The sequence below is a fragment of the Phaseolus vulgaris genome, chromosome 2 (genome assembly GCF_051622355.1).
Source record: "Phaseolus vulgaris cultivar YP4 chromosome 2, ASM5162235v1, whole genome shotgun sequence".
Classification (NCBI taxonomy): Eukaryota; Viridiplantae; Streptophyta; class Magnoliopsida; order Fabales; family Fabaceae; genus Phaseolus; species Phaseolus vulgaris.
The window spans coordinates 27,276,004-27,348,092 of NC_143499.1; the positions used below are offsets into that span (position 1 = coordinate 27,276,004).

The 72,089-nt window shown below is 33.1% G+C and overlaps 2 protein-coding genes and 3 pseudogenes across 3 annotated transcripts; 1 reads left to right on the plus strand and 4 right to left on the minus strand.

The window, feature by feature from the left end:
* Positions 1-6,243: 6,243 nt before the first annotated feature.
* On the minus strand, positions 6,244-9,378 carry LOC137809301 (putative disease resistance protein RGA4 pseudogene; annotated as a pseudogene).
* A 1,780-nt stretch (positions 9,379-11,158) lies between these two features.
* Positions 11,159-13,840, minus strand: LOC150029082 (uncharacterized). Its single transcript, XM_090297926.1, has one exon. The coding sequence runs from the start codon at positions 13,823-13,825 to the stop codon at positions 11,159-11,161; it is 2,667 nt and encodes an 888-aa protein (XP_090154052.1). The 5' UTR covers positions 13,826-13,840.
* Positions 13,841-37,020: 23,180 nt separating this feature from the next.
* Positions 37,021-40,804, minus strand: LOC137811166 (putative disease resistance protein RGA4 pseudogene; annotated as a pseudogene). Its single transcript, XR_016518582.1, has 2 exons — positions 37,395-40,804; positions 37,021-37,315 (listed from the first exon to the last, which is right to left on the minus strand). The product of XR_016518582.1 is annotated as a putative disease resistance protein RGA4 pseudogene (transcript).
* Positions 40,805-48,367: 7,563 nt separating this feature from the next.
* LOC150029083 (uncharacterized) lies at positions 48,368-50,474 on the plus strand. Its single transcript, XM_090297927.1, has 2 exons — positions 48,368-48,770; positions 50,431-50,474. The coding sequence occupies exons 1-2, from the start codon at positions 48,368-48,370 to the stop codon at positions 50,472-50,474; spliced, it is 447 nt and encodes a 148-aa protein (XP_090154053.1).
* Positions 50,475-57,161: 6,687 nt separating this feature from the next.
* On the minus strand, positions 57,162-64,357 carry LOC137809303 (putative disease resistance protein RGA1; annotated as a pseudogene).
* Positions 64,358-72,089: the final 7,732 nt, after the last annotated feature.

Below are 72,089 nucleotides of genomic sequence, written 5' to 3' on the forward strand. Positions count from 1 at the left end.
GGGATCTGAAGGCAATGCCCTCAGCTTTGTTCTTTGTATGGAGAGCCTTTTCGGATAGGATCGCGACAAAACAAAATCTGCATAAGAGGGGTGTGCCACTAAGGGATACTTTATGTGCTTTATGCGGAAGGGAAGAGGAGACTTCTACGCATATCCTTCTCTCATGTAGGGAGTCAAGTAAAGTGTGGAATATGTGCTTTAGTTGGTTGGGAATCTATTCGGTGAATCACAACGTGCTGAATAATCACTTCGAACAATTCTCTAGCATCTGCTTTAATAAGGAAGGCAATAGACTTTGGATGAGTTTGTGGGTCTCAATTGTATGGACTATATGGAAGCATAGAAATAGGGTCACCTTTAATCAAGCAAAGGTAGATGTAGAGGAAATTTTTACTATGGCAGAAGTACAATCTTGGGTTTGGATGAAACATAAAGATAAGAGAGTTACTTTCTCCTTTTCGGACTGGATTCTATCACCTTTCACATGCATCAATATGGTAACAAGGTAAGGGTGGTATCTCTGTCTTTTTGTTTGCCTAACCTTTTACATATTTCTGTTCGCAAATTACAGGAGTCTGGATAATCTTTGTACTTGATGAATGTTATGGTCGGACGTTTTGTAATATGTTTGTAGAAGTTATCTGTCTTGATTCAATGTTTTAGACTTATGCGGTGGGAAGGTTATCTTTTTTGATACAGGCTCAGCTGTGGGGAGCATAATTTTTCCCAGTAAAAGGGAGTAGAAAGAGAAGAAGTACATTGAAGGAAGAGGAGCTGTTTTATTATGTTTTTATTGTTATGTAAGGTGGAGGAAGAGGAATCACTTTTTTGTGGGGAGGCTTTGGCATGAAGACGAAGACTAAGCTGGAAGTGGCTTTAAGATTAATGTTTTTTATAAGAATTCCTGAACTGGTGTAGCTACGAAGGGTTATTCCACTATATGCTTTGCTGTTAGTCTGAGATTGGAATTGTAATCTAGTAATAGGGCTCTATGCAGCCACTGGTTTTTAGTTGGGATGTTTGGGTACAACTTTTAGGAGTAGCTAAAAGAGAAAGGGAAGTCTGAAGTGTGTATCTATACTAGGCATTAGGATACCATAATGTTGGTGTGAAGACTATTATGCAGGCTGCTGGGGTTGTTTTTTATTGGAGTCAATGTGTGTTTGGTGAAGTAGTTTATTTTAAATAGCTGGTAGAACTAGTTTTAAGGTTCTTTGTATTAGGGTTGAGATACCCCTAAAGTGTCTCTATTTTAATTTAATTAATTCTTTGCTGAAAAAAAAAATCACATTTACATAATGTACTTATTTGTTTATCTTCAATTATATCGACTTATTTATTTATTTTTACTTTCAATCATACATTAATCTTAATTATTTATTTATTTTTTATAATCAGTTAAATATTGATTCTATTTATTTTTTATAATTATACATTGGTTCTATTTTTCTTATGTTTAATTACGCACTTATCCTATTTATTTCTTTATATATTTTTATTATTTTATTTTCATGTAATATAATTTTTTCAATTCAAAGAAATATATTTAGCAACTATTTTTCATTGGTAGCAATTTTATTACTGAAAATATTAGTTGTTATTTTGGTAGCAGTTTATCACTTAGGAAACAAATTCAGCAATTAAAAATTGATGAGAACTATAACTTCTATACTAACAAAATTTTGTAATCATATTATGATTATTGTAATGTTTATTATTATTATTATTATAATTAGTATTATGTTTATTGTTATTATTATTATAATTATTATATTAATAATAATCAAAACAATAATCCTAATAATAAAGTAATCAAAATAATAATAATAATAAAATTATAATCATAATAATAAAATAATTATAATATATCACTATAAAATAATTACTATCATAATAATAAAATAATTGTAATTTATAGTGATATATTTATATTTAACGATCAATTTGGTTGCTATATTAATGTAAATTAACTAAAATATTAAATTCGATTGTAATTTCTAATAATATATTTGTGTTTAACGATAATTTAATTTCAGTCGTTAAATTAGTGACGAAACTAAATTGAACCGTTGGCTTGTATAAAATTAGCAATCTTAATCAAATTCGTTTGTTAATTTACATGGAGAGATTTATATTTAGCGATCAATTTATTTTTTTTTTTTTAAATTAGTATAAAGTAATAACAAAAACTAAATTTAATCTTAAGTTATAGAAATATAGTTACTGAAACCAAATTTCGATTGACCTAAAATTAATTACGTCGTCTAACTAAACACACACTATGAAACCAAAACCATAACTATGTTAATAAAACTGTAACAATTAATATTTATAGAAAAATATATACATATTTCATACAAACTTATTTTTAAGAAAAGTGAAAATATAATTTTTAGATTAAAAGGAAAACTTTAAATTCTATAAAAATGTCCTATTACATTTATTAGTTTACTTAATACGATGATCTAACTTCTTTATATTTGAAGAGAACTTTTATTGCTATAAAAAAAATCATATCATTCTTGTTAACTTAATCAAATCAAATTTAGTTATTTTTAATTTAAATTTGTATTAGACTTTAAAATTTATATGAATTTAAGTTGAGAAAAGTGTAAACATGATTAGGTAAATATTTTGAAATTAATATAAGTTATTTAGATTTCGGGTTTAACTTGAAAAAAAGTGTCATTTTATTTAATTTTCAATTTCACTTTTTGAATATACATTTTCTATAGTGTGAGATAATTCATAATTATTTTTTAACTGAATTTTCGTAACGGAAATAATATTTTAATTAAAAATAATAATAAATATAAATAAGTTATCAACACTTATTCTAAATTTATTTTTAACACAATAACAAAATAATAATCGTACACATTTATTAATTAAAAAAATAATTTTAATCTACAATATCAATTAAATTACTCATAAATTTTTTTCTTAGTGTTTTAGAAATTTATAATACAATGACAAACAATTGATTGGGTAATAAAACATACATTTGATGAGCAATAATACTACATAAAAAAAAGGGTAACATTTTAGTTATTTACACGTGAACGTAAAACTTTTAAAGATTACTTTTAACCAAAAAAATTCTTTAACTATAAAAATTATTATAGTCAATTAAATTATTTTAAAGAGTCTTTATTTTAGAACTGGAAATAGTTGAGTTATATTTGTCTAACTTTGATGGTGTAGATATCTTAAGCATAACCTCTGCATGCTTAAGTGTATAGTTTCTTAAGGTGCATGTGCTCATGATCTTCTGCTGAATCAGCAGAGGGTGAAGCCTGGAGTGTGGAGGGTATACTCCAGAAAGAAGAAAAGTGGGATTAATAATAATGTTCAACTTTTTCCTATGCTAGGAAGCTAAGTTTTGGAACTGAGTTGAGTTGTAGTTTCCCTTTTACTCCAGTTAATCCATGTAGGTAATAATAACTGTGCTATTGGAATCATTGCTGGAAGTTGTTGTGCAGTTCCTGTAATTGCACTTGTTTATTATAAAAGAAGGAAACCATAGGATTTTATATTTAATGTTGCAGGGGGATGATTAAAAGAAAAGATGGTTTGCATACTGATCAAAGCTGCATATGATAGCCATAATTAACTGATTTTTTTGTGTCATATGGTCAGCTTAAAAGGTTTTCACTGCACGAACTGCAAGTTGCAACAGATACCTTTAACAACAAAAACATTCTTAGTAGAGGTGGATTTGGCAAGGTGTTATATAGAGAAGGCTTAACAAATAAGATCTTGTAGCGGTAAAAAGACTCAAAGAGGAACAAACCCAGGGTGGAGAGATGCAATTTCAAACTGAAGTGGAAATGATCATAGATTAACATCATTTGATTATCTAGATTATAAAGATTCGAAATGAGAAAAACAAAATAAGTATGAACAAAATTGGTTTCATTATCATTTCTGATAAATATAATTTTCTTATTAAATTGTCTTTCAATTATTTCATTAAAATCTCTCAAACAATTTTCTATTTCAAATTTGTGTTTCACAGAAAACATTCAAATATATATAATTATCTACTATGGTAAAAAAGTACCTTTGATGATTGATGGTTGAATTTTACAAGTACCTAAATGTTGAAGTAGATTAAGTCAAAAGATTGATTTACATATGTGATTGAAATTACAAGTATGCATAAAAGATACAAAAAATACAACCAGGCAACATAGTCATTCTATAAATAGAAATGTTTCTAAGCTTAAAATGTTACAAAGCATTAAGAGGATAAGAAGATTTCATGGTTGAAGAAAAATTGATTTAACTAAAATTTTTAGGAGTTAATATTGAAAGAGATTCTGTGAGCTCATCTAAGGAATCAATCATCTTCAATGTTCTGACATCCTGTATGGAACATACGTTAGATAAAAAAACAAGTGAGCAATGTACTAATTTTGGACACAAAAATCATATTCAAAGATAAATTTGACAAATATAAAAGTTGGGCCAATGTGAGATTGGGAGTGAGATAGACATTTCTATTTAATAACTTGTGTAAAACAAAATGATGATAAATAAAAGTCATACAAACATACTTAAAATCAAATCCACTAGCATGCAGTCATAGGAAACATTCCCATTGGCAATTGGTAAGCAACCGTACGTCACAGTAAATGCTTACCAAATAATCATAACCATTATCAAAGACTTGTTTCGTAAAATTTGACACTTCATGATGAGTGCATTGATTTGTGTCCAGAAAATTCCGTTATGTCCAGAAAATTTAACATTGATTTGTGTCCAAGACTTTTAATCGATCATTTATATTGCTCAACATTGATTTGTGTCCAAAAATTTATATTGCTTACACCTAATAGTAGTGTTTCTTTGTCATGGAATATCTTTGATCATATTTTTAATCTCAGAATTTAAGACAATCAGGACACTGCAATTTCATATTATGTAGTAGCTGTGTTTACATCACCTTAATTTTGAAATTTCTTTGTGTTCTTCCTTTTAAGGCATGCTTTCTTATGACAATGAAAACATTTAAACTTGCTTTTAGATTGATCTATGGATTTAGATCTATGCTTGTTTGATTTGGAATTTCTTTTATCTGATCTGTCTCTCATAATATTCAAACTTTCTGCATTATGTTTAGTTTTCATCTCTTCCGCTTTTTGAGATTTCTTTATTTGAATTGAGCACTGCACATGAAAAGTGATTGTTTGATCTCTTCCAAACGAAATAACATCCTATAAGTTTTCATATGAATTTGGTAGAGCATTAAAAAGACTACAAGCCTTATCTTCATTCTCCAGTTTCATTTCAAGATTCTCTATATGTGAAGGCACTGACAAAGGACAGTGGCAGAAGAAATAATCTTTACTTGGTTTTAAAACAACAAACTACCACCAAAACCACCATTTAATAAATTGCTTCTGCTACTCCTAGCACAGTGACCATACAAAACTTAGTAACTAACCATTTCTTATCTATATGCTCTGTTTCTCAAATGATATCTTCCAGCCTAGTAGATATATTTTGAAGAATTGCAAGCACAAATAATTGAATCCAAACTTTAAGCCTACACAGTTATTTTGAATCATATTAATGAGTGTCCACACTAGTGTTAGTAAGCAATTTTTTCAAAATCAATTTTATACTTGTTAAATAAACAATTCAAATTAAAATTTTGTACATGTTAAGCAAACAATCACAAATCTCTCTTACCACTTACACTTTCAAAACAATTCAGTAAACAATATTTGATCCTAAACAAATTCAAAACCAAATTTTATACCAATTTGAGGCACATGGAACACTATATAGCAGATAAAGATTTGAAATCACTTTGGAAAGTACCATGAATGACTACATAGAGAACAAAAGCACAGAAAAATTAAAAGAATGATGCATACCTGAGGTTTGATCTTCTTAGAATCCCTGTTAAGCTTATTCATAGCATCATGCATGCAATCCAGATCAGCCACAACAAAGACTTTAGAAAAATCCTGAGGTGAGGAGAAAAAAAGAGGTTAAAGAAAGAATAGAAATGATTTTCTATCAGGCATTATATCACCTAGAAATTGCATATAAAAAAACTGATTTCCTTTTACTACTTTATCTTGACAAAAACATTACTGACTAAGCTAAATCATAAGATACACTGTATGAAATGAGAACACATCAAACATAAAAATGGGGAATACTGAAACCTTGTTTTATTATTCAATATATACACTGCGCAAAAGGCTACCCAATTTTTGAAGGAAAGAGTTACACATTAGGGAAAGAAGTAAACAAGTTGGTGAGGCGTTGAATACTACTCGGTAGTGACCTCAACTCCTCACAGAACCAAATCCCTAATTTTTGAAGAGAAGTCATGTCTCCCAGCCAGTCAGGCAATGAAGTAGACGTGCAATAGGTTATATCCAAAGTTTGTAGAGAGGGGATACTTTGTAAACCATTTGGTAATGTGGAGAAATGGTCGATTTCGAAAGTCCGAAGGGCAGTTAGTTGGATCATATTACTTGACAAGAAGAGATACTCAAAATCTCCAAACATGTCAGATATCGCACACCTTCGGATAATGATTTTAAGTTCTCACAGTTGGAAATACTCAAACTTTTAAGAGATCTCAGACCTAGATTATACCAATGTTCAATGCGTAGTTTCTGGAGTGCACCCAACCCGCTGAGTTGGTCGGGTAATACCACCACTCCTTCAATCTCCAAGATCTTTAGACAAGGCATATTCTCTACAACCCCTTCCATCAAGGAAGCCGCTTCGTCAATTCATCCAGCATAAAGTTTCTCAACAGAAGGAAGACGTGGGAATTTAAGGTTGGAGACGTCATAAATAGTTAATTCAGAAAGACAAGGGAGCATCTCTACTCCTTCTTCCCTCAACATCCTCTCCAATTTTGGTAAATTCTTCACCCACAAATACTCCAACGTTGGAAATGCCTTCTCCTCTACACCATCATACCTCTCACCATCTATACACTTCACATTTTTTATTCCTAGCACATATAGCCTTTTCAAGTGTGGTAGTTTACCAAGTGGAGGAAGCTCCTCACAGTTGTCACAGCCCCAGAGTGTAACTTCCACCAAGTCTCTCAGAACTGCATCATTTCTCATCCAATTGGATAATTGTCTACCCTTATATCTTCTCATCATAAAACTCTTCAGAGTTGAGGGAGGTTGCAGGGCTTCCAGTACTCTCTCAACGTTAACATTACTACCTTTTGAATTAGCTAGCACTACCACCCCATGACAAGTCTAGGATATTCAAGTCCTTCTTACCAATCAAATTTGCTTGTTTAGCATCCCATTCATTGGGGACGTTCTCAAGGCCTTTGATTCTCAGCTTGCCTCCAAGCTTTAAGCTATGCAACTCTGCTAACCCACACCCTGCCTTTGATCCCACAACGTAAGTGCTCAGTGTTCTTAGATGCCTTAACTTGCCAATATTCTGAGGCATCTCATTTACACCACAGTTATCAATCACAATATGTCTTAGATCCTGTAATATCGTCAATTCTTTGGGCATCCTAAGTTGGCTCATATTTTGTAGTTTCTATATTTGCAATTTGGGCAATTGACAAATTAAGTTATTTAAGCTTGATCCCGAACCAAGATTCAAACTCAAGTATCTCAAATGTGCTAAATCCTTAAGCGGAGACGACAGAGAAGACCTTGTGCATAATACTCGGAGACAATGGGTTGATGGCAAACTATTACCAAAACTCAGAAAAGTCCGCAGGGATTCAACTTTCTTGAAAGCAACCATATTGACAGAAACATCATGATTTAACAAGTGCAAATGGTGAACTCTAGTTGGCAACTGAGTCAACCTTCCTTTCTCAACAATCACACATTCTTCATCCATAATAGACTGGGCAAGATCATGAAATAGATCATGCATCTTGCAACTTCTAATCATACCAAACTCATCAGACTTTGCTTCTTGAAAAAATGATCTACGTTATAATTTGTTCCACACTTTATTTCCAACATCCTCCACTTCTACGTTTCCTTCAGATTTAATAAATCCATTAGCCATCCAGAGATGAATTAGATCCTCCTTATCTATTTCAAAATCTTTGGGGAAAATTGCACAAAAAGAAAAGCATCTCCTCAAAGACAACTCCAAATTAGAATAGCTCAATTTCAAAGTACGTATGATAGAATTTTCTTCTCGTGTCATAGAACTACTTTCCTCTCGTATATTCCAAATCTCATTTTCTTTTACATTTTCCCACTGGCTTACCTCACTTTTATCACGCAAAAGACTTCCCAGTGTTTTGATTGCAAGTGGCGAACCAACGCATCTTCTCACTATCTCTCTGCCAATTGCCACAAGCTCTTCTATTTCTTCTCTGTTTTGTCCAAATGCATGGTGTTTGAACAATGACCAACTGTCGTCTCCTGACAATCCTGTCAAATGGTAAGCAGAATGCGTCTCCATGGTGGAAGCAACTTCCTGGAGTCGAGTGGTGACCAAAATGGTAGCTCCTTTTGCTGCCCTTGCACAGTGCAACTTCCCCTTCAACTGCTTCCATTTCTCTTTGTCTTCATTCCACACATCATCAAGAACAAGTAAATACCTCTTGCTCTGCAATACTTCTTCAACTTTTTTACGGACTGCTTCTAAGGTATTGAGATTGGGATTTTGTCCAGTGCAACATTCTATGATGGATTGTAGTATGGTCTTGGAGTTGAAATCATCAGAAACACAAACCCAAATTGTCAAGTCAAAATGGTTGCATACCCTGTGATCATTGAAGACCAGCTTGGCAAGTGTTGTTTTGCCAAGTCCACCCATACCAACTATGGGATAGACGGAGAGGTCTTCACTGTTACTGGCATCTTCCAGAAGAAACTTCACAATTTGCTCTCGATCCTGGTCTCTGCCATAGAGTGTAGGTTCTGTAATGTCAGAGCTAGTTTGGCGCCAATCATCGTCCACTGTTTGCACCTCCGTGACCCCAAGTTCTAAATGAAACCTGCTCTTTTCTTGATGAATGTCTTGAAATCTTTGGGTGATGTGTTTCATCCTCTTGCCAATATTGAAACGAAAGAGAATGTCCTTAGGATGGAGAGGGGATAGGCATGAAGTATGTCCATCATCAGAGTGGACCTTTGTGGAGTGAATTGAACATTCATCCAAGATATCATCTAGCACATATGCTGCATCTGTGAGTTTATGCAGCCAATTCTTCAGGACCTCACTTGTTATTTGCTTTTTCTCAGCATCTCTGAGGACAGCACGGATTGCAGTGAGATTGGTGGAAAGGTTTTGAGTCTGTTGGTCAACACCCCAAAACGTTGCAAGTTGGTCTTGGACAAAAGATTGCAAGTTGTGAATTACAATTCCCAGCAAAGCCTCAGCCATTTGCAGAAATGTGATTTTTTTGGATGATTGTGGTTGTGGAGAAGGAAGTACGGGGAAAAGTGCTAACAGTGATTGGAAGGTGATCTTAGAAAATGATCAATTGGCAAGAAAAAGTTGTTGTTTTCTTCCTTGGCAAGTGGCCCCTCTTTACTTTTGTTGACGAAGAGTGTTGATAGTATTGAATTTCTTCATGAACAGCATAAGGAACTTCCAGAAAGAAGGAGATGAATCAGAGGCATAACATTGTGTGAGTGAGAGACACGTGTTAAGAAAGAAATATTTTTTGTATATTATTGAAAAAGAACGTTGCAGCTTTACATCATATATTGGCATGGTGTATATTCAGAACACCAAGCTTGGTAACAAGTTTATGAAAAACTGCATAGTTGAGAGACTTTGTAAGAATGTCTGCTGGTTGTTCTTGAGAGCTTATGGGAAGAAGGTGAAAAAGCCCATGTTGTAATTTCTCTCTTACTACATGGCAGTCAATATCCAGATGTTTGGTTCTCTCATGAAATCCGTTGTTGTGAGCTATATGCCTTGCCGACTGGCTGTCACAAAAGAGGCTTGCAGCATTGTTGACTTTGATGCAGAGATCTTCGAGAAGGTATACAAGCCATTGTATTTCACAACATGTGGTGGCTAAAGCACGATATTCAGCTTCAGAGGATGATCTAGAAATGGTACTTCGCTTCTTGGTTTTCCAGGATATCAAGGAGTCTCCAAGGAAGATGCAAAAACCAGTGGTTGAGCGGCGTGTGGTGATACAAGAAGCCCAGTCTGAGTCACTAAAAGCTTTAAGTTGAATGTCAGTACTTTTAGGAAAGAATATACCTTGTGCTGGAGAGGACTTGATGTATCTCAAAATTCTCTGAACAGCTTGGTGATGAAGCTTTGATGGAGCCTGGACAAACTGACTGAGGAATTGAACAGAGAAGCTAATATCTGGTCTGGTGTTCACAAGATATAATAACCTTCCAATGATTCTTCGGTATAGAGTTATGTTGTGCACTGGCAAACTTTGATCAAAAAGCTTGTCGTTCTTCTGTGTCATAGGAGTGTTTGCAGGTTTAGCACCAAGCATACCTGCATCAGTCAAAATATCGAGAGCATACTTTCTTTGGCATATATGTATACCTTTATGTGTTCTAGCAATTTCCAGACCCAAGAAAAACTTGAGATGCCCCAAATCTTTTATTTTGAAAGCAGAATTTAAAGAATTTTTTACAATATCTATGTCTTTTATATCATTTCCAGCAATCAATATATCATCCACATATATAAGTAAAGCAATAAATGAAGTCTCAGATTTTCTGATGAAAAGGGAATTATCAGCTCTGGATTGAACAAAATTGATGTTGTAAAGAAAGGAACTTAACTTATCATACCATTGTTTGCTGGCCTGTTTCAGACCATACAAAGCTTTGGTTAACTTGCAAACCTGATTACTTTTCACTGTGGTGATACCAGGAGGCAAGCTCATGTAAACTTCTTCTTGTAGATCTCCATGCAAGAAAGCATTGTTCACATCCAGCTGTTCCAAGTGCCAATCCATAACAGCAGCTACAGCCAAGATGGTGCGTATAGTTGTGAGTCTTGCTACAGGTGAGTAGGTGTCCATGTAGTCAATGCCTTCACGTTGTGTGTAGCCTTTTGCTACAAGTCTTGCTTTGTACCGTTCAATTTCACCATCTGCCTTGTGTTTGACTTTATACACCCATTTGCAGCCAATGGGAATCTTGTTGTGAGGAAGATCTATTATATCCCAGGTTTTATTTACTTCTAGTGCCTCTATTTAAGCTCTCATAGCCTCCATCCATTCAGGGTAGCATTTTGCCTCCTCATAACATTTTGGTTCAGTTTTAAAGGAGATAGACAAGGTATATTTTAGTTGTTTTTCAGATAAACTTTTATAGGACATAACCGAATAAAGAGGATAACGTACCTTTTCTTTCAATTTTTCTTCACATGGTGATATCATGAGCTGATGATGATAGTCTTCAAGAAATGTTGGTGTTCTCCTGGTTCTGGTGGACCGCCTCAATTGTTCTTGTTCTATGGAATTTCCAGCTTCATTTTGTGTAGAGAGATCACCATGCATCATGTTTTCCCTTTGTGCAGTTCGGTTTTCTGTCTCCCTTTGTACATGAGCATCATCATATGTTATTCTTGTGAAGTCATCTTCTTCTTGTATGACAGCTTGATCAATTCTATTTTGAAACTTGCCAAAAAAAGATTCATAGAAAATAACATTCCTAGATATAAAAACTTCTCTAGTTTGAATATCCATAACAACATAACCCTTTGTACCTTGTTTAAAACCAAGAAAAATACACTTACGTGCCCTAGGGTCAAGCTTATGTCTATTTTGTTCAAGAGTAGATGCAAAGCAAAGACAACCAAAGACTTTAATATCAGAAAGACAAGGTGCAATATTATATAAGAGTTCATAAGGAGATTTGTTATGAATAACAGGGGAAGGAAGGCGATTAATCAGAAAAACAGAATGCAAAACAACATAACACCAAAAGACTTTGGGTAATCTGGACTGAAAAATAAGGCATCGAGTGATATTAAGAATATGTTGGTGTTTCCTCTCAACAATAGAGTTTTGTTGAGGGGTTTCATTACAAGAGGTTTGATGAATTATGCCATGCCTTTCATAAAAATCTTTCCAATAGAACTCTTTACCGTTGTCAGTTCTAATAATTTTTACATTCCTGTTGAACTGATTTTTAACATAAACAACAAAACTTTGTAAAAGCTCTCTAGTTTCGCTTTTATTTTTCACCAGATGAACCCATGTATGTCTGCTAAAATCATCCACAATGGTTAAAAAATATTTATGACCATGCAAAGAAGGAGTACCTAGAGGTCCCCATATGTCTATGTGAATGAGATCAAAAACATTTTGACTATTTGTTTTGCTAAGAGGGAAAGACAATTTATGTTGTTTTGCAAGATGACAAGGAGCACAAACATTCTTATCATTGTAATGTATATCAGAATATTGCTTAGCTAAACAATCTAATATTCTATTTGAGGGATGACCCATCCTACAATGCCAAACATCCAGATTATTTACAGTATCAAAAGAATCAACATGTAAAGTGTACACAGAGTTGTTTTCTTCATCAGCATACAAATGATAGAGCCCATTTTGAATCTCAGCTTGACCAATCATCTTCAAGGAATTTTTCTCCTGAATTTGACAAATATTGTGAGTAAAAACAAGTTGACAATTTAAAGAAGATATAAGGCGTTGAACAGATATGATATTTAGGGTAAAATTTGGAATATACAGAACATTATGCAGAGTAATGTTTTTGGAAAGAAAAACAGTTCCAGCATGAGTAGCATACACATATTGATTGTTAGGTAGCTTGACCCTTAATGATTTTATTTTGTGATAGCTTATAAATAGGGAAATAGAGCAAGCTACGTGATCAGTAGCACCCGTGTCAAGAATCCAGAAAGACTTACCCTTTTTACCTGGATTTTGTTTTGAAGTTTCACCCATGGCATTGATTACGGTTTGTTCGTTGCCTTTTGAATTTTGTATCATGTCAATGAGCTGTTGCAGTTGCTCAGGATTGAGGACTTCAAAGATTTTCTCATTATGAATCTTAGCTTGTGAAAACTCTTCATTCTCACCATTACAATCCTCGTTTCTTTCAATAGCATTTGCAGTGTAGTTCGTTCTCTGCTTCATCCATGGTGGAAGATCGTGTTTCGAATAACATTCATCAGCGGTGTGGTTCATCTTGTTACAGAAAGAGCATTGCTTCCCATAGTTCTTTCCTCTTCCTCTTCCTTGGTTGCGCCATCCATGATTAACCTTGTTGTTCGTTCTTTGACTCTGATGATTGACGCTATTGAGCAAGATCTTTGTATCTATGCCTATATTTTCATTCAGATGCCTTTCCTGCTGCAGAACAAGGGAGAAGACGCGATTGATATTTGGTAGAGGTTCCATGAGTAAGACTTGCGTTTTGACAGTGTTATAATTTTCTCCCAATCCTTTTAAGAAACACATAACCCGTTCGGAGTCTCTGTAACTCGCCATTGTCTTCATCACATTACAACTGCATTTTACTTTGCAAATACAGGTTGGTAATGGTCGCAAAGAATCCAGTTCCTCCCACAAAATCTTTGAGTCTGTGAAGTAATCTGTGATGTTCCGCTCTCCTTGTTTGATAGAATTGATTTCTTGTAAGAGATCAGAAGCGCGAAAATGATTGCTTTTTGAGAATCGTTCTTTAAGGTCTTCCCACAACTCCTTTGCATTGTCAATATACACGGTGCTTTGTGCTATCTGAGTAGTCAGCGTGCGTGTGATCCATGAAACCACCATGACGTTGCATCTTTCCCGGGCTTCGTATTTTTCGTCATCACGGGTTGGTTCCAAGATATCACCATTAACGAATTTGAACTTGTTCTTTGAGAGTAGGGCTCGTTTCATAGACCGGCTCCAGGAGTGATAATTGGATCCGTCAAGTTGTGGCGTAACAAGAATCACACCTGGGTTTTCTCCTGGATGAAGATAATATGCACTGATAGGGTTTTGTTGATCATCTTGTTTGGTCGCAGCCATGGAAAGGAACAAGGAAAATCAAGAAGCAAAGAAAGAGAAATTAAAGGGATGAAAGGGAAGAAGAAAACCGGTGGCAGCATAAGGAACTTCCAGAAAGAAGGAGATGAATCAGAGGCATAACATTGTGAGTGAGAGACACGTGTTAAGAAAGAAATATTTTTTGTATATTATTGAAAAAGAACGTTGCAGCTTTACATCATATATTGGCATGGTGTGTGAAAAGAAAAAGGATTATTGGGCTGAACTAAAGCTAACTAAACCTTAGGCCCAACAAACCCAAAACATCAAAAGATAGAATGAGTGAACAACTCAAAGCAACCATAGAATTGCATAGCAACTTCCCTCTCTTCCTTCCACTGTTTCCACTTACTTTCTCTTTCATTTGCCATCAAATTTCCCAACTCTTTCCACAACATGTTTATCTCTTTCCTCGAAAATATTTCATAAAATAAAAATACAGAATTATTTATATGTTCTTAAAATTAGGGGAAAATAGTTTTTCAAATTATGTATAAGTTTTGTTATCTTTATTCGTATCAGCATATAAAACATATGATACAATTATTGTTCAACTGTATTATATTCAGAGAATATTTCTCACTAATTTTCACCTAAACATATATTACTTTCTAAAACCCATATAAATTAAAAATTTATCTGAAAAAATATAATATATATTAATAATTTATTTTAAATTTTATACAAATATTTTTTTCTATTTATATATAAAGTCTGAACATTGAAAATAATTAAAACATTTTTAAAAATTATTATGATTAAATAAAATAAATAAAAAATATAATTAAGAAATTAATTAATTAATTAAAAAAATATAATATTTAATTATTAAAAAATAATTGTCTAAAAGAACTATCTAATGGATATGAAGTAATAAACTAAATAAATAAATAAAATATAAAAGATAATAAGGAATGTTTTCATTTAATGAAAGTTATCATGATTTTTATAAAATAAAATTTTGATTTATAAATAGGTGGAGTGGAAGAGAAGGTGAAGGAAAGACAAGGAGAAGTTAGGAGAGAGAGAAGGGATAGGGAGAAAAAAAAGAGAAAGGAGATTTGGAGGAAGTAATTTTAAATCTTCACATTTGAAGTTTGATTTTATTTTGTCACTCCAATAAGGAATTAATGTTAAACTTTTTTATTTTAATATTAATAAACTTTTTTTTAAATTATTTATTTATCTTTAATTACATATTAATTTTATTTATATGTTTTAATTATCACCTGTTAGACACGTCTTAAATTTTTTATTTATCTCTCGTTCTATTTATTTATTTATTTTATTTATCTTATGTTACACATTAGTTTTATTTTATTTATTTCTAATTATTTAATAGTCATATTTATTTATTTTATTTATATTTAATTACGTATTAATACTATTTATTAATTTTATCTATCTCTAATTACACATTGGTTATATTTATTTATCTCATTTATTTTAAATTACGCATTATACCTATACCTATTTATTTGATTTTACCTACCGTTCTGTATTGGTCTTAGTTATGATTTTTATATCCAATTAAACACTGGTTTTATTTATTTATTTATTTTATCTATACTTAAACATTGATTCTAGTTATTTATTTATTTATATCTTCAATTACGCATTTATCCTATTTATTTGTTTATATATTTTTATTATTTTATTTTTCTGTAATATAACTTTTTCAATTCAAAGATATACATAGTAATAATAAAAATAAATTAAAAGTAATTATTATTTTTTATTTAATGTGTTTAGATAAAAGAAAGTTGTTTGTATGTTTTATTATTATCTTTTATATTTGTTTGTATTTGTTTGAATGGTGCATATAGACTATTGTTAAAATAAATATGACAATTTTTAACCGTCCTCATCATGTTATGTGATTCTTGAAAGTGTAAAAGAATATGTCAGTTGAGAACATTGAGTTAAGATCATGTTAATGTATAAGTCTTTGTATTTGAGAAGTCACAATTTGGCATATGGTGGGAAGAAAGGTAGGAATCAAGTGGGGTTTAAGGAAGTTACCAAGTAGGTGAATATATGGATAGTTCAGAATAGCACCATGAACTATGACATTCATAGAGAAAACTTGGAATTGTTCGATCCATGCTCAACATCGTCAAGGTTAGGTAATCCGTATATAAAGTAGAAACCTAAAAACGTTATATTTGTGTTGTTATGGAACACCTTGGATTACGTATAAGGATAAGAAAAAGCCTTGTTTAGTTATATGTCTCTGATAACACTTGTTAACATTTTCTTAGGCTAATTTATCTTCTAACATTTGCTCTTATTGTTTGTTTTTAGCAGAGATTTATGTTTTCTGTTATAAATAAGACTTGAAAAATAAATCGAAAAATATTATGACTAAAAAAAATGATAAAAAATTATTTTTTAAAAAATAAGTTAGTTATTTATTTAATTACGAAAATATAATAATTAATTACTAAAAATAATTATTTAATAAACCTTCCAATAGATAAGAAGGAATAAAAATAAATAAAATATAAAGGATAAGATGAAATATAATTAATGAAGGAATCTTCATCGTGACTTTACAACAAAAAATTAAAATTAAATTACTTTGTGACTTATAAATAAGTGGAATGGGAGAGAAGGTGAATGAATGGCAGGTGAAGCAACTAGAGAAAAAAAAGAAAAAGAGAGAGAAAGGACATTTGGCGTAAGTAAGTTTTATTATATAGAGGAGAATTGAGGTTAAACTTTTTTTATATTAATCTTAATAAATTTATGTGTATTTTATTAATTTTATTTATTTATTTTGAATTCTATATTATCATAGTCTCTTTATTTTATTATTTTTATTAATTTTCACTTAATCATTGCTCGTATTTATTTATTTTCAGTGATATGGTACTATTTATTTATTTTATGTTATTTAATTAACATTCAGTACTTATTTTATTTATTTATTTTATTTATCTTTACTTACATTGTTCTAGTTATTTTATTTATCTCAATTGATTCTACTTATTTTATTTATTTATTTTATTTATCTTTACTTACATTATTTTAGTTATTTTATTTATCTTCAATTACGTATTGATTTTATTTATTTATCTTTAGTTAGACACTAGTTCTATCACAAACAAGTCTATATTGTGCGTTAAGTTTATTAAAATTGATATTTAAGACTTATAAAGACCTCACTCTTTCCTACTTGTTTTTATATATACCTATTGTATGAGTAGAAACTACTTGTTTTTATATATACATATTGTATGAGTAGAAAGAGAACTTGTTGACTAAAATATGTTTATAAAGATTTTGGAAGTCTTCTATAGAAGATCGACTCATGAAAAGTTTAGAATATTGAAAACATATAGATTGATCTCTATATTGATGTAAAACTCTTATTATTCTATAAAATTTATATAATTTTATAATATAATAAATAAATATAAACATGTAAAATATTGACATACATTAATATCTAGATATTAATGAGATTATGTTATGATTAATATTCTCTAAACAATTTTTATTGAAGAAATAAAATCTACTAGTTGGAGTGTTATAATGAACCTAAACAAAAGGAACGACTCACTTTAAGTTTTGTTTCCGTAAATGGATTTGTGCCTATGGATAAAAAAATAGAAAAAACAAAAAAAAAATAATAATAAGATAAAAGTTTCATAGTAATTTTAATTTTTCTTTATATACGTAAATGTTTTATATAGTAAATATTTTATTATATTTATAAATATAATAAAATTAAAACTATTAACTAATAATAAAATTATAATTTATTATTTAATTAAAATTAATTTATGATGACAAAGGTAATTTAGTCATTATATATAAATATTATTTTATTTTTCTTTGATCTCTCGATATTTTTTTATTATAAAAATCAATATGTTTTTTCCCATCATATGTTTTATGTTGATACGAATAAAGAAAGAAAAATAATATAAATAATTTATTAAACATAATAGTCAATCTAATAAACACGTTGACTCACCACTTGTGTTTACGTTGTTTTGAGCCTTTTGTTTAAGTTAATTGAAGAGTGGGTGAGTATAGTAAAAAAGTGGATACAGATTGTAAAATGACTCACCACTTGACATGGAAAGCATGGATGTGGCATGAGAAGCATGAACATCCACATGAATCTTCCTTAATGGAGAGAATCCTCACTAATTAAGAAGTGATATTTTTCAATCTCTCATTTGAGAGGAATCTCTCATTTGAGAGGAATCTCTCAAATAAGAGGAAGACACTTGTCAACCTCTCATTTGAGAGGATCATAAGCACGAAACATGTTATATCACGTGTCACCTTGCCATTGGAGAGTTTTTAGGACAAGTCTCCTATAAATAGGAGTGTACCTCTATTGTAAAGTTTAACTTGAAATTAGTAATGAAATGCTACTCATTTTTTGCCATTCTACTTGTTCCTAAGTTCTCCATAGGTTGGTCTCCTTCAAGACTTAGCATATACTCTTTCTGTTGGGTATGAAGTCAGGACCAATTGGGTTGGACTGAGTAGACACCATGTTTTAGTGAGTGGGCTTAATCATTGTGTCCCTTTATTATATCTATTTATCTTTATTTAAAGAGATCATTGTACTTGTAATTGGGGTGCAACAGGATAGAATGAAAACCTAATAGTTGCCCGTGTGGATGTAGGTTGCAGGTGACGACCGAACCACGTTAAATCATGTGTTGTTTATTTTCTGCAGTTAATTTGTGATTATGTATGTTGCTTCCGCGTGCGCTTTTCCCATCAAGGGGCATTAGAGCTTAGGTTTGTTTACACACTAGAGATCTGATCAGCAGAAATTAATCAACTGAGACGTGAAAGTTACGGTTGCACCGGCATCCAAAAGCTAGGGTTTCGCAGTGGCTAGAGCAGCATCCCAAAACTAGGGTTTCGCAGGGGTTGCAGTAGCGTCCCAAAGTTAGGGTTTCGCAGAGGCTGCAACAGCGTTCCAAAGCTAGGGTTTCGTAGGGGCTGCAACAGCGTCCCAAGGCTTAGGGTTTCACAGCGGTGCAAGGAGGAGGCTCCTAGATCTGCTTCACAACAGCGGTGACCAGCAACGGTGGTGGTGCGGAGCGCCAGTGTAGTGGGGACTGCGACCAAGTTTGTTGGTAAGTGATTTTGGGTGGTGCAATTTTTGAGGTCTTGATTTAAAAAAAAAATTGTCAAGATCTGAAATTAGTTGTACCGAGTATCTCGACTAGTCGTTTGAGATGGTAGAGGACGGGAAGTTCCGAATTAAAAATTCGATGGTACAAATTTCAGTTGGTGGAAAATGCAAGATGAGGATTTGCGAGTTCAGTTACTGAGCACATCAATATGATCTTAGCCAGACTTACGTCAATGGGCATTAAGTTCGATGATGAAGTTCAAGCTTTACTATTGCTATTGTCTTTGCCTGACAGTTGGTCCGGAACGGGTACAGTAGTTACCAATTCAGCAGGATCCGATGGATTCACTTTTGAGAAGATTCGTGATCTCATTCTTGGCAAGGATGTCCGAAGAAGGAGTTCTGGGGAATTATCTAGTGAATCGCTATATGTCATTGGAGGTAAGAATAATACCAGAGATAGTGGGAGCAAGAACAAAAGAAGGAGTCAGTCAAAGACTCGGGATTGCTCAAGTGTAACATGTTGGAACTGGAAGGAGGTGGGGGCATTTCAGGAATCAATGCCCAAATGATAAACAAGTCAACATTGCAGAAGACTCCGCGGACGAGGACCTTTTAGTCTGTTGCGCGGATAGTAGTGTGGATTCCTGGGTCATGGATTCTGAAGCATTGCAGAATCTAGTTATTGGAGACTTTGGAAAGGTAAGACTAGCGGACAACATAACTTTTGATGTTACGGGCATGGGTGACATAGTGTTGAAGACACCAGTTGGTTTCTGGACTTTGAAGAATGTCAGAGTTGTTCCAAGCTTGAGGAAAAGTTTGATTTCTGTTAGGCAGTTGGACGGACATGGACATGAAGTGAAGTTCGGAAATCAGCAGTGGAAGGTCGTCAAGGGAAATCTTGTCATGACCTGCAGAAGAAAGAGAGGTTCGTTGTATAGAGCCAGATTATCGTGTCTGAGGGAGTGACCATCCCAGTTCAGAAGATAAACAAAGTCCGGTTCACAGAATCTCATGGGCAGAAGAGGGTTGTCTTTACAAGAGAGAAACCCAGAGCCACAGGTCAGATTCAGGATGAACGAGCATGGAAAGGTTCAGGTAGACCGGTCAGAGGTACTTGTGGCAGTGGGAGCATGGGTTGTGCTTCAGCTAAGGTTCCTAGACGATAGTGGGTTAGGAGAACCAGTATTCCAACGGTTGAAACTTCTCCAGAAAATTTCTTGTTGAATATGGAGAGTGTTTGTTCTCAAGTTGTTCCAGGATCCGGCGTTCCTGTAAGTGGGAGTCGGTAGGAATAGAGAACGGGTCAGTGAATGACGTGTTGAAACTCAGGGGAGTTTTAACGAACTCTTCAAAATGATTAAGAAGGCTGGTGGCAACTAGAGGTGGAACATTGAGTTCCGTCGACAGATTACAGAAGTACATGTACACAGTTGAAACGCAGTTGAACATTGTTCCGTGAATTCAAGTGGGAGATTGTTGGGTATGAAGTCAAGACCAATTGGGTTGGGCTGACAAGACACCATGTACACAGTTGAAGCGCAGGTGAACATTGTTCCGTGACTTCAAGTGGGAGATTGTTGGGTATGAAGTCAGGACCAATTGGGTTGGACTGAGTAGACACCATGTTTTAGTGAGTGGGCTTAATCATTGTGTCCCTTTATTATATCTATTTATCTTTATTTAAAGAGATCATTGTACTTGTAATTGGGGTGCAACAGGATAGAATGAAAACCTAATAGTTGTCCGTGTGGATGTAGGTTGTAGTTGGCGACCGAACCACGTTAAATCATGTGTTGTTTATTTTCTGCAGTTGATTTGTGATTATGTGTGTTGTTTCCGCGTGCGTTTTTCCCATCACTTTCCTGGTGAGTTTGTCTCACCTCTCACTTTCACAAATTTCTAACTCCATTTCAATCCATGAAAATTTGTCTTGAGTTTCTTTAATGCTTTCACTCCTCAAATATTCTTTATCATTCATCCAAAAAAGAAATTACAAAGATCACTATTAGAAAAATAACGTTTTTCCATCAGAATCTATGAAGAAGAAATGATAAACAAACATGAAAAAGGTCTTAAGATAAAAATGTTGTATAGAAATAGTAATAGACTAATATTTGTTTGTAATTATCAAAATTAAATTAAAAGTTTTTAACTTAAATTTAACAAATTACTTATTATAAGCTTACAATTTAAAATTTCATTATAGTTTTAATTTAAATTTTTTAAAGTGGACAAGTAAATAAATTAATCGATTTTGTCTTGTTAGTGACCCACTATGTTAGCGAGCTAAATGGAACAAGTCATGACAGGTTAATAAGTGGAACCACTTAGTTTGATCCAATACGTTCAATCCACTTTCTCACCTCTACTTACAAAATCATCATCTTTATGATAACAAACGTCACAACTTTTATGTTTGTAACACCTCAGCTATATTATAGATATAATTGTTATTTAATTATAAATTGAGAGTAGATTTTTTTTATTTTTATTTTTTTGCAATAAGATTTTCTTAAAGAAAACATTAATCATAATATAATCTCATAGATATAAATGTATGTCAATATTTTACATTTTTATAATTATTCATAGTATATTACAAAACCATATATGTTTCACACAATAATAAGAGTTCTACATCATAAAATAAAACTATTTGTATATTTAAATACTTTAAATTCTTCATGAGATTCTAGAGGATACCTCCTAAAACATTTCTTAATAATTCTTACTGAGCAGGTTTGTTTTGCTTATATTCGTATAACAAATCCATATCAGAAAATATTACAAAATAGAACAGAGATGAACAAAAGGGGAACAGAGATGAACAAAAGAGTAAACTGAAGACAAAGGATATGAGAATGAATATCTCTTCTTTCTTATTATTCAAATGAAAAAATGGTCTGAATATATACAAGTAGTACACTCATTTTAGGGTTTAACTAAAGAAGGAAATAATCAATATTAAATACTAGAATCATAACACACAAAGATAAAAAAATAAAGGTTATTCTCTTCTATAAAGAGAAATAACTGATAATTAGAAAAGACACTCAATTATTCTTTTTCTATAAAGAGAAACAACTGATAATTAGAAAAGACTCCCATAGAACAGAGATGAACAAAAGAGTAAACTGAAGACAAAGGATATGAGAATGAATATCTCTTCTTTCTTATTTTTCAAATCAAAAAATGGTCTGAATATATACAAGCAGTACACTCATTTTAGGGTTTAACTAAAGAAGGAAATAATCAATATTAAATACTAGAATCATAACACACAAAGATAAAATAAAGGTTATTCTCTTCTATAAAGAGAAATAACTGATAATTAGAAAAGACACTCAATTATTCTTTTCTATAAAGAGAAACAACTGATAATTAGAAAAGACTCCCAATTAATATTAGGATCCTTCTGTAAATCTGGTATCTGTATCCTTTAATATCCCGCCACAAGATGGAGAGCAAATATTGATGAGACCCAGCTTGGAACAAATATTCTTAAAAGATTGAGGACTTAAAGCTTTGGTATAAATATCAGCCAGTTGCTCTGTGGTGGATATGGGAATCAAATGGATGAGACCCTTCTTTAATTTTTCTCTGACCACGTGACAATCTATTTCTATATGTTTTGTACGCTTGTGAAATACTAGATTTGCTGCAATGTATCTTGCTGAGTCATTGTCACAGTATAAAAGAGATGGTTGCTCAAAAGGAACTTTGAAATCTTGAAGAAGATAAGTTAGCCATTGAATTTCACATGTAACAGTGGTCATTGCCCTATATGCAGCTTCACAAGAACTCTTTGATATTGTTCCTTACTTCTTTGATTTCCAAGATATGAGACAATTCCCAAGATACACACTAAAACCAGTCACTGATTGTCTTGAATCACTGCAGGTGCCCCAATCACTATCACAAAAGGCTTTGAGATGAACAGAAGTAGTGGAAGAGAAAAATAGACCAAGACTTGGAGCCACTTTGATATATCTGAGAATTCTAATCGCTGCATTATAGTGAACAATTGTAGGCTTAGCAAGAAACTGAGAAAGTTGTTGCACAGAAAATGTTATGTCAGGTCGGGTATTAGTGAGATACATAAGCCTTCCAATCAATCTTCTGTAGGCTTGAATATCTGTGAAAGGAATACTTCCAGTAGAAGAGAATTTCTCATGATTATCAATAGGAGTGGGTGCAGGTTTGCAGGCTAAAAGACCTGCATCGGTTAATAATTCCAATGCATATTTCCTTTGATTTACCATTATTCCTGTCTTACTTCTTGCTACTTCTAGACCAAGAAAGTATCTTAAATTCCCAAAATCTTTAATCTTGAATGTCTGATTCAAGGCTTGTTTGATTCGAACAATCTCTTCTTTATCATTTGCTGCCAATATTATATCATCCACATATACCAATAATGCTGTAAAAGATCCTTCAGAAGAATTAATGAACAAGGAATGATCATTCATAGATTGAGTATATCTCATAGAAAGAAAAAATGATGACAGTTTGACAAACCATTCTCTGCTGACTTATTTAAGGCCATATAAAGCCTTTTTTAGTTTACAAACTTTTCCTGGTGGAATAGAAGTCAATCCAGGAGGAGCAACCATGTATACATCTTCTTTCAAATCTCCATGTAAAAAGGCATTGTTTATGTCTAATTGTTTCAATTCCCAATTATAAATAGAAGCTAAAGAAAGAAGCAACCTTATGGTGGTCATCTTTGCTACTGGAGAGAAAGTATCGAGGTAGTCAATGCCTTCTGTTTGTGTATATCCCTTTGCCACTAACCTTGCTTTATACCTTTCAATTGTTCCATCAGCCTTATATTTTATTTTGAATACCCATTTGCAACCTATGGCAGCTTTGTTCTGAGGCAAAAGAGCAGTCTCCCAAGTTTGATTTGACTCTAAAGCAGATATCTCACATTGTATAGCTTTTCTCCAACAGTCATGTTTCACAGCTTCAGAATAAGTGTTTGGCTCAACATGTGAAGAAAGAGACATAACAAAAGATTTGTAAGAAGGTGATAAATTGCTATAAGACAAAACAGAATTCAAAGGATATTTAACGCTTGAAGATGTACTGGAAACATTAAGATTACAATGATAATCCTTTAAATACTCAGGTGATTTGTTTATTCTTGTGCTCATTCGGACAGATGGATCTGATTCAGAACTTTGTTCTATATCATGATTTTCATTGAGGTTTTGGTCTATATGGGAACAATCTTCTTCTGAAACCTCAATTTGTGACTCACAATTATTATCACTGCTATTTTCAACATTATCACAAGGTGTATTATCACAAGATGCAAGAATGGCTTGTGATGGCTGACTTAAGACAAATTGATCTTCAGCAAACAAAGTTTGATCATTAATGTCGGGATTGTTAGTTTCATTGCTAGTATCTTGAACCCTTTGGTATGGAAAAACATGTTCATAAAAGACAACATCCCTAGACACAAAAATTTCTCTTGATTGAATATTCAACAAAATATACCCTTTTGTCCCCCGTTGAAAACCAATAAAAACACATTTTGATGCTCTTGGATCAAATTTTCTTCTATTTGTTGACAAGGTGCTAGCATAACATAAAGAACCAAACACCTTTAATCCATTAAAATTTGCATCAGTTTTGAAAAGCATTTCATGAGGAGAAGAATAGTTTAAAACAGGTGTGGGAAGCATGTTTATAATATGCGCAGCATGTATCACAGAATATGACCAATAAATTTTGGGTAAATGAGATTGTATCATAAGAGCTCTTGCTACATCTAATAAATGACCATGTTTCCTTTCAACTATACTATTTTGTTGTGGAGTATTGACACATGATGTTTGATGTATTATTCCTTTACTGACAAAAAAATTAGTCATGAAAAATTCAGTTCCATTATCACTTCTTATTATTTTAATTGTTGTCTCAAACTGTGTTTGAACTAAAATAACAAAATCTTCCAAAACCTTAACAACTTCAGATTTTTGTTTCAAAAGAAAAATCCATGTGTACCTCGAATAGTCATCAACTATGGTCAAAAAATATTTATGACCATGAATTGATGGTATTGAGTATGGTCCCCAAACATCTACATGAATCAAATCAAAACATTTTTTTTATTTAGATGTACTAATAGTGATGGAAGAGGGCCAAGCACAACCTTTCATGAAAAGCAAGAGCCAAGTCAAGAACGTCCAAGATCAAGCTAGGAGCGTCTAAGACCAAGCTAGGAGCGTCTAGGACCAAGCTAGGAGCGTCTAGGACAAGAAGACCAAGCTAGGGGCGTCTAAGACAAGCTAGGAGCGTCTAGGACAAGAAGACTTGGATCAAAGCTATGAATGGGAGAGTGGCTTACTAGCACAAATTCCGTGAAGGCCCAACAAGTGTAGTTTAGCTTTAATTGGGGTGTAAATAGCATAGCCATGTGGACAAATGTTTATTTTTCTGCACATTAGAATTAAGGAGGAGTTAACCTTGATTAGCAAAGGTTTCTAGAAGCCTTCACTAATCAAGGGACGGTTTTGGTAGCCATGTGAACCCATGTGCACCCATGTGCTCCATGTGCCCATGTGCCTCACATTTACATTTCATTTTGCTCACATTTCATGTGGAATTAGCTTAGGATTTACGGCCTCCTTAGCCTATAAAAGGAGATGCCTAGCTCTTGTATTTTCAAGATTAATGAGAGTAAAGTTATGTTGCCAACATTGTGCCATACTTTGCTTTTGCCTAGTTTCTAGGACCTAATCTTCATCTTCATCACCTACCATAAGGCTGGCCGAACCTCCCTCTTTCCATACACATCATGCACCTTCAAGATCACCATAGCTCCTAGGAAGATCTTGCACATTTCAATCCATAGCTTCCGCACCCTTGATCATGATTCCGAGAAGAGCTCCATGAATTTGCCATCAAATAGGAAAATAAAGTCTTTTTTGCTTTGCAAAATGACAAACATCACAAACAAAAGATTTGTTATATTTAACAAAAGAAAATTTATTCTTGATAACATCAATACATTTATTTGAAATATGACCTAATCGAAAATGCCAAAGGGTTTCTAGATCACTAGCACTGACATTAACATTATTGATGGTGTGTGTACATTCAAGGGGTTTAATTTGAAATTTATGGTAAGATGGGATCCTGAGTATATAAAGTCTATCTTGCGTCTTAGCGATTCCAATCATCTTCATTGTTATTTTGTCATGAATGTGACAACCATTAGAGTCAAAGGTAAGAACACAAGATAGTTTATCAATCAATTTTGCTACGGAAAGAAGATTAAAATTGAAGCAAGGAATGTACAAAACATTGTCTATGACATGACTTTGATTGAGAAAAACACTTCCAGAATAATTGGCAATGACTTGATTTCTATTTGGTAATTTGACATAAATAGGATCAATTTGATGATATGAAGTGAAATAAGTTAAAGATGAACAAATGTGATCAGTAGCACCATTATCAATAATCCAAGAACTAAAAGAAGAAATAAAATTATTACCTGTTTGATTGGAGGGATTGGAGGGAGTAATAGAGACTTGATTAGAAGCATTGCCACTGGATTTGGTCTGTTGTATACTGCTCAGGAGTAAAACCAATTTGTTGAAACTCCACTTCTGACTTTGAACCTTCATGATTATGCTCATTATTATTGAAATTTGTATTATGAAAAACTGCATTAGTATGACTCTGATCATGATTCTGATTTTTGAACTTGAAATGAGGTGGAAAGCCATGCTTTTTATAGCATGTATCAATGGTATGCCATGTCCTTCCACAATGACTACAAATTTTGGAAGTATATCCTCTTCCATTGCTTCCTCTTCCGTATCCAACACCTCTGCCATAGGTTGTAGCATTGTTTTTATAACCTCCTTTGCTAGTAGCAATCATTGCCTTGGATTGATCACCAAATATTTGCCTCTCTTGTTGTGTAACAAGAGAGAAAACTTTATTCAAGGATGGCAAAGGGTCCATCAATAAAATTTGAGTTCTCACAGTCGAATAATTATCATTTAGCCCCCTTAGAAATTTGATAATCTGGTCTTGTGTTTTATATTTAGAAACATTCACAAGAGTATTGCATTTAGAGGCACATGAAGAAGCGGATAACGGGTGGAAAAGATCAAGTTCATCCCAAAGAATTTTTAATTGAGTGAAATAGTTTGTAACAGTCAACTCACCTTGTTTAAAAGAAGAAATCATCTCCTGGATATCAGAAATACGAATCATGTCTCCTTGTGAGAACCTTTCCTTTAAATCATTCCATATGTCAAAGGCATTGTCCATACAGATGATGCTCTACACGATGGATTGAGAAACAACCTTGAGAATCCACGAAACTGTTGGGAAAAACGGGTAATTTTCCCACTAAAACAAAACCCTAACAGAGCTACCCGACCAATAATATTGAATAAATAAAGCGGAATAATAAAAGAGATAAAGAGGAAAAAAACACACCAGAAAATTGTTAACGGAGTTCGGCCTGTTTAGCCTAATCTCCGAGCACACCTGAAATAGCCTGCTTTTATTATTATGGGAGAAGATATTACAACTTGGGATATTTAACAGTGAAGGATGAGCGTTTAATTTATAACCCTCAAACCTCCTTCCCAAACAATGAACCCACCGATGTGGGACTCGGGATTAAGCCAAAATCAACAAATCTCCACCTTGGCTTAATTTCAACTCTCACCTAATACAAATCTTCTCAAAACATAACAAAAACAAACTTTGTAGTGCTTTAAATTTGCGCCTCCGGGCGCCAACTTCAAATGTGCAAGATATTAACCAAGTCTAAACAATGTTCAAATTTGGCCCTTGTAACCACCTTGGTGAGCATATCTACAGGATTCTCCGTAGTATGAATCTTCTGGAGAACAATCTCCTCTTCTTCGAGAATCTCACGCACAAAGTGATAGCGAACATCAATGTGCTTCGTCCGTGCATGAAAGACTTGATTCTTTGCTAAATGAATAGCACTCTGACTGTCAGAATATAACTCAAGTTGTTTCTGACCAACTCCCAAGTCTTTAAGCAACCCATGAAGCCAAATTGCTTCCTTCACAGCCTCTGTAATCGCCATATACTCTGCCACTGTCGTAGACAAAGCCACCATAGACTGCAAGGTAGACTTCCAACTAACTGGCGCTTTTGCTAAAGTAAACAAATAGCCAGTTGTAGACCGTCGCTTATCCAAATCACCTGCATAATCAGAATCACAATATCCAACTATGCATTGACCAAGTGATTCATCTTGCTCAAATGTCAATCCAACATCTAAGGTATTTTGGAGGTACCGTAGAATCCATCTCACAGCTTGCCAATGTCCCTTGCCCGGATCATGCATGTACCTGCTAACAACACTCACAACCTGTGAAATATCTGGTCTCGTACACACCATTGCATACATCAAGCTTCCAACTGCATTTGCATATGGGACTTTCGCCATGTATTCTCGTTCTTCATCAGTCGTCGGAGATAAACGGCTACTCAATTTCAAATGAGGAGCAAGTGGGGTACTTACAGGTTTTGTATCTTCGTGTATACCAAAACGTTGTAGTACCTTCTGCAAATACTGCTTCTGTGACAGCCAAAGTTTTCCCCTGTCCCTGTCCCTGTTTATCTCCATGCCGAGAATCTTCTTGGCTTCCCCCAAATCCTTCATCTCGAACTCTTTACTCAACTGAGCCTTTAACCTGTCAATCTCAACTTGGCTCTTTGCTGCAATCAGCATATCATCAACATATAAGAGTATGTAAATGTAGGAACCATCTTCAAGTTTGCGCAAATACACACAGTGATCATATTTGCTTCTCTTGTACTTCTGATCCTTCATGAACTTATCAAATCGTTTGTACCACTGTCTCGGAGATTGTTTCAGTCCGTACAATGATTTGCTAAGTTTACAAACCCAATCTTCTTTACCATCAACCTTGTATCCTTCTGGTTGAGTCATATAGATTTCCTCCTTCAAATCACCGTGTAGGAACGCGGTCTTTACGTCAAGTTGAGCTAGCTCCAAATTCAACTGTGCTACCAAGGCCAACAAAATTCGAATGGAGGAATGTTTAACAACTGGAGAAAATACCTCATTATAATCAATTCTCTCCCTCTGAGCAAAGCCTTTAGCAACCAACCTTGCCTTGTAGCGAACATCTTCTTTATTAGGAAATCCTTCTTTCTTTGCAAATACCCATTTGCACCCAATTGCCTTCTTACCTTTTAGTAATTGTGCCAGCTTCCACGTCTTGTTCTTCTTCAAAGACTGCATCTCCTCTTCCATCTCACCTGCCCAATTACCACTCTCTGAACTCAGAATGGCTTCTGGGTAAGTGGATGGAATGTCATCAACAACTGGAAGTGCATAAGCAACCATATCCATGAAACGAGCAGGCTTCTGAATATCTCGTTTCTGTCTTCTAACTGCAATTGGCGCTGATTGCTGTTGAGATTCTTGGGTAGGAACCTCTTCCTCATCCGACTCTTCTTCTGCCATAGGAGAGTCACTTGTGGTATTTCGTGTTGGGATCACCACTGTCGGCTCAAACTCCACCTGCTTCCGGGTACACTCCACCTATTGTGGAGTACTATCAGCTCCTTCTGGATTTACCTTCTTTAACATGGAAGATTCATCAAAGGTAACATCCCTGCTGATAATCGTCTTCTTTGCCTCTAGACACCACAAACGGTATCCCTTCACTCCAGGACTAAAGCCCATGAAAAGAGCCTTCTTTGCCCGTGGATCCAACTTTGATTCAATCACATGATAATATGCAATAGAACCAAAAACATGCAAAGAATCATAATCAGTTGCAGGTTTTCCAGACCATACCTCTAACGGGGTTTTGCCATCTATAACAGATGATGGCAAACGATTGATGAGATGTTGAGCGTATGTCACAGCCTCAGCCCAAAACTCTCTACCTAACTCAGCATTAGACAACATACAACGAACTTTCTCCACAAGTGTCTTGTTCATACGCTCCGACACCCCATTTTGCTGTGGTGTTTTTCTAACAGTGAAGTGCCGAACTATGCCACAATCTTGGCATACCTTCAGGAAGGGATCACTCTTATATTCTCCTCCATTGTCTGTTCGGAGAACCTTAATCTTCCTTCCTGTCTGGTTTTCAACTTGAGCTTTCCACTCCAGGAGAGTTTGGGTGTTTACTATGAAGAACAAAAATGATGTGCTCTTCGTTGTTTTCCCAGAACACAATGCTCACAAAATTCAAGTTTGCAAGCCTTCGTACCTTTCAACAATCCCTGCTTGGTAAGAATTTGCAAGGATTTCTCTTCAGCATGTCCCAACCTCATATGCCACAACTTCGTTGCCTCAGCATCCTTCTTAGTGCTAGAAGTTGATGTCGCTACTGTCTCCACCACTGTACTACCTTGATAGTAATACAGATTGTTCTTCCTCACGCCTTTCAACATCATCAGTGCTCCTGAAGTTGTTTTAAGAATTCCATCTCGCATCGTCACAACTAGACCTTTAGATTCTAAAGCCCCCAATGAGATGAGATTCTTCTTCAACTTTGGCACGTACCGTACATCCCGCAAAATTCTGGTGGCCACCCATCTGGATACGATGATGCTGAAAGCGAGACAATTAAAGAGATATCTGATTCCACGTCACTTTTGCATTCTGCAACATTTGCATCTTGTGGAGTCTTCCCTTTCTTCTGCAGTTTTGGACAGTCTTTCTTCCAGTGTCCTTTCTCATGACAGAAAGCACACTCATCTTTGGCAACGGCTCGACCTTTAGACTTAGACCTCCCTCTTCTCCCCTTTGTTTGGCTTTGCTGACGACCTCTTGCCACCAATGCTTCTTCTGATGTCGTTGATTTGGTTTTCATTTTATCCTGCTTTCTCAATTCATGACTATATAAAGCAGAACAAACAGCATCTAACGACACATTCTCCTTCCCGTGAAGGAGCGTAGTCTCCAAATGTTCAAATTCATCAGGAAGAGATGATAACAACAACAAAGCCAAATCCTCATCCTCAAACTTCACATCTAAATTCAACAGGTCTGCTACTAATTGATTAAACATAGTGATGTGTGCATTCATAGTTGTACCTTGTTGGTAGTCAAATCGGAACAACCTTTTCTTCATCAGGAGCTTGTTCTGACCACTTTTCTTCAGAAACTTGTCCTCCAATGCCTTCCACAGTTTGTGTGTAGAAGTCTCGTTTTTTACAGCATACTTCTGCTCTCTGGACAGGCAGGATCGAATAGTTCCGCATGCCAACCGGTTGATGATGCTCCAGACTTTCTCCTCTACCTCTTCTGGTTTCTCTCCTTCAATAGCAATATCAAGACCCTGCTGAAAAAGAGAGTCCAAGACCTCTCCTTGCCACATGCCAAAATGCCCAGTGCCATCAAATATTTCCACCGCCAATTTCAAAGTGGACTCCGGGAACCTCGACCATGATGACGAGGAGCCCGAAACTCTGGATACATCCTTCGCTTCTTCTTCTTGATTTGCCATTACAAACTCAAAATATAATATTCAATATTACAAATAATTTCAAACAACCCAAGGGCGAACCTTCGGCTCTTGATACCACTTGTTGGGAAAAACGGGTAATTTTCCCACTAAAACAAAACCCTAACAGAGCTACCCGACAAATAATATTGAATAAATAAAGCGGAATAATAAAAGAGATAAAGAGGAAAAAAACACACCAGAAAATTGTTAACGGAGTTCGGCCTGTTTAGCCTAATCTCCGAGCACACCTGAAATAGCCTGCTTTTATTATTATGGGAGAAGATATTACAACTTGGGATATTTAACAGTGAAGGAGGAGCGTTTAATTTATAACCCTCAAACCTCCTTCCCAAACAATGAACCCACCGATGTGGGACTCGGGATTAAGCCAAAATCAACAGAAACAACCAACATATTGGCTCTTTGCCATGTTGGAAACAATGATTTGGTACGATTGGGAGCTTCTATAGTTCCATCAATGAAACCTATTTTGTTCTTTGAAATTAGGCTAATTTGAAATGAACGAGACCAATGATGATAATTTGGTCCCTCAAGAATAATAGGAACAATAAGAAAGGAAGGATTATCTAATGAACTAACATGGTAAGGTGAACTAAGATCTTGTGAGGGATCATCAACTTCACCCATGAATAAATGTAGCAAGCAGAGCTCTGATACCATATTACAAAATAGAACAGAGATGAACAAAAGAGTAAACCGAAGACAAAGGATATGAGAATGAATATCTCTTCTTTCTTATTATTCAAATCAAAAAATGGTCTGAATATATACAAGTAGTATACTCATTTTAGGGTTTAACTAAAGAAGGAAATAATCAATATTAAATATTATAATCATAACACACAAAGATAAAATAAAGGTTATTCCCTTCTATAAAGAGAAATAACTGATAATTAGAAAAGACACTCAATTATTATTTTTTTATAAAGAGAAACAACTGATAATTAGAAAAGACTCTCAATTAATATTAGGATCCTTCTGTAACTCTCTCTCAATTAATATTAGGATCCTTCTGTAACTCTGGTATCCGTATACTTTAATAGAAAAAAAAAACACAGAAAGGAGTGAGGTTTGTATATCTTAAATATCAATCTTAATAAATTTAACATACAATAAGGGTTTATGACTAGACCTATAACCATAATAATGGGGGTCTATGATTTGACTTATAATCATAAGACTTAATCTCACTTTATCATACATATGGATTCATATTCCACTTTTGATTATCTACTTTGAATATCAAAAGTTACTTGGAAAGTGATTAGGTAATTGAGTATTTCTCATCAAAAACATTGGTACAATAATAATTATTTTTCTCAAAAATTATGGCCATCTACTAATAAAAAAAATATTTCCGTCATTCTCTAGACAATAAGTGTCATAATTGAAATCAACACTTTATCTTAATTTTCTCCTCATGCAAGAACACAATGTCAAAACAAGATAGAAAACACCCACTATTACATTATGGAGAGGCACAGCACCGTAAAGAAAAAGAGCATTTATGTCCATTATCCAATCCAGAGCAAAACCAAAATTAATATCCTAAAATTACTTCTGCCTCTCCATCTTCATATTCTTTAGGCAAGATTCATTATTGTGGAACACTTATAAAAAATAGATAATATAAACCCTAAATAAAAGTAAATAATATTATTCATATCACCTTCATTATTTCTCCTATCTAATTGACTTAATTATTTAACAAAAAATTTATAAAGAAATACTTACAATTTTTTGGATTGTCTAACATAGAAAAACGCTAGTCAATAATGAAAAAACTGTAAACATAGATAAAAGGTAAGCAGAATTTACATATTTCGACTAAAGCTCAGTTTATGTTCACAGTTATAAATCTATATTAAGAATGAAAATAAAATTACAATACAAAATTTATCTCAAAGTAAACTCTTACTCTAACTTAAAAAGATAACTTTTTTTACAAGGTCATATTTATATAAGTGAAACTGCTTAACCAACTTTAAAAATGGAACACACAAATAATTGTTAAGTCATATACACAATGATTAATGAGAAGTTTGGATTAAGACTATTACAAAGTGGACTTTAAGTCTAACTCAACAGTTCGTGCGTGGGATAAACATATTATGGGTGGTCCGATAACGGGTGGCACGATAAGCCTAACAAACACTTGCTAGGATAAGATTGAAATGACTCTGATACCATATTATGAAATAGAACAGAGATGACTAAAAGAGTAAAAGGAAGGTAAAGGATATGAGAATGAATATCTCATTTTCTTGTTATTCAAATAAAAACAAATGGTCTGAATATATACCAAGTAGTACACACTCATTCTAGGTTTAACTAAAGAGGGAAAAAATCAATAATTAAATACTAGAATCATAACACACAAAGACAAAATAAAGGTTATTCATATCTATAAAGAGAAACAACTGATAATTAGAAAAGACACCAAATTATTCTCTTCCATATTACAAAGTGGACTTTAAGCCTAACTCAACCCCATAAAACCAGCTCATAAGGTTGAGGTTTGCACCCACTTATATACAATGAAATGTTCTCATCTCTAGTCGATGTGAGATCTCCAACAAAGGCAAAAAATCTTGAATCACTAAACATTTGAACCTCTCTAAAAGTTCTAATATTTCTAGACAATCTAAAAACATTTAAACATAAGTTGTACGACAATCTAAAAAGTTTTAAACATAAGTTTTACTGAACCAAAATTCACACAAGTTATAATTTAAAAGGATACCAACAAATAATAGTGATAAAAATAAAATATTTTTTTTATAAAAGACTAAAATAAATAAAAAGTAGAACTAAGTATAAAAATATACTTATTATTAGTCTTTTTTAAATGACGACGTATTGCTAATAATAAGAAAATATTCATCAAAGACCAGTAGGAACAAAAATATTTATAAAAAGAATAATATAAAATGTGATAATTTATTAGCGAATAGAAAAGCTATTTAAAGTTTTTTAAATGAATAATGCTAATGACTTAGTGATTGTTGAGATTATAACGGAAAAGAAAGGAAGAAAATATTGTATTATGAAGGTGGCCATTCCAGAATTCAATTTTTTATTTATTTGAATATAAGCTTGTATAGTAGTTGAAATTGAATCCGGATTATACAAATCGGTTTGTAAATGATAAAACGAAATCAGTTTGTACAATCTGATATAAAATCTCGAATCTAGTTTCAACTATCAGATTGCATAAGCTGTATTTAAAATAAAAAAGAATGGAGCAATTTATTTGAACAACTCTACTTGGACATATTCACGCAAGCGAGCATTGTATCTTCTCATCTTATTTTGAGTCATGTATTGCAAAGGGTATCACGTTTGTTTTTGTGGCAAATTCGTCCTGTCCCATATCAATTTCTGCACCCGATTTACAAAAATGTTTTTGTAAAATAATAAAAATATTCTTAAATGAAATAAGAGTGTGGATAAAAAATTATTTTCAAAACCTCTTTTCTGAAATACATATTCAGATTTTAATTTCTGGAACATATTTCTGAATTTCTGAATTTTTTTTCTTTTTCAAAATGCATTTCCAGGAACTTATTTTCCTGTATTTTTTGCATTTCAATTTTTTTTTAATTTTATTTTTTGAATTCCAAATTTTCAATTCCGGAATAAAAGATAATTTTAGAAACGTTAGAAAGATTAAATGATCCAAATTCAAATTGATACGGTGCGTGAAGAATTTGCATTGTTTTGTTTGTGAAAGAATTGTAAAAGAATGAGAGTGGGTAAATAAATTGAATGAAAGAAAAAGAGACGGCCAAGAAAGAGAGAAGAGGTTAAGAGGTAAAAAGGTTTTGTCTTTCCTATTTGTATGTGTGAAACTTGAACAGAGAGAAACAAACCTGAAAAACCCACATACCTTGGTGAAAATTTTTGTTCTTCTGAAATACGAGAGATGAAGATGAAATTGTTTTTGGGTGAAAGAGAGAAACAAGGGTATTGAATATAGATAGATGCATGGATTAGAGGCTAGAGGAAAGGTAGATGATGGGATGGTGTTGTTTCTCTGGTAGGCTAAAATTTGTTGTTGGTTGCAACCTTATATTAAGTTTATTTCATACTTGAAGTCTATGTGTATTGTAAAAAATGGTTTGGGTGAATTGATTGTTTCTTTATTGCGTGATTGATGATCCATAAGGTCTGTCATGTTGGCTAAAGCCAGGAAATATGGGAAGCCGGAAAAGTTGGTGAGTCATTGTATAAAAAAAACCTATATGAATCAACTTTTTCTTTAAATGAGTATTCCAAAAATTCTTCATCTCATAGAGTCATCATAGGAAGGTCAATGGTCAAATTAATAAAATAATAAATATTTCTCATATTACAAATTGTTCTCACTGGTTGATTGTCGGTTCAGGCTCCTTTGGTCTCTTCTGGAATTTGTACTTCCCTTGGTTAATGAATGTTTTACCTGCAGAGACAAAAGGGCGCCCTTACGGTCGTTTGTACTTCGACGCTCAAGTCAGTAAGGATTAAAGAACAATAAGTATGTAAAACAGTTTCAGTCTTAGAAACGGCGTATCTTTACCAGGGATCTCAACTCCCTTTCATAGACTGCTTAGGTTACCTCATTGTAACAACTCTTCTCTCACCAGAGCCTTATCTCTAGTAAAATTAGGTTTGCTCGAGGACATTCTGTTGTTACACAATCTTAGCGCAACAACCGCACAGAATCTTCCTTTTTGGAGTGCAAATCTTAACAGCATGGCCGCCAGGGTACTAACTCATGTACCAGCATTACGGGGCCCATCTATTATTGTAGGTGCCCTAGTCCTTACGTATCATGCATGCAACTTTCCCCTGAAAACCCTAGCGCTCTTGGGCCTTGTCGTCTTAAGGGATATTTATTTGTGTTAGACCCAAATGTACTATACACACCAGATGCACTTTCTTGCGGACTAGGCTTTTCATTTATACACAGGTTTCAACACACATATCTCTGGGGACCACTTACGTGGTCCACTATCTCGACCAGACCATCGAGCCGACCTGTTCCACAGGTATCGATGTCCGATGCCTAATGTCTGGTCCAGTACACAAATTATCAATTAACTTTAATCCAATAACATAAAACTTTGAAGTTTAATAATTATGATTATTAAAAATAACTAAATTTGATTTGATTAAGTTAATAAGAATGATATGACTTTCTTATATAATAAAACTTTTATTCAAATATGGAGAAGTTAGATCATTGTATGAAAAAAGAAAACAAATTGATCAAATAACATATATCATTTCCAATTTGTGATTATTGATTGGAAATGGAAAATAGGTTAATTCACCATTTGTATATATGAGATTGAAATTTATAGAGATTAAAAATTATATGAATTGAAGTTAAGAAATGTGTAAATATGATTATGTAGAAGGCAGGCCAAGTTGATATTTTGAGAGATTGTAGAATACAGGGCAGTGTTAAACTCAACACCAATATATACAATTCATCCACCAATATCAGTCAAAGCTATAAAGAGCAACAGTAACAGGTGATTAATTGAAGAAAACAGTAACACATTTGTGAACCACATTAATATAAGGAAAATTTCAAATCTGCATTTTATAAATTTATCTAGCTCGACTACTGGCACGTGGAATCAATCATTTACTCATCTACTTTGAAGGCAGGCTTGAAGCAATTATGATACAGAAAAGGTCGGATGGTCTCTGCACGCAATTACGAACATTAATGTATGCAGGACACAGTAAGGAGAAATTAAAGAAAATGAAACAATCATTCACTTACCACAAAATCTTTAGTACAGTTGTATTTCTGGAATGTGGTTTATGTATTGCCAATCCTCTCCCATTTCCCTCTTGCACCGCTTCTTCAGATAAGGACATCCGCATATAATTAAAGAAGACAAGTTGGTGAGGCGTTGAATGCTACTCGGTAGTGACCTCAACTCCCCACAGTTCCAAATCTGTAATTCTTGAAGAGAAGTCATGTCTCCCAACCAGTCCGGCAATGAAGTAGTCGTGCAATCCCTTATATCCAAAGTTCGTAAAGAGGGGACACAATGTAAGCCATACGGTAATGTGGAGAAACCCCCGATTGTGACCGTCTGAAGGGCAGTTAGTTGGCTCATATTGCTTGGTAGAGCCACCAGCTCTGGACAAGACCAGATACTTAAATCCTCCAAACATGTTAAATGTCGCACACCTTCAAAAAGTGATTTTAATTTCTCACACTAGTAAATACTCAAACTTTTAAGAGAGCTCAGACCTTCCAACACATGGTCTGAAAAATACTCCAAATCATCACAAGATTCAATAAATAGTTCCTGTAGTGAACCCAACCCTCTGAGTTGGTCGGGTAATACCACCAGTTCTTTAATCCTTTCAATCTCCAAGGTCTTTAGACAAGGCATATTCTCCACAACCCCTTCCATCAAGGAAGCCCCTTTGTCAATGTCTGCAGCATAAAATTTATCAACAGAAGGAAGACGTGGAAATTTAAGGTTGGAGACGCCAACAATTGTTAATTGAGAAAGACGAGGGAGCATTTCTACTCCTTCTTCCCTCAACATCCTCTCCAATTTTGGTAAATTCTTCACAATCAATTCCTTCAACGATGGAAATGCCTTCTCCACACCATCATACCACTCACCATCTATCCACTTCACATTTTTCATTTCACGCACGTCTAGCCTTTTCAACTGTGGTAGTTTGCCAAGTGGAGGAAGCTCCTCACAGTTGTCACAGTCCAAGAGTATAACTTCCACCAAGTCTCTCAGAACTGCACCATTTCTCATCCAACTCGATAACTGTCTCCCCTTATACCCTTTCATCATAAAACTCTTCAGAGTTGAGGGAGGTTGTAGGGCTTCCAGTACTCTCTTAACGTTAACATTACTACCTTCTGAATTAGTACTACCACCCCATGACAAGCGTAGGATATTTAAGTCCTTCTTACCAATCAAATTTGCTTGTTTAACATCCCATTCATTGGGGACGTTCTCAAGGCCTTTGATTCTCAGCTTGCCTCCAAGCTTTAAGCTATGCAACTCTGCTAACCCACACCCTGCCTTTGATCCCACAACATAAGTGCTCAGTGTTCTTAGATGCCTTAACTTGCCAATATTCTGAGGCATCTCTTTTACATCACACTTATCAATCACAATATGTCTTAGATCCTGTAATATCGTCAATTTTTTGGGCAGCCTAAGGTCAAAGACATCTTTCAATTTCAATATTTGCAATTTCGGCAACTGACAAATTGAATTAAGCAACCTTGCCTCTAAATCCCCACACAATGTCAAGTATCTCAAATGTGCTAAATCATTCAGTGGAGACAACACAGAAAAACTTGTACGTAATGCTCGAAGACAATGGGTTGATGGCACCAGGCGTCTATAACTAAAATTCACAAAAGTCCGCAAGGACTCAACTTTCTTGAAAGCAGCCATATCGATAGAGCCATTCAAATTTAAGCATACATAGTGAACTCTAGTTGGCAACTGAGTCAACCTTCCTTTCTCAATAATCACACATTCTTCACCCATAATAGTCTGGGCAAGATCATGAAATAGATCATGCATCTTGCAACTTCTAATCATACCAAGCTTATCATACTTTGCTTCTTGAAAAAATGATCTACGGTATAATTTTTTCCACACTTTATTTCCAACATCCTCCACTTCTACGTTTCCTTCAGATTTAATAAATCCATTAGCCATCCAAAGATGAATTAGATCTTCCTTATCTATTTCAAAATCTTTGGGGAAAATTGCACAAAAAGAAAAGCATCTTCTCAGAGACAACTCCAAATTAGAATAGCTCAGTTTCAAAAAACGCATAATAGAATTTTCCTCACGTATTTTCCAAATCTCACTTTCCTTTAGATTTTCCCATTGGCTTACCTCACTTTCATCACGCAAAAGGCTTCCCAGTGTTTTGATTGCAAGTGGTGAACCAACGCATTTTCTCACTATCTCTCTGCCAATTGTCACGAGCTCTTCTATTTCTTCTCTGTTTTGTCCAAACGCATGGTGTTTGAACAATGACCAACTGTCGTCTCCTGACAATTCTTTCAAATAGTAAGCAGGATGTGTCCCCATGATGGAGGCAACTTCCTGCAGTCGAGTGGTGACCAAAATGGCATCTCCTTTTGCTCCCCTTGCACATTGCAACATCCCCTTTAACTCCTTCCACTTCTCTTGGTCTTCATTCCACACATCATCAAGAACAAGTAAATACCTCTTGCTCTGCAATGCTTCTTCAACCTTTTTCCGCATTGCTTCTAAAGTATGGAGATTGGGGTTTTGACCATTGACATATTCTAGGATGGATTGCAATATTCTCTTCGCATTGAAATCATCTGAAACACAGATCCAAATTCTCAAGTTAAAATGTTTACTTATCTCGTGATCGTTGAAGACCTGCTTGGCAAGAGTTGTTTTGCCAAGTCCACCCATACCAACTATGGGATAGATGGAGAGGTCTTCACTGTTACTAGCATCTTCCAGGAGAAACTTCACAATTTTCTCTTGATCTTTGTCTCTGCCACAGAATATAGGTTCGGTAATCACAGAGCTAGTTTGGCGCCAATCATCATCATCATCCACTGCTTGCTTCTCAGTGACACCCACACGTAATTCAAACCTGAGCCTTTCTTGATGAATGTCATGAAATCTTTGAGTGATGTCTTTCATCCGCTTTTCAATATGAAAACGAAAGAGAATGTCCATAGGATGGAGAGGGGATAGGCATGAAGTATGTCGATCATGAGAGTGCATCTTTGTGGAGTGAATTGAACATTCATCCAAGATATCATCCAGCACATATGCTGCATCTGTGAGTTTTTGCAGCCAATCCTTCACAGCATGCTTTCTTAGTTGCTCTCTCTCAGCGTCTTTGAGGACAGCACGGATTGCGGTGAGATTGCTGGAAAGGTTCAGCGTCTGCTGGTCAACACCCCAATAAGTTGCAAGTTGGTTTTGAAGAAAAGATCCCAAATTTTCAATAATGATTTCCAGTAAAGCCTCGGCCATTAGCAGAAAGGAGAGGTTTTTGGATGATTGTAGTTGTGGAGAAAGAAGTACGGGGAAGAGTACTAACAATGAGTGGATAAGATTTTGTGATCATTTATTGAATTGAGAATTGGTGGCCATGGCAATAAAAGTTTTGTCTCTGCTTGTGTTGACGAAGAGTGTTCATTCGATGAGTGAACTCAAACCAACCATATTAATTGCATAGCAATCACACCGACATGTCCACTTACTTTCTCTATTATTTCAGCTCAAATTTTCTTCTTCTTCTTCTTCTTATTATTACTTTTATTATTTATTTTTACTTTTATTATTTATTATTTTGTTTACAATTATTTTATTATTATAATCATTTTATAAATTTATTATTAATAATTTAAATTTTATTAATATTTTATTGTTATTATTATTATTTTAATAATCAAATTATTATTTTAACATTTCTTATTATTATATTTTTATTATGTTATATTATATAATTAATTTTATTTATTTTATTATACCAAAAATATAAATATTAATAAAATTTATTATAATAAAAATATATATTATATATTTAATGTAATAATTATATTTATAAATATCATCAAAATTTTATTATATAATCAATTATGTATTTATATAATTGGTTATGTAAAAATATAAAATATTCATATACATATATAGATAACTATTATTCTTTGTAAATTTTAGCAATTATACAAAGAGTAACGTAAATTTTTTTATCTCATTTTTTATTTTTAATTATTTTATTTTATTTTATTTTTGTTATCTATCATGAAATCCATTTATCGAAACAAAGGAACCTTTAAAGTTTTTAAAGTGAGTTTTTCCTTTGGGTTCATAGTTAGTGAAGTGTACACATTCAAACATTATTGACTTATCCTTCAAGTTTTAGCATGACACGACTCGAGTGATCTAATTTATCAAGAATTTGTCTCCTCGAAATTCATGTATCCTACAACTGTTTGGCTTAAACACAGACATACAAAAATAATCAATCAACACATTTCAATCATACTATATCAAACAAAATCTTAACTACACATATTTTAACTACAAATTATTTAAATTCTAAATTTGGTAGCAAAAAATTTGATAGTTAATTAGATACGAATTTAAAAACTATTTATCAATAATAGAAACTAATTTAGAAATCAATAATTTTTTTAATCTCTAAAATAGTTTCTAATTTAATCAATGTAGCAACTAATTATATTTTTGGTCTCTAAAATTGGTTTTTATTTAATGATTTTGTTGTAGTGTTTGAACAAACTCTTTCTTACCTTTGTTGGGTTGTTCCAATAGTGTTTTGTAATTCTTGTTATTGTTGGAGTGTTTCCAATATTGTATTTGAGATTGGCTTTGTTATAGTATTTGTTTGTGGTTGTAACAAGAGTTGATAAGACTACCTTCCTAGGTGAATAAAGAGTGGATAATGCTAAGATCCTCTTAAAATGGTTACAAGTAGATAGGACACATATCCTCTTTGTTATCCATAGTTGATTGAGGTTTATATTATTTTAGTGTTTGATAACCTTTTGAGGAGTGTTAAAGCATTTATTGTTGTCTTTGTGTTTTCACTCTTGTGTTCTTGTGTTAGTTTTGTACAAACATTGGATTGATAATGAAACCATTTTTTCAAAGGTGAAAAATTGAGGACTAGATGTAGAATTGGTTGAATATCCTAAAAAATACTTGAGTCTGTCCATCTTCATATTCTTTAGGTTCCAGGGTTGATTATTTTGGAAGACTTAGAGAAAATAATAACATAAACCCTAAATAAAAGTAAACTACAACATTATTTATATCCCACTGATTATATATATAAAAGAAAATATGTTACTTTTACTCTCTAGTTAACTTAATTATTTAACAAATAATTTGTAAGGAAAAATACTTACAATTTATTGGTCAGTCTAACACAGACAAACGTTAGATAATAATGAAGAAACTGTAAAAACATATAAAAGGTAAACAAGGAAAAGTAAATGAATCAACAGAAAAATTTATATAGTTTGATTGAAACTCAATCTACATTTACAATTAAAAATTTATTAAGAAAGAATATAAGATTACAATACAAAATCTATTCTAAAGTGAATTTTCAATTTTAAGTTGTTAATTTTTCTTTTAACAAGATCAATCATACTTATATAGATAAAACTATCAAACTAACTTTTAAAGGGAATGCGTCAAATAATTGTTATGTACACAGTGATTCAATTTGGAATGAGAAACGCCAACTCACGCTAAAACCTGAGACAGTAAATTGTCTTATTAAAAATTTCAATTATGATAGAAAATCTTGAACCACTGTACATTTTAACCTCTAAATGGTCTAATGTGTCTAGACAGTCTTTAAAACTTTTGAATATAGATTTTAGTCAACCAAATCTTTACACAAGTTATAACTTAAATAATAGCAATGAAAATACAAATATTTTTTATAAAAAAAAGTAATAAAAAATTGGACTAAATATAAAAATTCACCTACTATTGATCTTGCCGGGATTGCATTATCACATAACTAATGAAAGATAATAAAAAAGATTAAGTAAGAAAATAATTTATCAAAGATCACTAAGAACAAAAATATTTATAAAAGAATAAATATATGATAATTTCCTTAGATTCTAAATTTGGTAGCGAAAATCTCGGTAACTAATTAGATAATAATTTAGAAACTATTTAATCATAATAGAAACTAAAAAAAATTTACTCTCTAAAATGTCTCTAATTTAGTTAATATAAAACTAATTATTTTTAATCTCTAAAATTGATTTATATTTAATAATTTTTTTTGGGACACGTTTACATCTACAGAGTTGATTGAGGATGGTATCATTAAAATGTTTGTAATTGTTCTATTGTTTTGTCCAAACATTTTTATTTGATCGATAATGAAACATTTTTTTAAGAGGAAAACTTTGAGAAGTAGACATAGGATTGGTTAAATTTGAACCAATATAAGTATGTTATAAGTATGTTATGTGATCTTTCTTTTACTTCATTCATCTCTTTATATTGCTATCTAATTATTGTATGAACTAGATTATCAAATTAATTGCATTCTCATTTTGGAGTTGGAATAGTTTAAAAAAACTTAAAAAATAGAAATACTTTTTTTACAATCAATTCCTATATCAATCTTGCTTCCACTAATAATTATATTAATTTTTTATATCTTAAACAAATTTTAAAAGAATTCTAAGAAAGGAAATTATTAAACAAAATGATTTGAAAACCAATTAATTTACCCTCTTGATTTAATCAAATCAATCCCTTTTTCTAATTAAAAAACACTCACTTTGAACCTAGCTAATAAAATTGAATTTTCAAAACACCCAATCTGACAAAATAAAGTTTATTTCATAAGTTTCAAATATAAAGAATACAATAAAGAAATATTTTATTTATAAGATGTGAAAGCGAGTTCAATAAGTTATCTAAGGTATGAAAGAGATTGAAGTAGTTGGCTAAAATTTGAAGTTAAAATACATACAAAGCTACAACTCTCTTGGTTCATTTAATAATGAATAGTTGTGTGCATCAACTAACTCTAATTACTACTAATCAAGTTAATTACAAAATTATATTTTACTAACTCCCAAGTCTCTATGTATAAAGTTTCATTATATTTGTTGATAATTTTTTTTAAAAATTAGAGCTATTACAAATTCAATTAACAAAACATCATGTTGAATTTTTCTACCCTCATCTTATATTTTAATATTCTTCTTCAACATGATATTCATTAACAAATTGCAAAAGATAAAAAGAAGTTATCACTTTAAAAAATAAATAATTCTTTCTTTATGACTTATGTAACTTTTGGTTTTGTTTATTTCGGTAGTTTCTCTCTTGGTTGTGGTTTTTATTAAAATTAAAAATGATATGTATGACATTTAACACAATTATAATAAATTGTCGTGCTTCATCCTATATTTTAAAAGTAAATTAAGAATAGAAGTAAATGTAAAAATGTTCAGCTTCAATGAAATATTACATCACAATCAGCAAATGCATGTATCTTGATGGTTTGAATATAGTACATTGTATCAGAGAAACGAATATATGGTACTAAACAATTAATTCAACAAAAAAGTGACAAACTTTGAAGTTTCAATTTGGCATTACATAAGTGTATGAACCCTCTAAGTAATTCAACCTCAAAAATCAAATATATCAAACATATATAAGAAGAAGCAGCAAGGTAGCCAAAAAGCATTTGTTTAGTGTATCAATAATTTTTGAAAATTTCATGGCAGTTAACATGTACTTGACATTGGGCATTACACTAGGAACATAGTCCAAAAAAGAGATCACAAACACTCTTACCATTCCCTTGGCAAAACATGGTGTAGGCATGCATTGATAGGAAAGAGTAGTACCTCAACAAACCAACAACAATAAGACCAAGCAATGTTGCTTTCTTTCGCAGGCAAAGGCAACGATTATGTTGCAGGCAAGGGTGAGTATGGGATACTTGTTGCTGTTTGAACAGTTGAAGCCAACAAAGATTTGTAAAAGTATAATTAATAGACGAGTTATGGGCAAACAAACCTGTAGTGTTTATAAACGTGTCATGGTCACTTTTATCATTATTGTTGAGCGAGTAAATAGCCTATGTCGCAAGCCTTGTACCAATTTGTTCGACAGTGTAACCTTGTAACATGTTTCCATCGAACTCGTTACTGTGTCTTCTTTGCCAGACATAATTTCTTATTTAGTGGATAAAAATGGAAAGGGTGTCAGAACACCAAGATCGTGCTCTGATACCATATAAAAAAATTGTATATAAAAAGATGATAAGAAAAAAATGAGATTTCTTTATTATCTTATGTGTATTTACATAACTCCATGTATAACAAATATATATAAGTGTATGGACACTTTTCTCTACTTTTCTCTTTTCTCTCTAAATTACAAGTTAATTATGTAGAGATTCGAATTCTATAATTATTAAATTAGTTGTCTATAAATTAATAATTATTATTTTCTTAATATAACTTACAAAACTTGTTATTTTTTTTATATCATTTTAATTGATGTTATTACGTCTTCTCGCTAACTATTTATTTATGTTAAATCATTTTCTTTTAGAGACCTATGCAAATTAATCTTACTTTTATAATTTTAACATTTTATCTTTTATTAATTGATACATAGCCGATGTTTAAACGTTGATTTTTTTATTTTTGTGTTTATTTTTATCGATGCTAATATAATTTTTTTTTTGACTGTAATTACTCTATAATGAAAAAAAGGTGGGTTGAATAACCAATGAGTCTCTGTTCTGTCGTAACTCTATATCTACACAAATTTTGCATGATACAATTTTTTGTTTTACATGATATAATTTTTTTTGTTTCTGTCGTATGCATTTTGAATGAACTTTAATTTTTACAAATTACATTTAAATAAGTTAATTTGTATTCATAAATATACATTCAGTTATTTTAATATCTATTTGTATAAAAACAATTTACTCAGTCTATTAGACAATGTACAACTAATAAAATTCTTTTTGAATTGTATTAATATTGATAATAAAGGTTAGCTAACAAAGATTACAAATAAAACTCATTTAACCTATATATTGTAAGGCTGGGTGTAGAAAACTTCCACTAAAAATTTAAAAATAAAATGACGAATATAACTAAAATTTTAATAAAATTATAATTATTATACGAAAATTTGAAAAAATACTTGGCTAACCCAATCTGAATAATATATGTTTCTTTTAAAGTAGCATGTTTGTTAAATGTCTTTTTAATTACTTTAGTAAAATGACGTATTGTTAATTGAAACATAGTAAGTCTGACATGCGTATCATGTGTATTTTTTCCATCCTTATTATATTTTTACATGGCTTTTTTCTTTTATAATTTTTCACTCATTTCAGTATTTCACAAAAAAAATTATTTTTGTTTAGGTTTTTCTTGTTTATCCGAAAGATGACATGTATTTTGTTTGTAAAAAAGTAAAATCAATAATCAATGAGAGATATGCAAATAGTGTTGTCTCCTTTTAATTAGAGTTTATATATTTTATTTCTTTTAAATTTTTTTCTATTTGATAATAAAAATAAAAAAGGTTTGAATAGAACTAATATAAATATATATATATATATATATATAAATATATATATGTGTGTGTGTGTGTTTATTTAAATTTATTTTGTTCAAGGAAAAAAAATAATCAATGTAATGTAATGATATTATTTCTTTATATTAAAATTTGATTTTTTTAATATTTTCTAATTTGACGGTAAAACTAAAAAAAAAAGATTAATATCCTAAAAAATACTTGATCTGTCCATCTTCATATTCTTTAGGTTCCATGGTTGATTATTTTGGAGGACTTAGAAAAAAAAATAACATAAACCCTAAATAAAAGTAAACAACAACATTATTTATATCCCATATTTTATATATATATATATAATATTATTCTTACTTTCTAGTTAACTTAATTATTTAACAAATAATTTGTAAGAAAATACTTACAATTTACTGGTCTGTCTAACACAGATAATCACTAGATAATAACGAATAAACGACAAGAACATATATACAAAAGATAAGTAAAAAAAAGTAAATGAATAATTAACGGAGAAATTTACATAGTTTGACTCAAACGCAATCTACGTTCACAATTAAAAAAATTTTAAGAAAAAATATGAAATAACAATATAAAATCTATCTTAGAGTGAACTTTCAATTCTAAGTTGTTAAAAATATTTTTTTTACAAGACATATTTATATAAATAAAACTGTCAAACTAACTTCCAAAGGGAATGTGTCAAATAACTATTGTTAAGTCATGTACATAGTGATTCATCTAAGAACGAGAAACGTCAACTCATGCTAAAAGTTAACTTGACACAGTAAATTGTCTTATTAGAAGTTCTGATTATGATAGGAAATCTTAAATCACTATACTTCTACTAAATATGGTCTAATGTGTCTAGACGATCTATAAAACTTTTTGAATATAGATTTTAGTCAACCAAATCTTTAGATAACTTATAACTTAGAAGGATGTTAATAAATAATAGCAATCAAAATAAAATTATTTTTTTATAGAAAAAAATAATAATAAGTAGGACTAAATATAAAAATATACTTATTATTAATCTTATAGGGATTGCATTATCGCATAACTAATGAAAGATAATAAAAAAGATTAAGTAAGAAAATAATTTATCAAAGACCACTAAGAACAAAAATATTTATAAAAGAATAAATATAAATTGTGATAACTTACTAGTGAATAAAAAAAATAATTAATTTTTTAACTATTAAAGGATACAGATACCAGAGATACAGAAGGATCCTAATATTAATTGGGAGTCTCTTTTCTAATTATCAGTTGTTTCTCTTTATAGAAAAGAAGAATAATTGGGTGTCTTTTCTAATGATCAGTTATTTCTCTTTATAGAAGGGAATAACCTTTATTTTTATGTTTGTGTGTTATGATTCTAGTATTTAATATTGATTATTTCCTTCTTTAGTTAAACCCTAGAATGACTGTACTACTTGTATATATTCAGACCCATTTGTTTTGATTTGAATAATAAGAAAGAAGAGATATTCATTCTCATATCCTTTGTCTTCAGTTTACTCTTTTGTTCATCTCTGTTCCCCTTTTGTTCATCTCTGTTCTATTTTGTAATATGGTATCAGAGCTCTGATCATCAGAGCTCTGCTTGCTACATTTATTCATGGGTGAAGTTGATGATCCCTCACAAGATCTTAGTTCACCTTACCATGTTAGTTCATCAGATAATCCTTCCGTTCTTATTGTCCCTATTATTCTTGATGGACCAAATTATCATCATTGGTCTCGTTCGTTTCAAATTAGCTTAATTTCAAAGAACAAAATAGGTTTCATTGATGGAACTATAGAAGCTCCCAATCGTACCAAATCATTGTTTCCAACATGGCAGAGAGCCAATATGTTGGTTGTTTTGTGGATTCTCAAGGCTGTTTCTCAATCCATCGCACAGAGCATCATCTGTATGGACAATGCCTTTGACATATGGAATGATTTAAAGGAAAGGTTCTCACAAGGAGACATGATTCGTATTTCTGATATCCAAGAGATGATTTCTTCTTTTAAACAAGGTGAGTTGACTGTTACAAACTATTTCACTCAGTTAAAAATTCTTTGGGATGAACTTGGTCTTTTCTGCCCGCTATCCGCTTCTTCATGTGCCTCTAAATGCAATACTCTTGTGAATGTTTCTAAATATAAAACACAAGACCAGATTATCAAATTTCTAAGGGGGCTAAATGATAATTATTCGACTGTGAGAACTCAAATTTTATTGATGGACCCTTTGCCATCCTTGAATAAAGTTTGCTCTCTTGTTACACAACAAGAGAGGCAAATATTTGGTGATCAATCCAAGGCAATGATTGCTACTAGCAAAGGAGGTTATAAAAACAATGCTACAACCTATGGCAGAGGTGCTGGATACGGAAGAGGAAGCAATGGAAGAGGATATACTTCCAAAATTTGTAGTCATTGTGGAAGGACAGGGCATACCATTGATACATGCTATAAAAAGCATGGCTTTCCACCTCATTTCAAGTTCAAAAATCAGAATCATGAAGGTTCAAAGTCAGAAGTGGAGTCTCAACAAATTGGTTTTACTCCTGAGCAGTATCAAACATTGTTAGCTCTTTTACAACAGACCAAATCCAGTGGCAATGCTTCTAATCAAGTCTCTATTATTCCCTCCAATCAAACAGGTAATAATTTTATTTCTTCTTTTAGTTCTTGGATTATTGATAGTGGTGCTACTGATCACATTTGTTCATCTTTAACTTATTTCACTTCATATCATCAAATTGATCCTATTTATGTCAAATTACCAAATGGAAATCAAGTCATTGCCAATTATTCTGGAAGTGTTTTTCTCAATCAAAATCATGTCACAAACAATGTTTTGTACATTCCTTGCTTCAATTTTAATCTTCTTTCCGTAGCAAAATTGATTGATAAACTATCTTGTGTTCTTACCTTTGACTCTAATGGTTGTCACATTCATGACAAAATAACAATGAAGATGATTGGAATCGCTAAGACGCAAGATAGACTTTATATACTCAGGATCCCATTTGGTAATTGTTTAGGGTTTAGGGTTTAGGGCAACATGATCGTCGATTGATAGTCGGTGGTCGTCGCCATGCGTGCGTAGTCGGTGGTCGTCGAAGGTATGTAAAGTCAAAGATGATCACCGGTCGGTGAAGCGGCGCTGTCAACATGATCGCCGTTTGAGGAACGACGACCCCCACTGTGTAGTCGGTGGTCGTTGAATATGCAAAGGGCAACATGATCGCCGGTCGAGGAAACGGCGATCACCATGCGTGCGTAGTCGGTGGTCGCCAAAGGTATGTAAAGTCAAAGATGATCACCGGTCGGTGAAGCGGCGCTGTCAACATGATCGCCGTTTGAGGAACGACGACCCCCACTGTGTAGTCGGTGGTCGTCGAATATGCAAAGGGCAACATGATCGCCGGTCGAGGAAACGACGTTCACCTTAGGTCTCCATGATCGCGATCGATGAAGTGGCGTTCTCCATGTGTGTAGTCGGTGGTCGCCGAAGTATTGTAGAGGTCAACAAGATCGCTGGTCGAGGGAGCGGCGTTCTCCATATGTGGGTAGTCGCGTGGCGAGGTGAAAGTATGCGACTTGGGTCCTGGGAGGTTCGGTATAGTTGAGTGTTGCTTTGAGGTAACCTGATGGTTATATTTTTTGGGTATGGTTTCTCTCTTTAAGGTTGTTCTGCTGCAACCATAAAGGAGAGCTTCTTTTGTGGATGATGTAGGAAGTCCACTACTGGTTACAGTATATGGGTTGGGATACCCCTGAAGTATCCCCTTAATTCTATTTATTCATTGCTGATAAAAAAAAAATAAAAAATACTCAGGATCCCATCTTACCAGAAATTTCAAATTAAACCCCTTGAATGTACACACACCATCAATACTGTTAATGTCATTGCTAGTGATCTAGAAACCCTTTGGCATTTTCGATTAGGTCATATTTCAAATAAATGTATTGATGTTATCAAGAATAAATTTCCTTTTGTTAAATATAACAAATCTTTTGTTTGTGATGTTTGTCATTTTGCAAAGCAAAAAAGACTTTCTTTTCCTATTAGTACATCTAAATCAAAAAAATGTTTTGATTTGATTCATGTAGATGTTTGGGGACCATACTCAATACCATCAATTCATGGTCATAAATATTTTTTGACCATAGTTGATGACTATTCGAGGTACACATGGATTTTTCTTTTGAAACAAAAATCTGAAGTTGTTAAGGTTTTGGAAGATTTTGTTATTTTTGTTCAAACACAGTTTGAGACAACAATAAAAATAATAAGAAGTGACAATGGAACTGAATTTTTCATGACTAATTTTTTTGTCAGTAAAGGAATAATACATCAAACATCATGTGTCAATACTCCACAACAAAATAGTATAGTTGAAAGGAAACATGGTCATTTATTAGATGTAGCAAGAGCTTTTATGATACAATCTCATTTACCCAAAATTTATTGGTCATATTCTGTGATACATGCTGCGCATATTATAAACATGCTTCCCACACCTGTTTTAAACTATTCTTCTCCTCATGAAATGCTTTTCAAAACTGATGCAAATTTTAATGGATTAAAGGTGTTTGGTTCTTTATGTTATGCTAGCACCTTGTCAACAAATAGAAGAAAATTTGATCCAAGAGCATCAAAATGTGTTTTTATTGGCTTTCAACGGGGGACAAAAGGATATATTTTGTTGAATATTCAATCAAGAGAAATTTTTGTGTCTAGGGATGTTGTCTTTTATGAACATGTTTTTCCATACCAAAGGGTTCAAGATACTAGCAATGAAACTAACAATCCCGACGTTAATGATCAAATTTTGTTTGCTGAAGATCAATTTGTCTTAAGTCAGCCATCACAAGCCATTCTTGCACCTTGTGATAATACACCTTGTGATAATGTTGAAAATAGTAGTGATAATAATTGTGAGTCACAAATTGAGGTTTCAGAAGAAGATTGTTCCCATATAGACCAAAACCTCAATGAAAATCATGATATAGAACAAAATTCTGAATCAGATCCATCTGTCCGAATGAGCACAAGAATAAAAAAATCACCTGAGTATTTAAAGGATTATCATTGTAATCTTAATGTTTCCAGTACATCTTCAAGTGTTAAATATCCTTTGAATTTTGTTTTGTCTTATAGCAATTTATCACCTTCTTACAAATCTTTTGTTATGTCTATTTCTTCACATGTTGAGCCAAACACTTATTCTGAAGCTGTGAAACATGACTGTTGGAGAAAAGCTATACAATGTGAGATATCTGCTTTAGAGTCAAATCAAACTTGGGAGACTGCTCTTCTGCCTCAGAACAAAGCTGCCATAGGTTGCAAATGGGTATTCAAAATAAAATATAAGGCTGATGGAATAATTGAAAGGTATAAAGCAAGGTTAGTGGCAAAGGGATATACACAAACAGAAGGCATTGACTACCTCGATACTTTCTCTCCAGTAGCAAAGATGACCACCATAAGGTTGCTTCTTTCTTTAGCTTCTATTTATAATTGGGAATTTAAACAATTAGACATAAACAATGCCTTTTTACATGGAGATTTGAAAGAAGATGTATACATGGTTGATCCTCCTGGATTGACTTCTATTCCACTAGGAAAAGTTTGTAAACTAAAAAAAGGCTTTATATGGCCTTAAACAAGCCAGCAGAGAATGGTTTGCCAAACTGTCGTCATTTTTGCTTTCTATGGGATATACTCACTCTATGAATGATCATTCCTTGTTCATTAATTCTTCTGAAGGATCTTTTACAGCATTATTGGTATATGTGGATGATATAATATTGGCAGGAAATGATAAAGAAGAGATTGTTCGAATTAAACAAGCCTTGAATCAGACATTCAAGATTAAAGATCTTGGGAATTTAAGATACTTTCTTGGTCTAGAAGTAGCAAGAAGTAAGACAGGAATAATGGTAAATCAAAGGAAATATGCATTGGAATTATTAACCGATGCAGGTCTTTTAGCCTGCAAACCTGCACCCACTCCTATTGATAATCATGAGCAATTCTCTTCTACTGGAAGTATTCCTTTCACAGATATTCAAGCCTGCAGAAGATTGATTGGAAGGCTTATGTATCTCACTAATACCCGACCTGACATAACATTTTCTGTGCAACAACTTTCTCAGTTTCTTGCTAAGCCTACAATTATTCACTATAATGCAGCAATTAGAATTCTCAGATATATCAAAGGGGCTCCAAGTCTTGGTCTATTTTTCTCTTCCACTACTTCTGTTCATCTCAAAGCCTTTTGTGATAGTGATTGGGGCACGTGCAGTGATTCAAGACAATCAGTGACTGGTTTTAGTGTGTATCTTGGGAATTCTCTCATATCTTGGAAATCAAATATTAACACAATAAAATGAATAATGATAATGATCTAGTGATTATTGAGTTCACATAGCAATTATAACGGAAAATCAATAAAGAAAATATATGTATTATGAAAAGTTTTATACACATTTACATATTCAAAGTTGATTAAGATTGATATCATTAAAGTGTTTGATATCCTCTTGACGAGTACTCAACAATTTATTCTTATCCTGGTGTTTGTAATTGTTGTGTTGTTTTGAATAAACATTTGATTGATAATGGAACCATTTTTTCAAGGGTGAAAAATTAAGAATTAAATGTAGGATTGGTTGAATTCGAATCAAAATAAATATATTATGTGATATTTCTCTTACTTTATCCATCTCTTTATATTGTTATATTGTTATCTAATTCTTGTATGAATTACATTATCAAATTAATTGCATTCTCATTTTATTGTTATCATCATTTCTTATATCAATTTTGTTTCCACTAATAATTTATTAATTGTTTATATCTTAAAGAAGTTTTAAAAGAATTATAAGAAAAGAGATTATTAAACAAAAAAATTTGAAAATCAATTCACTCACCCTCTTGGTTTAATCAAGTCATTCCTTTTTTCTAATAAAAAACACTCACTTTGAACCTAGCTAATAAAATTGAATTTTCAAGAAACTCAAAGCTTATTTCATAATTTTTAAATATAAAGAATACAATAGAAAATTCTTTTATTTATAGGATGTGAACGTGAGTTCAAGAAGTTATCTAAGGTATGAAAGAGATGGAAGTAGTTGGCTAAAATTTGAAGTTAAAATACATTCAAAGTACAACTCTCTTGGTTCATGTAATAATGAATACTTATGTGCATCAACTAACTTTAATTACTACTAATCAAGTTAATTACAAGGCAATATTTTACAAAGTCTCTAGTTTCAATGTATAAAGTTTCATTGTATTTATTGATAAAAAAATTTAAATTAAAACTATCTCAAGTTCAATTAACAAGATATGTAACATGAATTTTCTATCCCTCATCTCATATTTTAATATTTTTCTTCAACATATCTTCATTAACCATATTGAAAAAAACAAAAAAGAAGTTATCACTTTATAAAATAAAGAATTCCGAAATGAATATCTATTTTTATGGCTTATGTCACTTTTGGATTTTGTTTCTTTCCATTAGAGTTTCTCTTAGATTTCTATGATTTCTATTATGATTAAAAATTATATGTATGACATATAACATGCTTATAAGAAATTGTGATCAATTAAAAATTTATTTTCCTATCTACAACTTTATTTAAAGTAATTATCAATCACGTTAAAGAGTAATTATAATCGTCCATGTCATTTATTGTTCTACCAAAGTCATTGAAAAAATAAAGATTCTTTTATGTAAACAACACAGTAGCTCTTAATTTTTAATAGAACCTAAACAAGCAATTAGGAACGTACGCCAATAACATAAATAAATCCAGCTTAGTATGTAAATTTTAAACACAATGGAGATCTAATAACTTCTCTGCAGTACAAGGTAGGGATTCCTCTGCTTTAGTTGCATGGTACCGATGGAAGTATTATTATCTTCTATTTTAAAAAATTTCAGATGTAGAAATAACATGAAAAGGAGTAAAAAGAAATCAATAATATTGAATGCAATGCGTTCGGGTGTTTAAGGGTAAGTAGAAAACAACAACTAGACAATGCGTTCGGGTGTTTAAGGGTAAGTAGAAAACAACAACTAGACAAATATTGGCTTATGTGATTAAGTAGCTAAAACCAACACTTCCCTGGTGCTATTATGTACCAAAATATCAGTATATAATGGGTTTTTGATTATGATGGGGTTATTTTTTTTTTTTACCAAAATAGGGTTCGTTTAAAAAAAATTACAAATTTAGGTAAGTGGTGCCAATTTGGCATGACTTCATACACAGAAATTGTTCCAATTTGACACGACTCTGTCATGTCATACTAAAGTCGTACCAACTTGGCACGACTTTTGCCCTATCATACTGAAGTCGTGTCAACTTGACACGACTTCTGCCACGTTATACGGAAGTCGTGCCAACTTGGCACGACTTCTGCCATGTCATAATTTTTTTTTTTAATTTTATTGTTTATATATTGGGTAGTAAGTTATGTAATGTTAAAAATTAATTTGATACATAATTTTCTAAGGGTGTTAGTTTTAAGGAAAACAAAACTGGATATATAATTATTTTTAAATTATTTAATTATTTCAAAATAATTACAAATTATTTATATTATTTGACTTATTTAAAATTTATATAATTATTTTTAAATTATTTAATTATTTCAAAATAATTACAGTAATTATACCTTTTTATATTTTAATATAAATGACATTAAAAAAATTAACAAGTTTAAAAAATGTATTATTTGAATTGTGATAAAAAAAATTATTACTTCATAACAAAATGAATAATTGTGATACACGATTATCCAATTTTTTGTTCCTTAAAACTATGACTCTTAGAAAATTATGTATCAAATTAATTTTTAACATTACATAACTTACTACCCAATATATAAATAATAAAATATAAAAAAAAAATGACGTGGCAGAAATTGTGTCAAGTTGGCACGACTTCAGTATGACATGACAAAGTCGTGTCAAATTGGGACGATTTGTACATATGAAATCGTGCCAAATTGACACGACTTGCCTAAATTTGTAATTTTTTTAAACGGACCATATTTTAATAAAAAAAAAAAAACCTCATTATGGCCAAAAACCCGTATATAACAGCAGCCCACAAATATAATGAAAATGCAAATACCATAAACATTCTTTGACTAAGAATAATCAACCTGTATCAAATGCTACAGAAAAACTAAGATAAGCTAAGTTCACCTATTAAATGGCTATAGTGGGACCACCAATTGAAGAAGCAACGTTGCTATGCTATATTTCGCAGGCAAAGGCAAAGATTATGTTGCAGGGAAGGGTGAGTATGGGATACTTGCTGCTGCTTCAACAGTTGAAGCCAACAAAGAATTGGTATAAGCCTGCCAAGAAACAGCACTATTTTAATTTGTCAAGATTATTGTCAGATCTTAAACATTTTAATTTGGTTTTCATTTCATTTTTTATTGTCAGTTCTTATACAACTTGTTATTTCCCAACAACACCACTCTACATAAGAGCATCTTTACCGGGTATTAAAACAACAAACTACCACCGAAATCATTTATTAAATTGCAAATATCTTCTACTCATAGCACCGTGTCCATACATAACTTAGTAACTAACCATTTCTTATCGATATGCTCTGTTTCTCAAATGATATCTTGCAGCCTAGTAGATATATTTTGTAGAATTGCAAACACAAACAATTGAATCCAAACTTTAAGCCTACACAGTTATTTTGAATCAAATTAATGAGTTTCCACAGTAGTGTTAGTAAACATTTTTTTCAAAATCAATTTTTATACATGTCAAAGAAACAATTCAAAATAATTTTTTATACATGTTAAGCAAACAATCACAAATCTCTCTTACCACTTACACTTTCAAAACAATTTAGTAAACAATATTTGATCCTAAACAAATTCAAAACCAAATTTTATACCAATTTGAGGCACATAGAACACTACATAGCAGATAAAAATCTGAAATCACTTTGGAAAGTACCATCAATGACTACATAGAGAACAAAAGCACACAAAAATTAAAAGAATGATGCATACCAGAGGATTGATCTTCTTAGAATCACTGTTAAGCTTATTCATAGCATCATGCATGCAATCCAGAACAGTCACAGCAAAGACTTCAGCAAAATCCTGAGGTGAGGAGAAAAAAAAAGGTTAAAGAAAGAATAGAAATAATTTTATATCAGGCATTATATCAACTGCAAATTGCATATAAAAAAACTGATTTCCTTTTATTAGTTTATCTGGACAAAAGCATAGTGACTAAGCTTAATCATAAGATACATTGTATGAAATGAGAAGCTGGTACAGTATATGCCAAACATCAACCATAAAAGAGGGGAATACTGAAACCTTGTTTTATTATTCAATATATACACTACGCAAAAGGCTACCCAATTTTTGAAAAACAGAGTGACACATTAGGGAGAGAAGTAAACAAAACACTCTTGAATTTACCACAAAAAGTCGGTTTCATTTGGAAAAACAGTTGTATTTCTGGAATATGCTTTATGTATTGCCAATCCTCTCCCGTTTCCCTCTTGCACCGCTTCTTCAGATATGGACATTCGCGTATATTTAAAGAAGACAAGTTGGTGAGGCGTTGAATACTACTCGGTATTGACCTCAGCTCCTCACAATACCCAATCTCTAATTTTTGAAGAGAAGTCATGTCTCCCACCCAGTCCGGCAATGAAGTAGATCGGGTAACTGAATATATCCAAAGTTCGTAGGGAGGGGCACATTGTAAGCCATAGGGTAACGTGGAGCAATGGTGGATTCTGACCGTTCGAAGGGCAGTTAGTTGGGTCATATTGCTTGGTAGAGTCACCAGCTCTGGACAATTCATGATACTCAAACTCTCCAAACATGTCAAATGTCGCACACCTTCAGATAATGATTTCAATTTCTCACCGTTGGTAATAATCAAACTTCTAAGTGAGGTCAGACCTTCCAACCCGTGTTCTGAAAAATACTCCAGACTATCACAAGAAATAATGTGTAGTTCCTGTAGTGCACCCAACCCGCTGAGTTGGTCGGGTAATACCACCACTCCTCTAATAATATGCAAGGTCTTTAGACAAGGCATATTCTCCACAACCCCTTCCATCAAGGAAGCAGCTTCGAAAATAGATACCTTCTCAACAGAAGGAAGACGTGGAAATTTAAGGTTGGAGATGCCACCAATACGTAATAGGGAAAGACGAGGGAGCATCTCTACTCCTTCTTCCCTCAACATCCTCTCCATTTTTGGTAAGTTCTCCAAACTCAATTCCACCAACGATGGAAATGCCTTCTCCTCCACACCATCATACGACTCATCATCTATCCACTTCACATTTTTCATTCCACCCACTTTTAGCCTTTTCAACTGTTGTAGTTTACCAAGTGGAGGAAGCTCCTCACAGTTGTCACAGTTCAAGAGTGTAACTTCCCCCAAGTCTCTCAGAACTGGACCACTTCTCATCCAACTTGATAACTGTCTCCCCTGATATCCTCTCATCCCAAAACTCTTTAAACTTGAGGGAGGTTGCAGGGTTCTAGTACTCTTTCAACGTTAACATTACTACCTTTTGAATTAGCACTACCACCCCATGACAAGTCTAGGATATTCAAGTCCTTCTTACCAATCAAATTTGCTTGTTTAGCATCCCATTCATTGGGGACCTTCTCAAGGCCTTCGATTCTCAGCGTGCCTCCCAGCTTTAAGCTATGCAACTCTGATAACCCACACCCTAACTTTGAACCCACAACAAAAGTGCTCAGTGTTCTTAGATGCCTTAACTTGCCAATATTCGGAGGCATCTCTGATATTGAATAACAGTTATTAATCACAATATGTCTTAGATCCTGTAATTGCGTCAATTCTTTGGGCAGCCTAAGGTGGTAGAGATGTTGTAGTTTCAATATTTGCAATTTCGGCAACTGACAAATTAATTTATGTAAGCCTTTTCCAGAACCCCAATTCCAACTCAAGTATCTCAAATGTGCTAAATCCTTGACTGGGAACACTGAATAAGAAGTTGTGCATAGTGCTCGGAGACAATGGGTTGATGGCACCAGGCCAATATCACCCAAATCTAGAAAAGTCCGAAGGGATTCAACTTTCTTGAAAGCAGTTTTCTTGAAAGCAGTTTTCTTGAAAGCAGTCATATCAACAACCATCTTAGAATTGAACAAGCTTGCATAGTGAACTCTAGTTGACAACGGAGTCAACCTTCCTTTCTCAATAATCACACATTCTTCACCCATAATAGACTGGGCAAGATCATGAAATAGATCATGCATCTTGCAACTTCTAATCATACCAAGCTTATCAAACTTTGCTTCTTGAAAAAATGATCTACGGTATAATTTGTTCCACACTTTATTTCCAACATCCTCCACTTCTATGTTTCCTTCAGATTTAATAAATCCATTAGCCATCCAGAGATGAATTAGATCTTCCTTGACTATTTCAAAATCTTTGGGAAAAATTGCACAGAAAGAAAAGCATATCCTCAGAGACAACTCCAAATTAGAATAACTTAGTTTCAAAGCACGCATAATAGAATTTTCCTCACATATATTCCAAATCTCACTTTCCTTTACATTTTCCCATTGGCTTACCTCACTTTCATCACGCAAAAGGCTGCCCAGTGTTTTGATTGCAAGCGGCGAACCAACGCATTTTTTCACTATCTCTTTGCCAATTGCCACAAGCTCTTCCCGCCCTTTTCTGTTTGGTCCAAACGCATGGCTTGTGAACAATGACCAACTGTCGTCTCTTGATAATTCTTTCAAATGGTAAGCGCCATGCGTTCTAATGGCTAATGAAGTGGTAGAGGACATCAGACGACGAGGGCAAAGTGGGCTATGCCTAAAGGTCGACTTCGAAAAAGCGTACGACTCGGTTAGATGGGAGTTTTTGTACGATATGATGGGAAAGATGGGGTTTCATAGAAAGTGGATCAGATGGATCCAGGGCTGTCTGGAAAGTGCCTCTATCTCTGTGCTGGTGAATGGAAGCCCGACAGACGAATTTAAACCTGAGAGAGGGTTGAGGCAGGGATACCCACTTGCCCCCTTTCTTTTTTTGATAGCAGCGGAAGGCTTGTCAGGGTTGGTAAGGCAAGCTGTGAAGGCTAACTTACTATCTGGTTTGAGGGTCGGGAGAAAAGAGGTTGAGATAAGTATCTTACAGTTTGTTGATGACACTCTTTTCTTCTGTGAGGACTCTCTTAGTAATGTGGTGACTTTAAAGGCTATCCTTAGAGGGTTTGAGGTAGCGTCAGGCCTCAAGATAAACTTCCACAAGTCCAGGATTACAGGTATTAATGTGCATAGGAACAACATCCGCTGTTATTTGAGGACCTTGAATTGTGCGGAGATGACAGTACCTTTCAAGTATTTAGGGCTTGAGGTGGGAGGCAACCCGAGGAGGAAGAAGTTCTGGGAGCCAGTCATTGATAAGTTGGAGAGCAGGCTAAGCACGTGGAGAGGGAGGTTCTTATCAATGGCAGGTAGAATCTGTGTTATTAAATCGGTGCTTACAGCAGTACCCCTGCACTACCTTTCCATGTTCAAAGCACCTGTTTCGGTTTGTAAGAACATCAAGCGTATTCAAAGAAGGTTCCTATGGGGCTGGGGGAAGGAAAAGAAACCGATCTCATGGGTCAGGTGGGAAAATGTGTGCAAACCAAAACAGGAAGGAGGGCTGGGGATCATAGATATACGTGATTTCAATTATGCTCTGATGGCAAAATGGAAGTGGAGGTGGCTCTCAGATGAAAAAGGAAGATGGAAGGATGTCTTGGAGTCGAAATATGGAGGAGGTGGTGAGGGGACTAACCAACCATTAAAGCTGCAGTCTTGGTGGTGGAGGGACCTACATAAAGTTTGTATGGAGGGAGGAGGAGAGGGATGGTTCCAAGCTGAAATGGGTTGGAGGATAGGGTGCAGTGACAGAGTGAAATTCTGGGATGACGTGTGGGTTGGGAATACCAATCTCAAATCCGCGTTCCCCAGATTTTACACCATATTATGTAATCAGTGTCAAACAGTGGAAGAGGTAGTCATGTGGGAAGGGGACGTCTGGCGATGGAACTTAAGATGGAGGCGGGCCAGGTTCGAGTGGGAGTCGGTGATGGAAACAGACCTAGTCTCATATATTTCTAGGGCTGTTATTACACGGCAGGAGCAAGACACTCGGGTATGGGGGATCAATGATAAGGGGTGTTTCTCAGTGAAATCAGCTTATGCGAGCATAAGAGGAGATGGCACCTGCAATGCTGTTTTTGACCTCCTTTGGAAGGCCAAGGCTTTTCCCTCTGTTCTGACCACTGCGTGGGGGTCCTTACTGGATAGACTACCAACTAGAGAATGCCTGAGTAGGAGGGGGGTGACGATGGAATCCACTTTATGCGAGTTTTGCCATTCTAAAATTGAAACCAGCCATCACTTATTTTTTGAGTGTCAAGTGGTAGTGCGTGTTTGGGACTTATGTCATAGATGGCTAGGCATCCTTTCTGTTCAACACAATGGTCTGAGTAATCACTTTGAAAGTTTCACTTTGATTCAGGCCAGTAACAAACAAGACGATTTGGAAAGGTATCTGGACTGCTATAGTACGTAGTGTATGGGAACATAGGAACTTGGTCGCGTTCAAGCAAGGAGTTGTAGATGCTGAAGAGATGTTACAACAAGCTCAACTGAAATCATGGCTGTGGATGAAGCATAAGGTATGCAGGTTCAATTACTCTTTTGTGGATTGGGTTTTAAACCCAATCTTATGTATCAAGAGCTATAAGTAATGGACCTCCAAAGTAAAGTCCGGTCCAGGAAAGGCAGAAGGGTTTGTGGAAGATTGGAAGATCTGTAGGCCTGTTAGCATTTGTGGTAAGATCGTTGGGTTGTAGGTGCTGTGTTCAATAGGCGCAAGCTAAGGTGCGACTGGGATGGATGGAGGCTATGGTTCTGTTCGCTCGGCGGAATGGCTAGGGCATGCTCGAAGAGATTGTTGCCTTGGCCTGGGGAGCTCTATAATTAACGGGGTATATGACTGTTACGTAACATGGTGCATGTATGGACTGGTATGGAGTAAGGATTGTAGGGGATGTCTGTGGTCGATCGAAGTTATGCAAAGGTCAACATGATCGTCGGTCGACGAAGCGGCGTTCTCCATACGTGTGTAATCGGTGGTCGCCGGTCGTTATACAAGGATAACATGATCGCCGGTCGATGACACGACGATCTCCATGCGTGTGGAGTCAGTGGTCGTCGAAGTTATGCAAAGGTCATCGCGGGTCGACGAAGCGGCGTTCTCCATATGTGTGTAGTCGGTGATCGCCGAAGTTATACAAGGTTAACATGATCGCCGGTCGATGAAACGGCGATCTCCATGCGTGTGTAGCTGGTGGTCGTCGAAATTATGCAAAGGTAAACATGACCTCCATGGTCGATGAAATGGCGATCTCCATGCGCTAGTCGGTGGTCGCCGAAGGCAAAGGTAAACATGATCGCCGGTCGATGAAGCGGCGATCTCCATGAGCGCGTAGTCGGTGGTCGGTGAAGTTGTGTATCATTGCCGTATTCGAAGAACGGAAGATCAGGTACTGAAAATCACTGAGGTAGACACATCGCCGGGTTTGTGCTGGTTCGATAAAGATGTCTGTTAACCTTAATAAGAGCAATGAGATGGGGATTTCCCGAGTGGATCCTCCTCGAGAGCAGGGTTTACTTAGGTCAAAGCATACATGGCGAGAAGCATTGGCGACAGGCGATCTTGCTTGGGTATATTTTTGGGTATGTTTTTCTCACTTTAAGGTTGTTTTGTTCCAACCATAAAGGAGAGATAGGAAGTCCTTTTGTGGTTTTTGTATATGGGTTGGGATACCCCTGAAGTATCCCCTTTAATTTTATTTATTCATTGCTGATAAAAAAAAAAAAGTAATATCAACAGACACCTTAGAATTTGACAAGCTTACATAGTGAACTCTAGTTGGCAACTGAGTCAACCTTCCATTCTCAATAATCACACATTCTTCACCCATAATAGATTGGGCAAGATCATGAAATAGATCATGCATCTTGCAACTTCTAATCATACCAAGCTTAGCATACTTTGCTTCTTGAAAAATTGATCTACGGTATAATTTTTTCCACACTTTATTTCCAACATCCTCCACTTCTACGTTTCCTTTAGATTTAATAAATCCATTAGCCATCCAGAGATGAATTAGATCTTCCTTGTCAATTTCAAAATCTTTGGGAAAAATTGCACAAAAAGAAAAGCATATCCTCAGAGACAACTCCAAATTAGAATAACTTAGTTTCAAAGCACGCATAATAGAATTTTCCTCACATATATTCCAAATCTCACTTTCCTTTACATTTTCCCATTGGCTTACCTCACTTTCATCACGCAAAAGGCTGCCCAGTGTTTTGATTGCAAGCGGCGAACCAACGCATTTTTTCACTATCTCTTTGCCAATTGCCACAAGCTCTTCCCGCCCTTTTCTGTTTGGTCCAAACGCATGGCTTGTGAACAATGACCAACTGTCGTCTCTTGATAATTCTTTCAAATGGTAAGCGCCATGCGTCTCCATGGTGGAAACAACTTCCTGGAGTCGAGTGGTGACCAAAATGGTAGCTCCTTTTGCTGCCCTTGCACACTGCAACTTCCCCTTCAACTGCTTCCATTTCTCTTGGTCTTCATTCCACACATCATCAAGAACAAGTAAATACCTCTTGCTCTGCAACACTTCTTCAACCTTTTTCCGCACTGCTTCTAAGGTATTGAGATTGGGATTTTGTCCAATGCAACATTCTATGATGGATTGTAGTATTGTCATTGTGTTGAAATCATCAGAAACACAAACCCAAATTGTCAAGTCAAAATGGTTGCATACCCTGTGATCATTGAAGACCTGCTTGGCAAGTGTTGTTTTGCCAAGTCCACCCATACCAACTATAGGATACGGAGAGGTCTTCACTGTTACTGGCATCTTCCAAAAGAAATTTCACAATTTGCTCTCGATCCTCGTCTCTGCCATAGACTCTAGGTTCTGTAATGTCAGAGCTAGTTGGGCGCCAATAACCATCATCATCATCATCCAGTGCTTGCTTCTCTGTGACACCATCATCACGTAACTCAAACATGCGTCTTTCTTCATTAATGTCGTGAAATCTTTGGGTGATGTCTTTCATCCTCTTTCCAATATGAAAACGAAAGAGAATGTCCCTGAAATGCACACGGGCCAAGCATGAACTTCGTCCATCATCAGAGAGCACCTTTTTGGATTGAAGTGAACATTCATCCAAGATATCATCAAGCACATATGTTGCATCTGTGAGTTTCTGCAGCCAATTCTTCACAGTATGGCTTGTTATTTACTTTCTCTCAGCGTCTGTGAGGACAGCACGGATTGCGGTGAGATTGCTGGAAAGCTTTTGAGTCTGTTGATCAACACCCCAATAAGTTGTAAGTTGGTCTTTAACAGCAGATTGCAAGTTTTGAATCACAGTTCCCAGCAAAGCGTCAGCCATTGGAAGGAAGGAGAATTTGAATGAAGAAAAGGTTGGTGATTGATTATGGAGAAGAGAGGCAACGATGAGTCAATAATATTTTGGTTAGAAAGAATTTCTTATATAATTTAATTTTCTTGGGCAGAATGATTGGAATATAATTATGCATCATTTACACGACTATATTCATTATATAAGCAAAGTATATCTTATTTTGAAGTTTACATGATTACAATGAAAAGTATATAAATATATTCATACTGTGAAAAAAAAGAGAGAGAATAAAAGTAGATGAACATCTTAAAATAAAATTCCAACCCTATGCAATCCTTCTTATTGCACGTCAAGAATAATTTGTGATCCCAAAGTATATTGAATTCATTACGGAAGTTAATCATTTCTTGAATATATCATTTATTGAATATATGTATACCTCCAACTTCAAAATTGTTTGAGTTACTAAAACATAATTACAAAGTCATAGTTAAGCTATTCGTACTTAAGATTTGTTTATTTAAAAAAAACAATTAAAAATAGACAAAAAAAATCATCTCCTAGCATTATTTATTTGAGAAATAGATGAAAAATAATTTTAAAATACTAAATGTAACAAAGAAAAAAATGTAGAGAATAGAAATTTTAAATCAACACCCACTGAATCAATATCCTAATTTCCTTATACTTAACCACAAAATGACTTTCTTATGATAAATTATTAATAAAATAAATTTGTAATGTATCTGGTAAGTAAAAAAATTAGAATATGAAAATTGATTGTGAATTACAACCTAACATTAGAGCCCTTTCAGAGAAAAAGCAACATGTTTCATATTTTCTTTATTTCTCAATGCGTACCTAAAAATATTATATCTTAAAACTTTTACAGGTTTTTTTGAGTTTTAGTTTTACAAATTTTCTACTTTACACAAATTATTCATATTTTATTATTTTAAATTATCACCGTATTTTTCTTAACTTTTGTATTTTAACTCATTTTAAAGTTTACAATACTTTATAAAATATGTTATAATATAAAAATGTTTTACAAGTTTTTTAAAGTTTAAGTTTTTTTGTTTATTTTGTTTTTCAAAAAGATAGTCTTATTTCTTTATCCTTGACTATATGTTTAAAATTAAAAAATGAATTAAATTTTGTATTTGATAATTAATCTTTCTAATATGTTATTTTTAGATATTAAATTCTAAATTCATAACGATACCTATGTTATATGTTATTTTATCTATGTTTAGAGATTCAACCTTGACTTAAAATAAGACTAAATTATATTTTTAATATATATAAAATGAGAGTGTAAATTTTATCTTACAGATTTGTTTGTGATATTAAATTTTATCTTCCTTTTTAAAATGATAAAGTACATAAAAAAATATATCTTATTAGATTTGATGAAACTATTATATCATTTATTATTTAACTTCTATTACATCACTCATAAAAAATTTATTCTTGAAAAATTTATTCTCACGTTCAAGTTGATCAATCCTGGATACGAGAGATTGTGATGAAGATTTCACCTTAATTAAGGATAACAAAATATTGGATGATGTTATAAGTATTAAGTAACATGTTATTTATAAAAAGTGATCATATTATAATTATCACTACAAGAAAATCATCAAATAGAAACCAATTTTTAGAAACCAAAATAATTAGTTGCAATAGTAACTAAATTAGAAACCATATTTTAGAAACTAAAACAAAAATTGGTTTCTAAATTAGTTTATATTATTTTCTATTATTGTTAAATAGTTTCTAAATTGGTCTTTAATTAGCAACCAAGGTTTTAGAGACTAAATATCTAATTAGCAACCAATGTTTTATCTACCAATTATTTAGTTTCTAAATTTAGTCTCTAAAACCTTGGTTGCTAATTAAAGACCAATTTAGAAACTATTTAACAATAATAGAAAATAATATAAACTAATTTAGAAACCAATTTTTGTTTTAGTTTCTAAAATGGTCTCTAATTTAGTTACTATTGCAACTAATTATTTTGGTCTCTAAAAATTGGTTTCTATGTCGTGATTTTCTTGTAGTGTATCATGCAACTTAATTCTAAAAGTATTAAGCATCATGTTAAAAAAACATCAATATCTTAAAAATTATATCAATAAATAAATAAATATGTTAGATGTTATATATAAATCTTAATATACGGACTAATTCAATCACAATTAATTTTAATGATCACTACACGAAAAATTCAATTTATGTACGGAAAAAATCCGTAGGTAACAGAACCCTGGTAAAACTTGAAGCCAAGTCCCTTGAACAAGGTCCATAAAAGCTTTAATCATTACACCACTCAAGTTTTATTGTCATGTTAAGATTATTATTACTTATGAGTATAATTATCAATATTAATATTATTAATATTATTAAATATTATTAATTTTATTAAATATTATTATTACTAATATTAATAATTTTGTTATATTATTAATATCATTAATATTATTATTATTATTAATATTATTCATATTATTAATATAATACTAATTATATTATTTAAATTATTATATTAATATTATTAATTTTATAATATTAATAATATGTACACTTATTAGTTATGGTTATTATTATTTATGAATATTAATTATGATTTTATAATTCTTCATATTATAATAATATTTTTAATATTATATATAATTATTATGATAATAGTTTGTAGATAATAGAAATTCGTGGGTGATAGTTCGTAAGTAATATTGATTCGTGGGTAATAGTTGGTAACAGAGATCCGTAGGTAAAAGTTGGTAGGTAATAAGATTTGTGGGTAATAGTTGGTTGGTAATGTTGAATTTACCTACGAATTCAGAATTTGTGGGTAATGTCTTGAATTTACCTACGGACTCAGATTCGTGGATTAAAATTTGTAGATAATATTAATTTTTTTTTGTAATGATGTTTGTATCAGTTCAAGTTTCAAAATTTCTAATAATTTACTATCTCGAGATGGTTTTAACCAATAACTAATTTTAAATATAGTGATTGCTTCTTCACGGTATATTTTATTTTGAAGCTTACCAAAGTAGGATGAAAAATATATAAATGTATTAAAAAATATATTAACATCTTCAAAAAAAATTCCATCACCTTAATGATGAAATCCCTTCTTGTTGTAGCTCAAGAATAAGTTGTCATTAAGGAAATCCATAACCCATTAGTAAATTAATCTTTGAAACAATGCAACATTCTATCCTTTTCTTTTATCTTTTAGATATGTCAATCAAAGTTACAAATTTGTTGAACCTAAAGTTATTCATTTAGGAGGGAGAAACACCAATCCAATATGAAGCTAAATTGTCTTATTAAAAATACATGAACTAGGTTATAACCTCTAAATGATATAATGTGTTTCTGCTTGTATTGTTCCAGCATTGTCTTCTTCCACTGAACGAGACTACTGCCGAGTTCTTGGTGTGTTCTTGGTGTTCCTGAATATGCCAGTTAGGACGAGATGAAGAAGACATTTCTTGTTTTGTATGGCTTAGACAAATATTGATTGATGAAATCTATGCATGTTAGGCTAGGTAAAGCGAAGGTGAAGTCTATTGGAAGATTGTCATGTGTTTTTTGGGCAATGAGAGGATGATTCAATTTCATTTAGAACACTTTTTGTCGGAGAGATGAAATTTCATTTCAATTGCTTTGTACTTGGTAACATCAATGTCAAATTACTCTATTCTCGATCAGAGGAATATTTTATTTCGATTACTTTGTACTTGTTAGGAGTGACAACAATGGCAAATTAGATGATCTATTATCAGTCACGACAATAATTTAATGTTACCGAACCAGGTTTAGCTATAAGGATAGGGAAATCTTATAATTAATAAGGTTTAACCGTTCATATGCTTGTTAACCTATAAAAAACATGTATGGAGGAATATTTTTTTTGTTTGAGAACTCGTGAAGGCAAGACGGGGACTTTCTTATAAGGATAGGTTTCCATTAAGACTCATCTTTGAGTTCATGTTTAATTTGGTCCTCGATGTGCGTTCAAGAGACAAAAACTATTTTTAAATGATATTTTCTGTGGACATTATAGTTTTGATGGAGGAAACAAGGTAGATGTTAACTATAAATTTGGGTTTTGGAGATTGGCATCAAAACCAAAGGTTTTTCCTTGAGAAGGGGTACTACGCATGCAATATATGCAATTTTTTAGCAAAAAAACAATAGAAAAATTACTTGAAAGTAGAAATTGGAAATGTCTAACATATTACAGAATTTTTAGGAAATTAATGAAGATGTCATCAAAGGAGAAAACATTGAGAGTTGTATGAGAGCACAAATCTCCTACCAAGCTAAAAGAGAAGTTTTTTCGTATTGCAGTATGATAGTAGGATTAATTATACTCTATTGTGAATCTTGAGCTTTTAAGAAATAGTGAGAGAGAGAAATTAGAGAAGAAAAAATGAGTTTGTTAAGATGAATGTGTTGTTGTAAAAAAAAGGACATAATAGAGGATGATTGGTTAAGAAAAGATATTGGTGGTAACTTAAGTGTGACAATGATTGAGGAAAAGATAATATAAAATCAGTTTTTATGGTTTCGATATGTGCAAAGGCAGCCACTGGTGTGAGGAGAGTGGATCTCATGGTTTTTACTTTGAAAAGAAGGGACATAGGGAGGCTAGAATTGCATTGTAGGAAATTATTAAAAGGGATCTCATGCTGAATAATGTTCCTAAGAATTTGCATTTCAACTGAGCCTAATTATATTGTGTTAACCATGTAGCTGAACTCTTGTGAAATAAAGCTAATTTTGCTGAGCACTACATTTTCTCTAGTTCTTACTTCATTTTTATCTAATTTAGGAGAGGAAAAATTTCATACCAAGCACAGGTTAGTTCAGACTTATCAGTCTTCTATAGGTGCAGCTAAAAAGATATCTATAACACATAACATTATAATAAATTGTGGTCCACAGTGAGACTGATCAAATCATTTCTTTTCCTGCCTACAATCATGTCAAGAGTAATTGTTAATGGTCCAAGTCATTCATTGTTCTACCAAAGTCATTTAGAAAATAGAGATTCTTCTATGTAAACAACACTAGCTCTTAGTTTTTAATAGAACACTAAGCAACCATTTAGGAACATACGCCAATAACATAAATAAATCCAGCTTAGTATGTAAATTTTAAACACAATGGAGATCTAATAACTTCTCTGCACAAAACCAAACAGTACAAGGTAGGGATTCCTTTCGATTCCAAAATACATACAAGTCTCTTGAGATAACATCACTAGCGTCTATCACTGCATCTGATGTATTGTCCATTCTAAAATTCGGAGTTTCATTTCGGTTTTGTCTTTAAAAGAATTTTCGGTTTTGTTCTTACATCACAATCAAATGCATGTATCTGATGGTTTGAATATAGTACATTGTATCTAAGAAACGAATATATGGTACTAAACAATTAATTCAACAAAAAAGTGACAAACTTTCAATTTGGCATTACATAAGTGTATGAACCCTCTAAGTAATTCAACCTCAAAAATCAAATAGATCAGACATATATAAGAGAAGCATCAAGGTAGCCAAAAAGCATTTGTTTACTGTATCAATAATTTTTGAAGGACTAATGTTTATGCGTGGCAGCAGTGAAGTTTATACATGGAATCCTCGGAAGCAAATTTGCCACTTTTCTCTACTTTTCTTAGTAGCAACCATGGCAAATTAAAAGGGTTCTGACTACTGCTTAGGCTTTTTTTTTTTGTGGAAAATTCTGCAGCAACCATGGCAAATCAAAATCTATGGGTTGGTTTTGTTATGTCTTCTTTTCATGTGATTGCCGATTCTTATATAAGGATTGAGATCCTGAAGTATTCCTCTTAATTTTATTTTATTTTTTATTGATAAAAACAAATAATTTTTTAAAATTTCATTTAACATGTACTTCACATTCGCCATTACACTAGGAACATAGTCCAAAAAAGAAATCACAAACACTCTCACCGTTCCCTTGGCAAAGCATGGTGTAGGCATGCATTGATAGGAAAGAGTTATAATATTCTTTTATTTATTTTGTTGGAAAAAGTAGTATTCATTGTATGTTAGTTTTTCTTGGTAGTTTTAGTCTTATAGCCCCAGCATAACTTTCAAACATGTATAGTTGTATAATATTTTAATTTTACTTTTTAAAGACTTATTTGGCAATGGAAGCTGGTTACACAGAGAAAGTCGATGAACCATGTCAATGGTACTCCCTAGACAGGTTTCTGGACATCGAAGGTAAGTATATAATGAACATGTAAATACCAGTACACATTCTTTGACTAAGAATAATCAACCTGTCTCAAATGCTATAGAAAAACTAAGATAAGCTAAGTTCACCTATTAAATGGCTATAGTGGGACCACCAATTGAAGAAGCAATGTTGCTATAGTTCTTGTTTCTTCTCTCAGGGTAGATCCTTTTAAGGCATGCTTTCTTGTGACAATGAAAACATTAAAACTTGATTTGAGATTGATTTAAGGATTTAGATTTATGCTTGTTTAGTTTGGAATTTCTTTTCTCTGATCTGCCCCACATAATATTCAAATATTCTGCATTATTTTTAGTTTTCATCTCTTCCGCTTTTGAGATTTCTTTATTTGAATTGAGCACTGCACATGAAAAGTGATTGTTTGATCTCTTCCAAACGAAATAACATCCTAGAAGTGCTCATATGAATTTGGTAGAGTATTAAAAAGAATACGAGCCTTATCTTCATTCTAGAGTTTCATTTCAAGATTAGGCACTGAAAAATGAAAAAGGACAGTGGCAGAAGAAAGACATAAGTGCATCTTTACAGGGTTTTAAAACAACAAACTACCACCGAAACCATTTATTAAATTGCAAATATCTTCTGCTACTTGTAGCACCGTGACCATACAAAACTTAGTAACTAACCATTTCTTATCAATATGCTGTTTCTTAAATGATATCTTGCAGCCTAATAGATATATCCTTGCAGAAATGCAAACACAAAGAATTGAATCTAAACTTTAAGCCAACACAGTTATTTTGAATCAAATTCATGAGTGTCTACACTGGTGTTAGTAAGCAATTTTTTCAAAATCAATTTTTATAATGTTAAATAAACAATTCAAAATAAAATTTTGTACATGTTAAGCAAACAATCACAAATCTCTCTTACCACTTACACTTTCAAAACAGTTCAGTCAACAATATTTGATCCTAAACAAATTCAAAACCAAATACTATACCAATTTGAGGCACATGGAACACTATATAGCAGATAACAATTTGAAATCACTTTGGAAAGTACCATCACTGACTACATGGAGAACAAAAGCAAAGAAATATTAAAAGAATGATGCATGCATGAGGATTGATCTTCTTAGAATCACTGTTAAGCTTATTCATAGCATCATGCATGTAATCCAGATCAGCCACAACAAAGACTTTAGCATAATCCTGAGATGAGGAGAAAAAAACATTAGAAATGATTTTATATCAGGCATTATATCTCCTAGAAATTGCACATAAAAAAAACGGATTTCCTTTTACTACTTTATCTGGACAAAAACATTACTGACTAAGCTGAATCATAAGATACATTGTATGAAATGAGAAGACATCAAACATAAAGTGGGGATACAGAAACCTTATTTTATTATTCAATATATACACTACGCAAAAGGCTACCCAATTTTTGAAGGACAGAGTGACACACTAGGGAGAGAAGTAAACAAAACACTCTTGAATTTACCACAAAAAGTTTTAGGATGACGTGACTCGAGTGGTCTAATTTATCAAGAGTTTCTTTATAGACATTC

What these genes read in the sequence shown, in the direction of transcription:
- LOC150029082 (XM_090297926.1), bottom strand. Translation starts at nt 13,825, where the DNA reads ATGAAACGAGCCCTACTCTCAAAGAACAAGTTCAAATTCGTTAATGGT.
- LOC150029083 (XM_090297927.1), top strand. Translation starts at nt 48,368, where the DNA reads ATGGGTGAAGTTGATGATCCCTCACAAGATCTTAGTTCACCTTACCAT. An exon ending in GATTTCTTCTTTTAAACAAG is followed by an intron (nt 48,771 to 50,430) that starts GTGAGTTGACTG and finishes TCTCTCTTTAAG; the next exon opens with GTTGTTCTGCTGCAACCATA.